Source organism: Globicephala melas, chromosome 1, assembly GCF_963455315.2.
Source record: "Globicephala melas chromosome 1, mGloMel1.2, whole genome shotgun sequence".
Lineage (NCBI taxonomy): Eukaryota > Metazoa > Chordata > Mammalia > Artiodactyla > Delphinidae > Globicephala > Globicephala melas.
In genome coordinates this window covers 91,525,522-91,586,469 of record NC_083314.1, presented here as the reverse complement: position 1 = coordinate 91,586,469, position 60,948 = coordinate 91,525,522, and the positions used below count along the sequence as shown (strand labels likewise).

Sequence of the window (60,948 nt, the reverse complement as noted above, 5' to 3'; positions counted from 1 at the left end):
AAATGCAGAGCAGGGCTTTGAAAGCCCAAAGCACTTTTATGTGCTAGTTAAAGGGCCTTCCTGTTGTGTCGCCAGGATTTACAGGGAGATGGGTGGGGGAATGGGGTGAGGTGAGGCCAAGTACAGCCTCCACCGACTGACACTCCCCAGGCTTTTCAGAGCTTCAACCCTCTGGGTCCCACAGGAGAAGGGAGGAAGTGGAGGGCTTAGCGACTTCTCAGCTGTCACACTCCATTTACCAAGCCGGCGCTGTGAGGCTCTTCCTCGGTTCTTTGAGATCCTGAACCAGCTCGCTGGGGCAGTGGTGACCAAGGCAGGGACATATTCCAGGCCGGCAATGCCCACAGCCAGGGGGAAGGAAGCCCTGGAAACATAGGCAGAGGCCAGGCTATCGGTGTGGTTTTCAAACACGTAGCAGTAGGACAATCCAAATGGCTCCATTTGGAGAGTTTGTTCCATGGCCCATCTTGCCATGCCCTGCGTCTGATGCCAGCATTAAGGGATCATGGGGAGAACGCTGGGCATCTGCCCCCATCTCTGTGAGTTAGGGGTGCCCATCCCTCAACGTGTCTCCGCAGGGCACCCTGTAGGAATGCGACGTCCATGAATTTCAACTTCAAAAAATAAAAATACAAAAGGGAAAAAAGGCCCCATAAAGTGAGTGTGCTATTCTGGCCACTGTCCGTCATGGAATGAGAAGTTTACTTTCCTCTCTGGGAGAGCTGAGAAGGACCCTCCCCGACCCGTGTGGAGGGGCACGCCGCCCCTCTCTGTTCTTCCGCAGCATCCTGTGCTCACACCCCTACGCGGATGCCAGCATCATGTAGAGACCCGGTGTGTTCCGAAGGAAAGAACCAAAGAGTCTGGCCACCCCTGGAGCCAGGCGTTGTGCCGGGCGATTCACTCACATCGTCCCGTTTTTACCTCCCGCTGCCCTGCGCAGGAGACGCCAGCATCCTCCGCATTTTATAGTTCAGGACAGAGAACTAGCATTTGCCAAAGCTCTTCTCTATCAGACCCTTTTGAGAAACAGTACATTCATTCTCCGCTTTAATCTTCCCGGCCTCCCAGCTGAATAGTATCAACCTGATGTGTGTATGAGGAAACTGAGGCCCATAGAAGTTCAATGAGGCAGGGAAGGTCCAGGTGGGTAGTGCCCATCCCAGAGCTCTTTCCCCCTTACCTTTGTTTCATTTGAGCTGTAAGTCTCTCGCTCAGAGGCCAGGGCGCGGGGCGGGGAGAAGAGCCCTGCTGATGGCTGAGGTGTCTCAGCCTTTGGCTCTCAGGCCTGACTTGTTTTTGTCTTTCTAACAGCCCCATTCCCTGGCTCTAGCTGCCCTCTCCTGGATCGCTTCGTCCCTCCTTGGGAGCAGCGGCCGGAGCACATTCAGCCTCCTGGGCTTGGGGCCCTGGAGCCCTGTACCCAGGCAGGGGGATTTCTGCATTGACTTCGCTCTGACTCCTGTCCCTGGCCTGCTGGCCCCAGGTGCCCATTGTGGCCTCAGGCCTCTGGCATTCTTCCCTGACGCTGCAGCTCCCCTCTGCTTCTCTGTGACCCTATTGAGTTTCCCCAGGTCTGGCCAACCAAACACTGCCATATGGGGGAGAGTTACATTTCCTGTATATGTGTCAAAATATCTGAGAGGATGTGAAATAGATCAGACATGTATAAAAATAAACTTTTACGGGGTGGCTGACTACTCCCCTCCAGGGGGAACCAGCGATTCACTCTTCATCTGGGGCCCAGAAGCTTGGCTGGGGCCTTGGGGACCATTCCCCACACCCAGCTCCCCGTGGCTGTCCTCCCTCGTTTCCTTGAGCTGGGCTTCAGCTCCTCTCCTGGAAGGCATTCTCCCGGGGGTCCACGGGCATGGAAACCTCTCCAAAATAGGGCTGAAAATAGCAAGTTACCTCTCTGGTCCCAGTTTCTTGATAGGGGTAGCAGGTCTTGTTCTTTGAGCTCCCCTTTCTCTCTGGCAACCTATGATTCTACCACCCAGGGGTCCCCAGGCTAGGCCACAGCAGGACCGTCTCATCACCTCTTCTACTGAGCAGAACACAAGGATTACATCTCAGTTGTTCTTTTCCTGTTGCATTAGGCTGAGGCCTGGTGGACCCGAGTGCAGGGGTCTTTCTGTCCTGGCACCCCTGCTTGCATTTACCATGAAGGCTTGTCAAGGGCATCTGCTTGTCAAGGTCATCTGCGTCTCCATCCTCCTGGCTAACTGGGTCGATTAAACAGGGCTTGTTCTCTTTATTGCTAAAAGTTTACACGAAACAGCATCCCAGTTTCATATCAGAAATTTCTCCCTAAATGTTACCTTAAATCCTTCTGAACCCAGATCCCCTTTTGCCCTTCTCCCCAGCCATGAGCTGGAGAGGGTGCACTGTGGTTTTGGACAGCTCAGGTGATTCCTGCACTGACCACTCTGTGACCTGCTCAAGCAGCTGGGTGAGGAGAGCCGATCTGCCAACCCACGGGATTCCCACCAGACCCTGTTCTTGGGCCAGTGGTTCCTGCCTGGCAAAGAACCCAGCTCGGTCGCTTCTGCCTTTCCTCAGCCAGTGGGCCAGAGGGCCTCAGGGCTGAAGACCAGATCCCCAGCACCTAAGCTTAGTCAGAAGCCATAGGCCAGGGCCTTGTTTCCATTTCCGCACAACTCTCCAGTCTGGAGCCTTCCTCTTCTTGTCTTGCCTCCCACACCCCGCTTCCTGGCCCCAGGGCTGTCACTGCAGACACACCACTCCTGACACACACTGGCGTCTGACGGGCAGCTGCCATCCTGCCAGGAAGCTGGTGTCCAGAGGTAGGGCTGCAGGACCAGTTCTCAGCCTCTGTTCAGCCTGGCCCTACCATCACCCAGCCACCTGCCCGCTGCCTCCCAGGCCTCTTTTGAGCACCTTGTGTCCAAACCAACTGAAAATGCCAGACACAGCCTCAAGCCATCAGTTACTGAATCTGAGGTACAGAGTTCTGCTGGGTGGGAAGACACAGGTATATTAAGGGTGTCAATGGGGGACAGTATTTTGGAGAGGCCAAGGGAGGGGCAGGGCTGACAGCTGGCTCGTGGCTCCCTGGACATTCTCTACTTCTCTCCAAGGCAAAGGGCCCCTGCCACTCTCGGATCTGGTCCTGCTGCTGTGTGCTCCCTGCCTGACCCTGAGTCCTGCTATCCCCGACACTTAACTCTTAATCAGTCCCCTGTGAATGAGAATAATGGGTTGACTTGTCTAGGAGTCCCAGGAGCATTTGTTAGGAAATGGACTTAATGTCCAAAATGTCCAGGGTGATATTCTTACAGCTGAGAAGCTCTTGAGCCCATGTTGGTGACCCTGGGAAGGCCATCAGCTGGGATCTCAGGCTGCTGGTCTCTTGGGATTCCATACCAGGACTGACTCAGTTGAAGAAATTCTGATATCTCCTAGGAAGGGTGAGGCAGCTCCTGACTGGGCCCGAGATTTTCCATTGGTTCATACGGCCCATGCTGCTGCCTGGAACATTCAACCAGCTGTTGGTTGGATTAGAAGTTTTCCCTCTTGCTTTTGGCTACGGCCTTTGGTTAGTACTGCCAGCTGGAAGAGCAGGAAGTCAACCACTACAGGATCAACAGTCTGCCCAGCCCAGTGCCCCACCTGCCAGCTGGATGTCCTTGTAGTTGTCCAAGCCCAAGTCAAATCCAAGTTCACTAGCTCCTTTATCAGCTGTAATTCGGTCCCTCTTCTCCTGACAGAGGCCTGCCTGCCAGGTAATTCAGTACCCCCAAGCCCAGCCTCACCTGGTCTGTTCCCAGCTTTCTTTCCTCTTTTCTCTCTGGACCTCCATTTTGGTCCCAGCGTCTTTGGGGCAACTGTCTTGTGGCTGGTTACATGCCGTTTTCCCTGGCAGGAGACTGCCTTTCAATCAATTCAGGGAAGGGGGCTGGTGGGCAACAATCTCAACCAAGGGCTGGCCTGAGCATCCTTAGGTCAACAGCCAGACTGAGATGGTGGAACAAGCTGCCCTGTTGGAGGACCAGCCTTGGCATCTCACCAGGAGCGGCAAGGGGCCCCTTTGGTCCTGCAGAATCAGTGTGGCAGCATAGGATGGCCACTGACTTCTCCATCCAGACCCAGTGGTGGACTCGCAGACCAGCAAGAGCAGGAGTTTGTTCAGGGCAGGGCTCTGTGGGCACCTCCTCTGTCCTCAGTTTTAATGCATCATGTTTGATCTTTGCTGCATGGTGGAGGGTTCCTGCCACTCTGATTGATGACACAGATCTTCAAAGAGCAGTCATCCCTGGAGGGAGGGGAGGATTAATCAAAGCTGTTCCCAGGGCGGTACCCGCCAATGCTAGGCCCTCCAGAACCACTCTGGCCCTCAGTTGGATCTATGGACCCAGCTACCACCCTTCTGCCTGACCCAGGAGCCCCTTTGCTTCTCCATTTAATCTGGCTTAGATGTGAATAAATCTTTCTTATTGCTGCATCCAAGACAAAACTATAGATTTTTTTTCTTTTTTTAGGAAGTGAAGGGGGAAATAGAACTCAGGAACTGAAGGACACATGATGGGCTGCAGAGCGTCAGTCCTAATGGAACCAGAATCTGCCCCATAATGCTCCACGCGGCCTGGCATATCAGGCCCTCCCTCAGCCGCCAGGACCCTGTAGCTATCCCCACTCCCCGGCCCCAAGTGAGGAAGGCAGTTTCCTATTTCGCCGCACACATCCCTCCCCAGATCTCTGACACTATCTGATCGTTTGCTGCTCACAGCCTCCCGGAGGACTTTAAATTAAAGTTGGCCTGGAACAAGGCTTTTCACAGTTAGCCCCCCCCCCCATGCTGCCCTGATGGATGTTGGGAAGCTGGTGATGGCTGGTTCTGCCTTAGCTTTCTTCCCAGAGCCTCATGCCTGTCCCTTTTTCTAGGACAGAAGAAAACTGCTTCTCTCCCTCTCACCTGCCCCTCTGGTGCCCCACCTGCCAAGTCGGAGTCCAGCCCGAGCCCCACCTTTTGCCCCTGCTAGATTTGCAGAGCGGAGATTACTCCTCACCGTCTAGCGCAAACGTCTGGCACGGATTTAGTGTGTGAGGAATGTTTGTGGAACGCAGGCGCGGATGCAGCATGAATAACCAGCCCTGGCTCAGGCAGCGGAGCACCACCCTCACTCCCAGGGCCCACTGATGGTTCCTTCTCCGAGGAGTCATCTTGCTGACTTCTGAGGGTTTATAATACACCCCTTTAAAGTTCAGAGCACATGTAGTATGTTTAAATGAACGTCAGATACCGTGGCTGCAGGCTGAAGCAGACTATCTTTTATCATCTGAAATCACGCAGCCCCGGGGTGCAGATGGGCTGAGAGGACACCCAGTGTGGATCACGGTTGAAGCACCCCCAACTGAGATGACAGGCCACCAGCCGCGCCGTGGGTAGCGTCTCCACCAGGGCCCACCGGGGAAGGCCCTGGGGACGAGGGAACTCCCTCTCGGCAGCAGTGCCGGGTGGGTGTTCCTGCAGCCCTGGTAGAGCACAAAGATGGCGTGGGAAAGAAAGCCTCTTTGCAGATCCTAGCTTAGGTTGGCGGCGTGTGTGTGTGTGTGTGTGTGTGTGTGAGCTGGGGGCTGCTCCTTTGGGGCTCCTACGTGCACTGCAGGGATTTAGGGTGAGACGTGGATAATTCAGAGAAGTTTTAGCTGCAGTGAACACTTGTATGAAGGTGACTGGCCCCTGCCTGGTTATCCTGCCCCATCTCTCACCCCCGCCCACCATGCTCCACCTACACTGAGTCCCACATTCTTACACATGGGCTTGTGCATGCTGGACCTTCAGCCAGGGTGCCCTTCTTGCCTTTTTCACGGAGGCAAGCTCCTGCTTCTCCTTCAGACCCACCCAGGTCCCTCCCTGGTGAAGCTTTCCTGGCCTGACCCCCGCCTCCTGTTGGAGCTGGGAGTTCCTTCCCCTCCGTTGTCAAGATAATGCCCGGTGCTAAAATGACAGGTTTATGTGTATGTGTCCCCCACACAGGGACGTGTCTTTCTATCCTTTCTTCCTGCCTCAGCACCTGGCCCAGTGCCCAGCTCAGGGTGGGCACTGACGTCTGTGCTCAGAGCATGGCTGCCTGGAGCATGACCCGTGAGGGTCGGGGAGCAGGGAGGACGGGCAGTCTGTGGGAGGACGGGGCTCATCTCCAGATGAGGCTCTGGGCCCAGTCCCAGTCCTGTGTGCCCAGGCCCCAAGGGGGCGGAGGCCCTAGACCCACTCTGTTGGGGCTGCTGGAGCCGCCCAGGGAGGTCACCAGTGACATCTAGTGGTCACACAGCAGGCTGCAGCCCCACAAGGTTTTCCAGAAGGTGTGAGTCTGAGTAGCACGTGTCTGCTCTGGGCTGGGCTTCTGAGCGGTTCCCAGCCAAGGGCCAGCAGGCCAGCAGGGCAGGGCGGGACCTAGGTGGTTGGGTGCAAGGACTGAGGCCTGGAGAGAGGCTGGGCAACCCTCAGTCAGAGACTGCAGTCCACGTCCGCTGGGCTCCGAGGCCCCCTGCCATCTCCCTCCCTCCTGCTCCAGTTCCCTCTCCCTGCCCGCCCAGGCTCGGGCCCATCTGCCTCGGCCTCAGCCTCTTAGGACCATGTCGGGGGGGTTTTGAGGTCCCCCCTGGAGCAGCCACAGACCCACTTTGGTACAGCTGCTGAGACAACCAGTGCCAGCCAGTGGATGAGGGACGAACGATGGGCCTCATTTAGCTACCAAACGCCTACCCTGGAGGGCGCCCAGGGTAGGGGCCACCTAAAGAGCTGCCTGCCCTGTCCTGGGCCAGCCCTCACTGGCCTGCACAGAGCAGCTTTGGGAGACCCCTACTCGAAGGGGCAGGAGGTCCCTGGTCACAGCTACAGGCGGTGGTACAGGCTGAATGGGGTTTGAGCAGCGCGGTGGCGGACCTGAGGGCGGCCTTTGCAGCAGGGCTGTGTCGGGGGCTTGCCAGTGTCCCACCTGCCTGCCGCTCAGCGCTCTCTCCTGCAGGCCTCGCGGAGCGCGCCCTGTGTGCTCAGGAAGTGCTGGACGGGGGGCTGCCGGCATGGGGTGCCGGAACCAGGATTTCAGGCTTTCCACTCCCGGACTCCACTTTCTCTGCCAAAGTTTTCCCGTGAACCATTTCCAGACTATAAGGAGAGGGGAAGAAGGATGCTGTTCTCAGCAGGGAGGCCTGCAGAGGTATTTATTGTCCTTCTTTTGCAGTAACAATTCCTTCCTGTTTCTTCTGCTCCCCCTCTTTCCTTTTCTGGCACAAGTGTCCTTTTGTACCTTCTCCCTGCTGCCTCTGTGTGGCTCCTCCGCCCTGCCCCTCCTACTCCCTTCCTCGAATCCCTCCGGACTTCTCCCCTTTCTAAGCATCTCCTGTGCTCAGCCCTCTTGTTCTCCACCCCTCTCCCCTCTCCGCTGTTTCTGTGGCTCCATCTGTCTTTCTTCTGCTCGCTTTGTCTCCATCCCCGTTTCTCAGTGTCTCTTAGTCCCCCTCCACTCAGCCTTTCCTCCGCCCCCCCACCCCCGCCTCCCCTGGAAGGTCAGTTTGACATTATTAAAGTGTCATAATAACTTGATAACTTGCCCAGGGAGTGAGGTGGGCAGAAGCATAGCATACCTTTCTCATGAGCCTTTTGCAGGGCACCCCTGCCACCAGCTGTCAGCCAGCATCTCTCGGCCCCTTCCTCCCTTGGCCTGCTAGGTCTGCAGAGGCTGCTCTGTCCGCCTACCTGTGCCAGCAGGAGAGCTCAGCCCACCTGTGGGGAATCACACTTGGGCATGTATCTTCATGCCACGGGGTCTTCCTTGACAGTTGAGGGTGAGAGCTCACATTTCCAAGTTTTTATAAATACACACTGAATGTCTTTATGGGTCAGACACTGTGCTAAGGTCCTGGGGGCATGACCTGCCTCTTGTGACCTTTACAAGAGAGGAGAGGCGTTAGACAGGGGACACAAATGAGACGCAAGGAGCAGGCTGCTCAAGGTGGCCCCAGCCTGGCAGCTGGACCCATGGCTCTTATCCTACAGAGTTCAAGCCCTTTGGATACCAATGTCCAGGAGTCCTGCCAAGGGCTCCAGGCACGTAAGGGTTCACAGACCTGTCCCAAAGCACCCTCCCCCTGCCCACTCTTCCCCTCTTGCAGACTTTGTGCTGGTTTCACAGTGACACAATTGCATTTATAGTTGTTTGTGAGAGGGGTTGGGACACACCACTGACCAACGTTCTCTCTGTACACGTTTGTTCCTTTCCCTCAAGTCGCAAAACCCACTCATTCCCATTAATCTTCCCCCCTAATTACGGCAATCATTGTCTGATTGCCTGTTCTGATTACACAGCTACATTTTCTCATGCTAACTGCATAATGAAGACAAGCAATTGCATGGGAAAAAGTTATGAAATTTCCAAGCTCCAAATACAATTTGAGGGCCCAGCAACGTGCCTCCACTGTCCCCCTTGGGCAATGGGGGCTCCAACACAGAGGCAGAAGTCAGTGGTGACCATCTCTCAGCTTCCGGGGACACTGCTAATTCTAAAGCTTCTGTCCTCATGGCCCACTAACACACTGAGGCTCTCCAGACCAGGAAGCCTGATTTGGAAAGTGTGACCCAGCATCTGTGGCCCTTGAAACCCCTGTCGCAGAGGTGCCAGCCTGCAAGTGGCCACTAGCCTTGGGGAGATGGAGCCTGAGCTGTAGTCTTACCTGCTTCTACAGGCCCAGGCCCCAACATTTTTCCCCCAGTGGCTGCCAGTGTCCCGGGCAGAGGCATCTAGGAGGGCAGGCTGAGGCAGGTGGCCGGTTCTCATCTTCCTCCAAGCTCAGGACTCTGGCCCCTGTCACTTTCCCGAGATGTCCCATAGCCTGGGAGAGAGATTGCAGGCCACTCCCCTCCCCAGTTCACCTTCCTTTCATCTCCTGCAGAAGACGACTCAAACCTTGGCCCCCAGGAAGCCTTCCTATGTTAGCTGTGCTCAGGGTGACTCCCACCGAAGCTCCCCTCCCTCCGATCCTGTCCATCCCACGGTTTGTCCACCACAGGGTCCTCCCATCCGGGGGCTGGGAACTCCCAGATGGCCGAGGAGAAACCTCACCCACCCTTTGCTCCCTCAGCACAGACAGACGCTCTGCCATCACGGAGTCCATGGGGGCCACCACACACTGTATGTACATCTGCAAACTCTATCTTATTCCAAATGCACCAAGGGAGGTGGCTATTTAAAGAATACTATAGAAGATCCTTGGGTAAAGACTGGAATCACTTTCTGCTTTCTTTTCTATGTAATTTCAGATTGTCATCTCTCTAGGGAAGAAGGAGAGGCTGCAGGCAGGTTCATAGCCTTCCACAGCCTGCCGTACTGGACACTGCATCCTCCTGCATGGCTCGGCCTGTCTAAATTTTGTCTTCATTCAGCAAACATGCATGCGAGGCCTTCTGTGAACCAGGCTCTGTGTGCTGGAGGCAGGGGATACGAAGACAGATGAAGCCTCTTCCTGCCCCTGCGAGTCACTGAGGGAGACACAGACACATATGGGTGCATCAATACGGGGAGCATTCAAGGCCGGTAATTGTTGCACAGAGAGAAGTGGGATTACTTCCACCCAGGACTGGGGAAAGCAGGGAAGTCTTCATGGAGGAGGTAGGTTTTTTTTTTTTTAACATCTTTACATCTTTAATTGCTTTACAATGGTGTGTTAGTTTCTGCTGTATAAAAAAGTGAATCAGCTATACATATACGTATATCCCCATATCTCCTCCCTCTTGCGTCTCCCTCCCTCCCACCCTCCCTATCCCACCCCTCTAGGTGGTCACAAAGCACCGAGCTGATCTCCCTGTGCTATGCAGCTGCTTCCCACTAGCTATCTATTTTACATTTGGTAGTGTATATACATCCATGCCACTCTCTCACTTCGTCCCAGCTTACCCTTCCCCCTCCTGTGTCCTCAAGTCCATTCTCTACATCTGCTTCCTTACGAGGAAGGAGTTTTTAACCAGCGTTTTGAAGGATGAGTTGAAGAGTTCAAATGAAACAGGCAAGTTGAAGCAAAGGCGGGTTGACGTGGCTGGAGTGGAGGATGCAGTGTGAGGAAGGCTGGGTGGAAGCAGAGCCAGGTCGTGACGCCCTGGGATGCCAGGCTGAGGAGCTAGTTTTGATTCCAAAAGCAAAAGGATGAAACCTGATGGTGCCACTCGCAGGAGTGCCACCCAGTCAGCTGCCCCTTCCCTGCCTCCCTCCTCGCCTCCTCTCGCTGACCAAAGGAGCCCTCTTATTTTTTCTGTCCACCCCTCCTCTGCATCTCCACTGACCCCAACCCAGTTCAGACTGTCACTGTCCTCCAGCCTGTGGCTCGGAACTCATAGTACATCTCCTCCTTCCAGTCCCACCCCTTTGGGGCCAGTCATTCTTGGGGGAGATTCCTGACTTTTGAGCTTAGTTTGTTTATGGACTAGAATTTGGTCACCTGCCAAGAGTGAGAACACGGGGTTAGGAGGAGAGGGGAGGGCTGCTGAGTTTGTGGCCTCCGTGGGTGTTTTCTTCCGCTGCCCAAGGCTGCCAGAGCCTTGGGCAGGAGCGACCAGGGCGGGGAATCGGCCCAGGGCGATGGAAGGGCAAAGCCTGGAAAGTCCAGGGACGTTGGCAACAGTGTCAATCAAGTGTAGCCCAGGCTGGAGCAAAAGGAAGGAAAGGAGGAGGGAGAGAGGAGGCGAGGAAAGAAGTAGATGCTTGCCGAGCGCAGCCCTGGAGCATGGAGGGCTGGGGGGAGGTGAAGGCGTCCCTGACAGTATCCCACCACCAGCTGGACATCAGCCAGGCCTTCACGCTCACTCATTTCCAAAATGAGGTGATCACCTTCCTCACGCGCTGAAATGTGCCAGCAGTTACAAAGGGCTTGGCCCAGGAGAGCTAAAAGTTGAACTGAAAACTCCCAAGGCAGCAGCAGTGGCTGACACCGCGGAGGCCCCGTCATGCCCCTTCCTTACTGGCCTTGGAGCCCTGGGCGCCTGCGCCGTGCCTGGCACACGGGGCACTGAGCAGGCTCTGCGGGAGGCAGGACTCGGTAGCGGCAAAGACGTGAGCTCTGCTGCCTGCCGGCCGTGTAAGCCCAGCCCCATTGTCTCCTCTGGCAGGTGGAGGAAAGGACAGTATCCGCCCCGGGGGTTGGGAGGGGTGGCTAAGGCCATGCCCGTGCTGTGGACCCTGCTGGTGGCCCAGCCTGAGCCCCTCAGTGCTCCCGTTCTTTAAGATGGGCTCTGGTGGATTCATTTCAGCAAAAGGGGCTGGGCCGGGGTGGGGTTAGTTGACTTTGGAATTCAAAGGTCATGAGGGATTTTTTAAGCTCTAGCGTTTTGTCTTGTTTCATAGCTACTAGCTTGAAAGCTATGTCTAGCTTCATAGCTACTTATTTGTCCTGGCATCTCCCTCGGGTTGTCCCATTCTTTTGGATGAGTAGGTTTTAACTGGGACAAGAGAGAATTCTTTTTGAGTGGGGGATGGGGGGGAATGGGGAGAGCTGAAGGTGCTGCCAGCACCTGCAAGTCTCTGCCCAAGGGTCTTCTCTGGTCATGGGAGCCTGCTCTGCACGCATTCAGACCACAAGTGCCAAGGAGTTAGTACCCCACTGACCAAAGGCAGGACCGAGAACACAAGGATCCAGCCTCTTTGCTTCCCCGGCAGCATGGCAGGTGTATTCCACGAGGCCTCCCAGAGCGCCTGGCGGGACTGAGGGCTCCCAGGTGACCGCAAAGGCAATCTGCTCACTGATGCAATGGGGGCTGCCCCACCCCCCATCGACTTGCTTTCTCGCCCACCTACTGGCACATCCTGAGGTCACCTGCCAACTAAGTACATGCACGGGAATCCCTGTCTTTGTGTCTGGGAAACCCAATCCAAGAGAGCGTGTCAAGTGCGTGATAGAAAGACACTTGATAAATTAGGGCAGAAAGTATCTATTGTGATACGATCTCTCCCCAGGAACAGGTCCGGCAGAAAGGGCACCCAATATATAGTGCTGAATGAGTCAATATGGACATGTTTCCTTCTGCCACCCTGTCCTTTGGGCCCTCCCATTCCCCCTCCTGCTCTCCTTTCTCCTAGCCCTATGTTTTCTTTCCTGACCCTCCTTTTCTCCTCTTCTCTTCTCCTTTCTCCTCTCATGGAGGAAGGATGTTCTGTGTCCCAAATCCCCCTCTGACTTCCCTGACATCCCGCTCTGCAAATGAGCCTTCTGGCAGGCAGCATTGTGACATCACCGTGCATTGACCAATGGCTGTCTTCCTGGGCCGGGGCCTCCTGGGACCACCGCCCTCCATTGATAAGGAGAAGCCACCTTCTCCTGCAGAGCCCCTTAACCCTCAGGACAGCCGCTGGAGCATGAATCCCTCCTGATTCCGCCGTCGGCCCGATGTTCCTCACGGTCCAGCTGCTCCTGGGCCAGAGATGTAGCCTGAAGGTGTCGGGGCGACAGAGCGTGGCCATGCCGAAGAAGCTGGTGTCCGAGCGGCTGCGGGCACCTGAGGAGCAGCGGCACCTGCTCTTCCGCGGCCAGCTTCTGGCGGATGACAAGCATCTCTCCGACTACTGCATTGGGCCCAATGCCTCCACCAATGTCATTGTGCGGCCCCTGAAGAAGACGGTGCCCGAGGAGGCCCACCAGCCCCAGCCCCTGTGGCACCACCTGGGCCAGGTCCTAGCCAAACACTTTGGGCCCCAGGACACCGAGGCAGTGCTGCAGTTGCTGAGGCGGGAGCACAAGGAACGCCTGCAGAGGATAAGCCTGGGGGAGCTGGAGCGGCTGGCGCGCCACCTCCTGAGCGAGGAGCCGCTCGCGGAGCCCACGGGGGAGAGGGAGCCTGAGACTCAGAGACCCGGAGACAAGGAGGAAGAGGAGGAGGCCAGGCAGTAAACCGGCCATCCTACTCGTTTGCACGCTCAAATTCGCCCAGCCTCATCCTGAAGTGCTCCCTGGTGACTCCCCACTAGTTCCTGCTGATGTACGTGCATCTTCACCCCTTTCTGAAATTTCAAAGTAACTGGAGGGATTTTGGACCCCTCTCTCCTCTCTTGGGCCTGTGGTTTCCCCTCTGAAACACAGAATGATCCCCTCCCCATCACCATCCCCTAGAAGGGGCTCTGATCGCCCCATGGGCAGCCTGAAAGGGGGCGCTCAAAGGCTGCTTCCCCCTTGTAGGCTGGGCACTGCCTCCTGGGCAGCTGTATGCCCAGCAGCAAGCCAGGCTGTCAGCACACCTCCGTGGCTCTAAACAGACCCTCTTTCTCCTTGGGGACAGAAAGACAGATAATGTGAGTTCCTTTCTTCCATCCCCAGGCCATGGCGCCCACCCCCCAGGCCTCCAGACAGCCAGGGGTGGAGAAGTACCAGGTAGCTGTCCCTTGCCCTTTGGGTGAGGCTCTCCCTGCTGTCTGCCTGCTTGTGCTTCCACAGTTTAAGGGGTAGGGGCAGGGACAGCAGAGGTAGGAGTCGGGGGAGAGCACCTACTGTGTGCCAGGCCTGGAGCTCTCAGGGAGACACACACAGACCAGGAAGAGCAGGAAGCTTAGGCAGAAAAGGCGGTTGCATCGTCACACATTCACCGTGGCCAGTGTGAACGGAGCCGTGCCCCCAACCTCTCCCTGCCCCAAGTCTCATCAATCACCAGGTGTCACTGAGCACCCCCCATTTCCCGCCCACCACTGCCCAGGCTTCCCGGGAGCAAAACTGGTACCAGCCGGGATCCTTGCCCTCCCAGAGCGTGCAGCCTAGATGGAGAGAGAGGTCATAAATGTGACAAGTAAAGCAGCAACATAAAACCGGAGTACAGCCTGCGTGACTAAATGCCCAGGCGCCAGCTGCAGCCTTGCAGGGCCCTGGGCTCAGTGTGGAGGGGCCAGTGCCCATAGACCACAGGAAAGCCAGGCGCCCTTCTCTGCTCTCGGTGTGAGAGAATGGCCCTTGCCAAGGCCTGGGGGGCCCCTACACCCCGTGTGTGAGGGGGCAGGGAACTCACTGAGAGCCTGGTGCCCCGAAGTCCCAGAAGTGCTGTGACCGCGGTCGGTCCATCCTGTGGGATGGAGATAGAAGGAAGGGGATGAAGACACAGTCTAGAAAGGAACAAGCAGCGCCCAGGTCCCTGGGAGGCACCCTGTCCTTGGCCTATGGGGCCCCGCATCCTATTAACTGGGGCGCGTTGTAATAGTATTTACTCCCCCCCAGGTGTTTGTGAGGGTGAGGCGTGAAGACTCGACAGTGAAGAGCGGGGTGGGGCAGTGGCAGTGGCAGTGGCAGGGAGAGACTCCTGAAGCCGTGTCTCTGCCTCCATTGGGGCTGGTCCTGCTCTCAGGTCCCCCCGCCTCCACAGGAGAGACCTCCTGACGGGTCTTCGAGTGTGTTAGTGCTGGGGCTGTACCATCTACCAAGGGGGACGAGCCTATTATTTTTACATTAGGGAAACTAATAGCCCATTTCCCGGGAAATCTGTGAGTGATAAAAATAAGTGGGCCGTTTTATTCTTTTTGCTGAGAGAGAAGCTGGCACGAGGGATGGGGAAGCCTTTGTTGTCTCTGGTTAGCGGGAGTGTCAGGGCTTGCTGGGAGCAGCTACCGCCACTGCTCGTCCCGGACGTTGCAGGGGAGGGTGACTCCAGGCCCAAAATGGGGGGAAGGAGCGTTGTTCCGCCCTTCTGTGCCCGTGATTGCCTCTCACTACTGACTCCACCCTTCCCGGGGGGCCCTGCGCATGACCCTCCCCACAAAAGCTGAGCCTGGGAGAGGATGCACCACCACATGGAACTGAGCAGGGACTTGCCTCCGTCTGTTCCCCCTCCCAGGGATATTTTACTCAATGCTGCGTTTCTCACTGCGGGGTGGCAGGCTTTGTCCCCTGATGGATGAACTTACAGGTATGACGGAATATTGGGAGGCTGGGGGCAGAGTGGCCCCTCATACTCCAGCAATGGGTTAGAGTCCTACTCTGTGTGGAGAGCCCTAGCTCCTGGACTGCCTGCCCTGGAGATCCTTCCCTGTCCCTGTTTCACCTTATTTCAAAGGCGAATTGAAACCTGTGCCAGCAACCCCCCTGTCCCCTCCTCTGCCCCACCACTTGAAGGATGGTGGGAATGGGGGGGGCACTCTTTTTAAACTGCAGCCTTGGGCATGTAGCTCTGCCACTTAGTTCACCACAGCACCTCTCTCCTGCCATGAAAGGACACAAGGTCCGTAAAGGTAACAACCTTGCTCAAGTAGGAGGCATCTTAGGATGGCTACCACATCCAGGTTTCCAGCTTTGCGTTCTTAGCCACAGAGAAGTCTGGCCTCTCCTCCTAGCTCCTTCTTGCAACACTGCAGGCCAGCACCCTTGGTCCCCTGGTCCCTGGCGAAATCGTCTTTCTGAGAGAAGCAGACACAGCACTCTAGTTTGTGTGCTATTTCATAAGTCCTTTATTCTTTGATGAATAAAGATTGACGGTGATCCTACTTTGTGCCAGGCTTTGTGCTAGGGACTTAGGTTGTGGACAAGAAGCCCTATCTCCCTGAGAAGGCCGTTTAGAGAGAAGTGCACTCCCTGCTGTCCCTTGCTGCACAGTGCAGCAGAGGGGCCTTGGGAAGCCCAGCCACAGCCCAGGCTAGAGATCTGGGGATGTGTGGAGAGCTCACTGCATGGTTTTTACCCATAGCCCTGAAGGATGGGGCAGGGAATGGTCTGTCAGGATGAAAATTCTGGTAGATGTTGTAGAAGGAGAGAGCTTACAAGGTCCAGGGGTTCCAGAGACTCTGATGCCTGATACTGCAGTTAGAAGCAAATCACAGGTCCTGCCCAAGTTCAGAGGGAGGGGATCTCACAAAGGGCCAGACGCCAGTGAAGGATAGGAAGGCGGGTAGTTAAAGGGCCCCTGAGGGACTTTTCCTGACACCCAGGGGTCCACACGTCACACTTGGAGCACTGTCGCCTGGCTCAGCACACCCAGCATCCGACCTGGCTGGGTGTCCCGTGACACCCCGAGTCACATGACGCACCACAGGTGCACACCCACAAACACAGACACCCGACACCTCACACCCATGGGGTGGGGTCTATAGTGGCAGAGCCAGGTTTGCAGAGATGAGCTCTAGGTTCTGTGCCACTTGCAGTGTCTGGGTCCACACCTGGCCTTTTGGGGTCCAGGCTGCTGGAGCCCAGGCAGTCCAGCCAGAAGATCCCTCACAGCAAATGTAAGGACAGAAAGGGGAGACTTTGCAGGGCCAAGCCCAGGAATTGTTGGGGCTGCAGGAAGAGGTGGCCTGGACCAACTTTGCTCTGTTTAAGTGATACATCGTAGTCAGGACCCGAGCGCTCATAGGACACGTGGGAACAGGGAGATGGACATGTGGGTGCACACACTTGTGTGTTGGCTGGCGGTTGGGCCTTGCAAGGGTGCTGCACGTGCGTGCCGGCATCAGCCCATGTATGTCCGAGGGCAGAGGCTCCCTCCTCTGTGTGAACTCTCCAAGGTGGCGAGCTTGCTTCCCGTCTTGGCCCCAGCCTGGATCACTCTCTTTGTGCTCTGAGCTGGGCCTGGGTGGCTGCCAGCCTGTGGCAGGGGACTGGCAGGAGGGCAGGTTGCCCTGTGCTCAGATCCAGCTGCAGAGCCAGCTGTTGCTGGCGGAGACGGCTGAGACGAGAAAGCTGCAAAGCCGGGTCCCGGGCCCCCGGAGCAGATGGTGCTCCCGCTGGCTGCCTCGCCCCACTCCTCCCTCTTGGGGCACCTTCCTCCTCTCCGTGTCCTTTCTGCTTTTCTTCCTGTACTTCTTCTCCACCCTTTCCCTCCTGTTCTCTCTGACCATGTTTGGGGCTGAGTTGGCTGCATAGCGTGGACATCTGGGCACTTCCTTTGAGCTCTTTCTCTCATCCTTCTGTCTCTTTCCACCCACCCCTGCCCACCTTCCCTTTCCTCCCATTCCTTGCATCTGTAGTTGCCCTTCTATTAAACCCCACCAGCTCTTCTCCCTGTCCTCCTAGTGTCCTCTCTCTTGTATTCTTGTATTTGCAGACTCACCCAGTAGGCGGGCATGGACAAGGACCCAGAACCCACTGCCTTTGATGATGTCCCATCCTCCACCCCACCTGCACACTCGTGCAACACTAATTCATAGGCACAACTCTCCAGCCCGGTGCTCGAGAATGATGGGAAATGGCCTCATGGTACGCATGCATGTTTTTTGGCTGATATAAACCCCGACACAGACACACACCCAGAGAAAGGGCACAGGTATCTGCACACAGAGGGTTGCCGCAAACAGCCTTGCTCACAGATGGACGTGCCTCCGGGAGGGTGGCACTGCCCAGGCAATGCTGGCCAAGGTGGCAGGCTGCCCTCTCACAGGCACTGCGGCCAGCAGGTTGGGTGCTGGGTCCCTGTGCTCCCTCTCATGGCTCTGCCTGGGCCAATCCAGCTGCACTGGCACCCTCATTCTCGTTCAGCTCTTGTGGTCCCTGTTGTCTCCCAGTGGGGGGCTTCGTGGCTCCTCTGGGCTCCAGGGCTGTAAATCCCCGTCTGGAAAGGACTGCAAGCCAGGGAGCCAGCAGGAAGCCCAAGCCCTCAGGGTGGCTCCTACCTGCCTGCCCGCCGCTGCCTCTGACAGTGTTTCCCATCACAGTGATTTAAGGGCTCCCTGGCAGCCTTTAGCGGCTCCCCCTGCCCTCGTAGAAGGGTGATAAATCTGAGGTAACTACTGTTGGTTGCTGGCCATTAAACCCGTCACGGCCCACTGCAGTGGGGCTAGGCCTGCCCGCGAGGCCTGCCCGCGTTGGCCTTGTCAGCCAGCCGCCCTTGGAGAAGTCCCAGGGCACCCGTGCCGGGGACGTTATTTATGAGCCGCAGACCCCAGGATCAAAGCTGCTGTCCATCAGAAAGGGCCGGGGGGAGGCCCTCGGAGCCCCCCTCCCCGGCCCCTCCTCTCATCCAGACAACCTCAGGCCACTGCCGCTACTTAAACTTGAATGACCACATGTTGGAGAAAGCCTCAGTCCTTTCAGTCCTCCCCTGGGCCCCCTTCCACTTTATTTCCCTGACCAGCTCCAAGTGCACCCCCGTTACACACACACACACACACACACACACACACACACACACACACACAAGAACAGGGACCCCGAAGAGGCTTTGGTGACAGAATTGGGGCGACAGAGTGGGCTTTAGCCTGAATGGCTGTCTTTCCTGACCACTGCTGCCCCTCCCTCCAGTGCAGCCTGGCTGAAAGGAGAAGAGTGTCGGTGTGCTCAGACCGCAGGACATTGTCCAAGCGGCCCTGTCGCTGACATCACCAGGCAGAGGGGTTTAAGGAGGATGCATGTTCATCCTACGCAAAGTGAGACATCTTTCTATAGCCTCTACCATCTCTCTGCGCTGCCTTATTTCCCGGGGCCATCTTAGCCCCAGACAGCCCTCATCTGTGCCGTGAGTCTGGCAGCCCATGAGGAGAGGGAGGCGGCTGGTGAGAGAGAACAGTGTGAAAGCTGGAATCTGAAGATTTGGGATTGAGTCTTGAGATACTGCTTAACTGGGAGATTTGGTTCCTTGGTCTGACTCATCTGTGCAGTGCCCTCCTCGTGGGGTGGTTAAGAGCGCCCAATATATGTGAAAGTGTTTTATAAACCCTAAAGCGCTGTGCAGCGTTGAGGCTTCTTCTACTCCCCCCACCCCACATTGATTTCTACTGCAGTCAGCAGAATGCGCTCTGACCAGTTCACACCTAAAGGGATTTATTGCATGGAGAGGGGTGGCTTACAGGATCCCTGGGAGGGCCAAGGGACCAGGCTTGGACACTTAGCCAGGAGCACTGCAGCCAAGAGAGACACCCAGACTGCCACCCCACCTGCCACTTGGTTCCTCGGGTTCCAGGGAGGAGAACCCAGAGTCCCCACCACGGGTGCCCCCAGGGACTCTGCTGCCTCCAGCCCCACTGAAGAGCTGCCTCTTCTTACCTGGCTCACTTCTACCTACAAGTTCCATGTGGGTGGTCTGCCTGGGAGAAGCCAGGTTGTGATGAAACCTTAGCTGAAAGAGAGTCTTGGAAATGTGGTTTTTAACTTTCCAACAAGCTAGATGGGAGGGGTTGGTCTGTGGGAAATTTTATGGAACAAATGACCCATTTTTTTCAACAGGAAGAAAAAAATAAAAGAGAGAGAGAAAGAGGAAGGGAAATGTATAGATTAAAGGAAACTTAGATGTGTCAACTAATTGCAGTGTATAGAGTTATTTGGATCCTGATTTGAACAAACTGTTAAAAAACAAAAGGCAAGACGATGGGGAAGTATGAGACATTGACTGAATATTTGACGATATTAAGGAATTAGTGTTAACTTCTAAAATGTGAGATAATATTATCGTAGTTATGTTTTTAAAAGTCACCTTTTAGAGAAGTGCTGAAGTACTTCTGGGTGAAATGTTCTATTAGATTTGCTTCAGAACAATCCAGTGAATTGGGACAGAGGAAGTTCCTGAAGTGACAATGATAGGGGGATGACTGTAGAAACTGGGTGCATGAGGGTTGATCATGCAACTCTATTTTTGTGTTGGTTTGAAATTTTTCACAATGAAAGTTTATTTTAGAGGTTTATCTCAGCAGCTGCCACGTTGCTGAAGCCTTGCCTTCCACAGACACCTTATTGTGGAGACCTCAGAGTGATAGCAGTAGCTGTTTCACCAGGAAACCGTCCACTGCTAAAATCCTGTCTTCTGATGCTAACCAGCTCTCTGTTGTCTGGAAATGCAGCTCGTTCAGAAACCAGTCCCAGATTCTCATATCCTCGAGGGTTTCTTGCTTGGAATCTCTTCCAATACCAGTCTGGGAGAACAGATTCCACTCTGGCTGATTTAAGCAGAAAGGAATTTATAAGAGGACATTAGGTAGTTTATAGAACCTTGGAGAGGGCCAAGGCATCACAGAGCCAGGAGAATTCCCCCGAGCATCCCACGGGGCTGCTCTTGTGGAGACACAGCTCTGCTGCCCTCTACCCAGGGAGCAGGCTCTGGAAACCTCCCACAGCTCACCCAGGAGGCTTCACCTTCCCTGGCCCAGCTGCTGTCTGCTGCTTCTTTCTACTTCCACGCCTCCCCTTCCCAACCCGTCCAAGTCTCATGTACGAATTTTCTTAGTGGAACTCGGTCACATGTGGGCCCTAGCTGCAAAGAAGTCTGGGAAATGTAGTTCTATGCTTTCCAGCATCTTTAGCACAGGAAAGCAAACTCTCTGTCTCTCTGCCTCAGTCTCAAAGGGAATTTCTTGCTTGGTCTCCTAGCTTCCAGCACAATGACCTAACCTTGGCACCGGGCTGTCCTTCGTTTGGGGCTGCCAAGGCTGAGGTTATTACACCCAGGCGCTGGCGAGGCACATGTTCTGCCCCATGCCCTTAACGTGGAACATCTACAGAATTCAGAGTTTACAAAGAGCTCTCACATACTTCTTCTCTTTTTGTCCTCTCATCAAGCTTGGACGGTTGGGATCACCATCCTCATTTTATAATGGAGATAATGGAGGAGATTGACACTCAAAGAGGATAAGTCAGGGAGCTGGTAGATAGTAGAACCAGCATCTGAATCCTTTACTCCCCTTCCCTACTCCCCACCCACCTGGGTGGGATAATTTATTGCAATTTTAGTTTGTGACTTGATTTTTTTTTTTAGGACTTAATTGTCCTTCCTCCATCCCAAGATCACAGGCAGGCTTTTGTGCCACCTTGCCTTATACCGATTTTAGGGAGAAATAGCACAGAGCAGTGTTAGAGCGCAGGCCCTGGAGTCAGAATGCTGGGAGGCGCTTGTGAGCTGGGCTGACCTTGGACATGTGACTTCAGCCCTCTGTCTGTTTTCCTTGTATGTAAAAGTGGTTAATAATGATAGCACCTTATTAACAGGATTAAATGAAGGAACAGAAGTGAAGTGATTAGTATACAATAAATGTTCAGTAAGTTTTGTCATTGTTACTGCTGTTTTGGGGTGGTAAGGCCAAAAACACCAGTTAGTTGTCAGGCACCTAGAAGACCACTCTTACCATCTCCTGGATTTTGTTTTGTAAAAATATAGGTTCATTGAGGAGATTACGCTGGATTGTCTTGTATGGGGAGATGGTGGGAGGGAAGTGTGGAAGATAACAGGCTAAAGGGCAAGGGATGGGGGCTCCAAGGATGTTGGGAGGGGCCACGGTTCATTGTCATGCTCCAGGGAGGTGGCAGGCGCGGAGGACAACGGCAGGAGGGTGGCCTGAGAAGGTTGACTCTCAGCAGAGACCAAATGAGGATTGGTCATGAGCGTAGCTGGTGGGTAATGGGCACAGAGGCCAGTGGACCCTTTCCTGAAGCTGCTGTGATGTGGGAAACCCCAGAGCCTTTGCTGCCCTCTGATGGATAGTGGAGAGGAAGCGCCAATAACAGCACCTTGAATTCCCCTCTGGACAGGTAGGATAGAATCTTGGAACAGATTCAATTTAATTGGGGGAAAGCAATGGTACCTTTTTAGCACCATATGCAGGAGAGTAAAATCCCCTACTCGTGACACCTTATCTTGTTATCATCCAGAATGGACCCCAGCAAAACCAAAACGTAGGCAAAGGTTGTCTTGCAAACCTGGGTCTCTATTCCTTTGTCCTTCTCTAAAATGCATCCAGTAACCAAAGCTTTTCTCTCCTCCCTCCCCTTATCAGACTCCCTCTCCGGTGAGGATGTGAATGAAACAGGTCAACAGAGGCTCAAGTCCCAACTCTGTCACTTAGCAGCTGTGTGTGAGGCTGGGTAAGTCACCAGTAAAATAAAATAATTCAGTTCCCTTCAGAGAGCTGTCAGGAGGATCATGTGAGACAATGGAATTGAAATGTGCTTTGTAAACCGTGACTGTATGTTGACGAGAAGTGTAACTACCGTGTCTTTATGCAGATTTAAGCCCATGGGGTATGTGATGGCTTCCTGGTAGCCTGGCTTGGCTAGAATTCCCATGTGCTAGTCTCTCATGGAGTTGGAGAACAGAAAGGAAGCAGCAGCTATTTTGTAGCATACACTCCCCATCTCCCAGTTATTCAATCAAACACTAACCCAGGTGCTGCTGCAAAGGGATTTTGCACAGGTGATTAAAGTCCCTAATCAGTTGACTTTAAATTATGGAGATTATCCCAGCGGGACCTGGCTCACTCTGTTGGAAGCCCTTTCAGAGAAGGCTTGGGTCTTCCCTGAGAGGGACTCAGGCCTGTGGCCAACAGCTTCAGCTGGTGCCTGTGGGTTTCAGCCCGCCCATGATCATCCCTTCCTGCCTGCTTGCCTGCCCCACAGACCTTGGACCTGCTTAGCCGGCCCCACACTCATGAAAGCCAATTCCATGTAATAAACTCATATACATCTCCTACTGGGTCTGATTCATTGGTTGGTACAGGGTGCTCCTGCCGGCACACAGCATGGCAGGAGGCATCAGTGAACGCGTCGGGAGGAGTGTTTGGTGGAAGAGGCCCCCGTGGAAGCTCTGCAGTGGTACCAGGGTGTCATGAAGGTGTGGTAGTGGCAGTTCTGCCTCTGCCTGCACTGCAGCATTTTTGGTGCTCCTGCCAGCCCCCGGCCCAGTGGTACACACAGGGTCACATCAGGACCTTTAAACAGTGGGTGAGACAAACATTGTTATTCTCACCTTTCAGATAAAGAGTCATAATTGGAGACTCAGAGAACTCAAGTGACTTAACCAATAAGGGGCAGAAGTGAGATCTGGCTGGTCCCCAGGGGCCCTCCCAGCCCCCTCCCAGCAGCACTACCCATTGTCTTGCTAGCTGCCTTTGCAACTGTTCAGCATCTATGTGTCAAGTGCCTCTTCGGGGCCAGGCCCCAGGGCTGGAGATGGAGACCTAATAGTGAACCATCAGGTTCTTCCCCTGCCCTCAGGGAGCTCCTAGTCCAGGCATCTCTCTGGGGCCTACGGCTGGTTGAGGGCTGATGCTGGGCCTTCAGAAAGCTGTGGTTTGGACTTGGCTTTCCTGCCTGGACCTGGTTGTCCTGAGCAGTACCCAGGCTCACAGCCTGCAGGAGAAGCCATTGCAGAGGTAGGTGCTCTGGGCCTGCAGACAGAGTGGAGAGCTCTCAGGGCACGAGCAGAAACCCTGGTGGCAGTCTCCCAGGGTCCCCTGGGCCTTGTTGGAGGCACTGATAAGGGCACTGGAAAACGCCATCCAGAGGGAGATGCGGAAGGAGGTGCGCAGGAGCGTGAGGGACTGCCTTTCATCTCCCTCCCACACACCGCCTCCCAGGGCCTAAGCCCTGCTATCCATCCAGCCTGAAAGAGCCCTCCACTGATGTGGGGAAACTGAGGCAGGTAGGTCCGCACCATCAGCCAGAGTGACAGCTCTCTGACTATGTGTCCTAGCACCTTGGGAAATGAAAGCTGACAAGAGAATATCCCCCGATCTGGGTGTTTTAGTCACGTAGTTATCTTGTGAGTATAACTTTTTAGTCGGTTTATCTATTCTGGTTGTCTACACAAATCAGAGACGGGCTCCCTTCTACTTCCTATGGTATGTGTAGACCAGCCTCTTCCTCATGGATTCAATAAATATCATTTGAGGGTCTGCTATGTGCCCCAACATTCTCCACCCCGACCCTGCAAGGACTATGGCTGACTGAGGTACTTGCTGAGGGCGAAGGGAACAAGGACCATCCAGTGGAGGAAGGGAATTATCAATACTCTGCCAGTTGTAGAAACTAGGACAGGATTTCCTTATCAGTATGTTTATATGTATATTTCTATTGAGCAAATATTTTACTGTTTTTTCCTCTCTCATTCTCACCATCTAACATAACATAACATAAAACAGTAGGTAACTTTATGTCTCAGAATTTAAGTTACAGAATATTAAAGGGAGGAGTGTGAATCAACTAGGAGAAGAATGAGAATCAAACAGATAAAAGTTCCTGCTCTGATCGAGTCTCCATTCTAGTGGGGGAGAGAAATAATAAACAAACAAATAAAATATATAGATATCAGTTGATGATAAATGATAAGAAGAAAGCAGGGAAGAGGTAGAGGGAACATGACTGTGTGTATGTGTGCGTGTGTGTGGTTTCAGATAGGCTGATCAGGGAAGGCCTCCCTAGAGGTGACACTTGAGCCATGGGACAGAGCAGGTGCAAACGTCCTGAGGTGGGTGTTGGAGGAGACCTGCTGTGGCTGGAACAGGAAGAAGGAGGCAGAGCACAGCATGAGACAGGGTAAGAGATAACAGTGACCCGATCACACAGGGCTTTTGGGTTTTGCTAAGGACTTTGGTTTTTACCCCAAGTGAGGTGAGGAACAAGGGCAGGACTTTGAGCTGAGGGATATGCTCTGACTTAGGTTTTCATGCAAATGTCTCTGCTTCCCACCCAGTCCCACCCAGGATTGTCAGAGCCCTGAGGTCCAGGGGTTTGTGGACCGGCAACCAGAGAAGGGGAGTCTGACGACACCTCCAACTCCCAGCCTAGGGCTCCAGCCCTTGGTTGTCTTTTTAGGGTCTTTGTGAGGATAACATACAAATGAACCCTGTTTGATTAGATTCTGTGAACGTGAGCCAAGCCCTCCTGGCTGGATTGAGCCGAACCCTGAAGGTTGCAGAGAGGACCAAGGCACCTCTTTGCCCTGGAGGAGCCCTGCAGGAGGAGACAGACATATGTGTGACACACTAAGACGCAGTGTGAGGAGGCCCATCTGTGGAGAAGCTCAGAGGAGAGCGCGGTTTGTCCTGGAGGGTCGGGCTGCTGGGGGCAGGGAATGAGGTGGGGGCATTCAGAGAGTAGGCACCACCAGAGCTGGGTGCTAAAAAGAGAGGTCGAAGGGGCAGACCAGAAGAGGGAACAAGACACAGGGATAGGAAAGTATGTAGAAGCTAAGAATCTGAATCTCCAACTCAGGGGTGAGATGAATCCAATTTTCTTTATTTTCTTACAACAACTCAAATTCTCTTTTGACTCTGTTGCCACGACGTGGTGAAAATGTAACCTCGGTTGCTTTGGTGGGGAACCCCTGTCACTTTCCCTGGGACTGCTTTAATTCTTGGGGACTTATGGAGAGCCAAGATGGGTAGGGGCAGGGATGTCTGCCTTTGGCATCGCTGGCCCTGAGGGCCCGTTGCTAGTTGTCCCAGAAAGCCCCAATCCCATGACCAGCCCTCAAGGCCTGGGGCACCTCTGCTCCTTTCACACCAGTCTGAGGGGGATGCCTGGGCATCTGAGGGCAGCGGGACGTCTGGTCTCTGAGAGCCTCATACTGCAGAGGATTCTGGGCCCTCCCTGACACGAACTGCCTGTGGGGTGGACACCAGGCCACCCAACACAGCTCTGGACCTCAGTTTCTCCTATTCAAAGGGCCAACTCTTATGTACCTGTGAGGGCGGGTGGGTGGAGAAAATGAGGTGGGAAGACGGGCTCCCTGGGCAGGCTGCATGTCACAGCTTAGTGCCATCATGGACCTTGACCTCCACACCAAGGCACTGGCCCTGGCTCTCTGGAGCCTCTGGGTGTGGTCTGGGAGGTTGTGTCACCCACCACACCGCAGCTTAGCCAGAGATGCCCGGGGCAGGGGTGGGTGTGGGGGAGGCGGCCAGGACCACCCCTAGATTCCCTTGGTGGCCCTCGGTTCTCAGGGCATTGGCTGCTCTCAGGAATGTGGGCAGTTGCAGGTGCCCTGGCCCCTGAATCGGACACTGGGAATCCCTGAGACCTCTCGACAGGCAGTCTAGAGGCTAGCAACCCCTGCTGTTTGGAGCCTCTAAAGAGCTGGGATTCATGTCCCTTCCCCACCACCCATGTCTCTGGCTGGGGAGAGTGGCTCATTTTTTCCCTGTGCTGCGTGACTTTCCAAACTATATTTTCAGCCTCGGTTTGACGTCAGTCTCTCGCTCGGTCCCTAGGGATCGGCTTTATGCATTTCCAGGCTGTCCGGGCCGGAGCCTCTCCATCCTCCTGGGCCTCTCGTGCTGCCCCTGCAGTCCCTATTGCCATCTTTGGCCGCTCTCCCTGGGCAACAGGAGGTGGGGCTCCCTGGGCCCCGTGGGAGGCCCATGGATGTGGAAGCAGGGAGGGGAGTTGATGGTCAGCTGGAGAGGAGGCCAGTTGGACTGGTCTCCGATGTAGTGGGCTGTCCTGTGTGGCATGTGAGTGTGTGTGTCGGGGGTGGAGGGCCAGAGGCAGGAGGAGGGAGCTAGGCTGGTGGAGATGTGAGGCTGCACGTTTGTTTCTAGGCTGCTTATCTGCAGACACTCCCTGGAACAGGCTCTGCCCCAAGGCCTAAAAAGAGGGGAGAAAAGATGAGAAAATGGGAGGGCGGAGTGGGGGAGAGAGAGGAAGATGGAGGAGGAGGGAAAGGGTGAGGGAGTAGCGGCAGAGGCAGAAGAATGGAATAATAGCACAATCACAGATTACATTGCATGGCTCATGGCTTTCCCATTTATTTAACCTGATTTAATCTTCAAAACAACTTCGCTGTAGATATTTTTCTCTTTCTACAGATGGAGAAAACCATTGCAGAGACTGTTTTGGTTCACAGTGCCTAAAACTCAGCCCAGCTCTGCCCTCAGTTTTCGTTTCGGAGTTGAAGGGGCACAGTCTGCTCTGAGAGCTGAGCGCGTAGGCACTGCCTGAACCCGCATCAAACAGTGGCCCCCAAATACTGGTCACGACTTGTGATCTGGGGTGTCTCCATCCCCACCCCATCTCTGAACCTAGACCAGGGCTCTATCTGTGCTAGGCACCCCAGACACAGTCAAGAGACTTCTGTTCCAGTTTTTGCCCTGACACCTATCTTCTGTGTGACTCCAGCGTAGTTACTTAACCTCTCTGGGCCTCAATTGCCTCATGGTCTTGTACCTGATAAGTTGAGCATGTCCTGGACTAGGTGCCTCTTCTCTCCAGTCCCTCACACCTGGGGCCCAGATGCCCTTCAGCTCATTGTCCCCAGTGATCTGTGGTTAATGTGGCCCTCAGCTACCCCAAACCAGAACCATCGAGTCCTCCTTCACTCCATGTGCAGTTCACCACTGCGCCCCGCTGACTGTGCCTCCTAAACACCTCGAGGATTGCTGTGCTCCCTGCCTGGTGTTTGGTAGATGCTGAAGAGATGCTAGTTCTTTTTCTTCTGAGCTCCTCTTCCTGCTTTGAAAATACCAAGTGATCTGAAAATATGTCACTGTGGTACAGCCTCCCTTCTCACTTCTCTGCCAGTCACAGTGTTCCAACCCCTACCCGAGGGGCTGGGGCTTCAAGACAGCTTCTGACTGTCACCCAATTCCCACTACAGGGCCTGGGTTTGGGCTCTCATGGCCGCCAGGGGTGGCAGTATGTCACGGTGGTTAAGCACGTGGGCCTTGGACTCTAACCTCAAGTCTGCCACTAACTAGCTGTGTGACCTAGACAAGTGACCTAACCTCTCTGTGCTGCCGTCTCCTCACCTGTAAAATGGAAATGATACTAGATACCACACCTTGTTATGAGAATTAAATGAATTTATATACACAAAATACTTAGAACAGTGCCTGGCAAAAACAAGTATTCAACAAATATTAACTTTTGTAATTATTGCCTGGAATATAATCACCTCCTCAATGGTCTGTGCTTCCAATTTTATCCCCTACAATACATTCTGCACTCAGTGGCCAGAGAGCTTTCTCTGTCACTCCATGCAGGGTTGCCAGATAAAATACAAGATGCCCAGTTTAAATTTAAATAGATGTTTGGTATTTGCTAAATCTGGCAACTCTTCTCCCGTGCTTAAAATTTTCCCCTGGTTCTCCATTACCTTTAAAATAAAATCTAAGCTTTTTAGCATGACATTCAAGTGTGATTCAGACCTCTGCCCTCTCCATTTAATCTCTCACCTCCTTATTTCTTACCATCCCCAGCCCCCTCCTCTTATGCTCCAGCCATCTCCATCTGCCTTCTTGGAATCCCAGAGAATGACTCTTAGCATTTTGGAGCTAGGATGGACCATTTGTCACATGTTTAGATGAGGAAATTACGGTCCAGAGAGATTAAAGACCTGCCCAAAGCCACACAGCGGTTAAGTGAAACTCACATCCCCTATGTTCTTGATGGGACCTCAAACCTTGGTTCTGCAGCACCGAAAGCCAGGCTCAGGCCAGAGAAAGATCCTCTTGGAACAACAAACATACTAGGTTTAAAATTCCTGGCCTCAGAGGACCAGCCGTGTGCTTCTCTTAGGGTCTGAGAGTGAGGGAAAGCTGGATCTGCTGGCCTGGAGCAGTTCCCAGGGGCCAGCCTCCGCAAACTGTGATGCGTGAGAGGTTCTGGGGAGTTCTGGGGGGCAGAGAGCTGACCTGGAGGTGTTCCAGGCTCAGGTAAGGAGCTCCTCAGGGTATAGGGAAGTGCTTCTGAGACTCAGGGCTAGGGAAGCAAGGCCCAGTTTGCAGCTCTGTACTTGGTGTTTCCCCAAGTCCAGGCAGCTGAGAGTGAGGCTGGGGATTATAAAATAGGCAGAATAATCCTGGCTGTGAATAATCCTGCCCAGAAGACTTGTGGTGGCCTCAGGGCAAACAGAGTGCAGGCCATTAGAATGGGAATGGGGGACCTTTCCCACCGGGCTCCTGGGGCAGGTCTCAGCACTCTACAGTCACCCCCAGCATCAAACTTGAAGTCGACCAGCTTCCCAACCAGGTCCCTGGGAGGCTCTGGCTCTGTTTTAGCCATTCAATGCAAATATCTCTGCTCAGTGCTGAGAACTTGGTCTCCGTAATTGACTTGTATGATGTCCAAAGACTCTGTGCATATAACAAGCTCAAAGTGAAGCATCATCTTTAGGCAAAAGATTTATCATGGAACCTGTGACAGCTTCCCATTTGTCTGGAGCAGAAGTAGGAGCGACTCTCCTTGCCAGGAATCATCCTTTGTCTTCAGAGCAGATTCCTCCCAGGTTGGAGTCGTCCTGGGCCCAGGCTGAGACCTGTGGCCGACTTCCTGGCCAAGGTCCCAGAGTCCTGGTGTCTCCATCTCAAGAATCTCAGCCACAGGCAGCAGGGATGAGGGAGAAAGTGGAGCCCTGGGTTTAGGAGCCCCGAGTTCTAGAACTGACTGTCTTAGCAGCTGGATGTGACCTTGGGCAAGTCACCTGATACCTCAGGCTTTTACTGTTCTATCTGTAACATGGAATCTGTGATTCCTGTTTAACTATCTTACAGCAGTAATGGAAGAAGAATCACCCATCACCTACTTCGCAGGGAAGCAGTGTGGCCGGTCCTCAGTGTGGGCAGTCTCCCCGAGGAACATCCTGTGGGTGACAGCAGGGAGGAGTGACACTTAGATGGGGCTTTGAAGGACAGAAAGGCTTCTGATGAGGGGAACCAAGGGGGAGGGCCTTCTAGGCCGAAGAGATGATGCTGGGGGAAAGACTCGGGAGAATGCTGGGGCCCGTAAGCACGGAAGCTGGAACCCACGAGGAGATGCTTCCATTCATCCGCCCACTGTAGTAGAGGTGACTGCCTTTTAGAATCGCTTTCTATGTGCCGGACACTTTGTAATCACTCTAACTTTCACAACTTTCTTCAAAGTAGATAACATTATCCCTTTCACAGATAAGGAGCTGAGGCCCAGAGAGTCTAAGTAAGCTCCCCAAGGGAGTCACAAGTGAGTGACAGAGCCAGGACTCAGATTCAGGTCTGTCTCCCCAGGGTGCTGTGACACCCCGCCATGCTAGCTACCAACCAGCGCTGAATGAATGCGTGCCTCCCTTCCACACCCACTGCTGGGAGCCAGGGGCGGATTTTCTAGAAACAGGTTGGGCGCTGGTTCTGCACTCCAGCAGCTGGCGGCCTTGGTATAGGAAACACACACAGCCTGTGTGCTTGGCTGGCGGTGAAGCACAGAGGAAGTGTGGCCTGCGTGGCACGGCCTCCTGGCTCAGAGTACCTGCTCTCCACGCCCCCCGCCGTGAGCTCGGGCACGGGCTGGTATGGTCAGTCCACTGTTAGGCCGGCTAAGAGCCGGTGGGGCGGGGACGGGCGGGGCACTCTGTCCTCAGCTCCACGGAGACTGCACAGGTGATGAGAGTTAGGGAGACAGAGGCTCGCCCTGAGCCACTTTGGCTGCTCCTGGCCTCCAGCCCGGTGGATTTTAACCTCTGTGGAGCCTGCTGGACACCCGTCCAAGGCCAGGTGGTGACAGAGCCCATGGCTGATGCTGACAGAGGCAGCCCTGTGATGACGTTTGTTTTTCTCTTCTGCACGAGTTTCTTTGTCTTCTCTGAATCCACCTCCCCCTGGACCCTCCACTGCTGGCAGCTTGAGCCCACAGGATTGAACCACGTGAATCAGGTCTGCGGTCGGCAGTGCCCTATCCCAAGATGTGGCTAGTGTTTCCTCCTCAGCCCACCTCAGTCAGAGCTCTATCCCCCTCCCCAGGTCCTATCCCAGCACCCAGTATCCCCTGAGAATGCTCCTTCCCATCTGCCTGCCTGGCTGTGTTCTCCCTTCTCATCCTCCAGGAAGCCTTCCCTGACTTCTGTGGCCCAACCCTACTTCCAGACCCAAATGTCCCCAGAGCGCAGCTAATGGTTCACAAGATTCTCTTCTGTTCACTTATCCATATGTACGTAAAGCAGGGCAGCTCTGCAAGGGCAGGAAGAGTCCTTTCCTGCCTTTTCATCTCATCCTCAGCACCAATCAAAGGAGGGCAAAGGACCTGGTGATACTTAAGGGATTCAGCTGGATGGGGGCAGATCTAGGACATTCTGATCAAAAAAAAGATTTCCATAGATTACCATGGATGACATCTGGCTTTGCTTGACACTGCAGGACTTCTCATGATATATTAGCCACTCTCTCCACATGTATCAGGCAAGGGGCCAGGGCCGAGTCTCGGCACAGAATAATTAAGCTCTGTTCTCCTTCCTTGGAGGACCTTTGACTCCAGCCAGGTGGGATAACCTGGGAGCCAAGGTACCGAAATCCCCACTCACCAGAGTCACACTTATATCTCAGTGGCCCCTCGCAGTCCCCAGTTCAGAGTGGGGCCCCAGTGAGGCGGGGGGGGGGGGAGTCTGCTAAGGACACGCATGCTGATTCTTGCCCTGGTTTTCAACTGACTCGCCGCGTGACCTTGGACAAGTCCCTCGACCTTTCCGGGCCTGGTTACCTTCATCTGACAACAAGGGGATTGTAACAGTCCTCGAGGGTTGTTAAGGTGCTTTATGGCTCTGAACTTTTGCTTCTCTGACTCAGAGGCAAAGATGTCGATTGCTTCTCAAATAAAAATATTCCTCTCGTGACAGCCAGCTTGGGAGATCAATAATTCTGTCAGAGCATCCTTGCAGTAAGGCTGGAACTCTGCAGTTTTCCCCAAGACTAGACACTTTATCTTTATTCATTGTTCATTCCTTTTCTCCCTCTCCTTAGCCCTCCCTCCAGCCCCCTTCATCACCCCACCCCCAACCCAGGATGCAGCAACCTGCCTTGAATGAAGAGTGGCTGGTCACATGGCCTGGTCACCATGGAGACGGATCCCCGCAGACGAGGTAGGCATCAAAGTCACATGAGAACCCCAGAAAACTGGCTGAGGTATTTATAGAAGCAGGCTGGTGCTTTTACGGAAATGGGTCTATATTTGACTCCGGTACTGAAAACTTCATGCTGGCTCTGGGGCGAGGCAGGTTTTGCACCAGATTTTCCCTCCCCAGGTCGGGTGAGGCAGATAGCCCCCTGCCTTCCTATTGTCTCCTGGAACGTTCCCCTCCCCACCTCACGCCCAGCTGATGCTGCTCCTACTAGAGCAGAGCCCCGCTCCCTCCTGTTTACATTGAACAAGGCTTCTTCCCAGGCTGGGAGTTTGGGGCTCCAGGATGCTGGGCATGTGGGCAGATTGGGACACCCTCTTTCACTACTCCCCCACCCCAAGTACAAACCAGAAGAACGTCCTTGCTGCTCTTCGTAAATGTTTGAAGATATTGCTCAAAGGCTTTGCCGCTTCTTTCTTCCTTCAAAGTTTGGAGACAGCTGCCAAAGGGAGGAGGGCTTCAGCCACCCAGCCCTTCGTGGGTGTTACAGCCGTGTTCCAGAAAAGCAAGTTCATGCTAGCGGGAACCGTTATTTATTGAGCCCTCACCTTATACTTGTTATCTCATATACGCCCGCCTCACACGCCCTAGAACATAGATACTGCCGTTATCCCCATTTCACAGATGCGGACGAGGAAGCTCCAAGTCAGGATGAGAACCCCAACCTATCTGATTCCACAGTCCCCAACCTTTCCTCCGTGCCCTGCTGTGGAGAAGGCAGAGCAAGCCTGAGCGAAGGGATAGGAGGGGAGGAAGGGGCCAAGGAGAGCGCGGCAGACAGTTGCAGTCTAGGGGAGCAAGGAGAAATTCATTTTGCTATTTTAATGAGCAGGTAATACATGCCCACGGTCAAGAAAAATTTAAAAACTCAGTAAATTCAATGCCAAATTTCTGTTCCCAGGGCCCTCCAGCCCCCAGTTTCCTTCTGCAGAGGAAGTCACCATGGCCAGATTCAGATGTCCCTTTCTAGAGGTATCATATGCACTATAGAAGCAGATACGGATATACTGAAGCGACATGGTACGGACATAAGGTATAAAATTCAAAAGGTGAAAAATAAATCTTTCTCCCATGCCTGCCCACAGCCAGGCTCACCCTAGAGGCATGCACTGTTATCAGTATCTTATGTTTCATTCCAGAAATATTTTATCCTCTACAAGTATGTGCAGCATACACAAATGGTCACACCCTCTCCACGCTATCCTGCATCTTTTTATCATTTAACAACACATTTTGCAGATGTTTCCAAATCAGAACATGGAGCAGACTTGTTCATTTTAATGGCTGCAAAAAGTTTGATTGTGTGATGGTACCATAAATTATGTAAACAGTTTCTTGTTGATAGACAGCTAAATAGTTTCCATTTTTTAAATTACAAATACTGCTGAAGGAGAATCTTTAGATGAATGTCTTTAAACGAACACATATGCAAAATGAGTGTGTACTTCCATAATTTTGACAGATGTGGCCTAATGGGCAATGGGATGCACCCTTGTAATTTTGAAAAATATAGCCTAATTATCTTCCACAGAGATTGTACAATTTAACTCTTCTCCCACTAGCAACATGTGTGTTATCAACCTTCCTTTACTAAAAAAAAAATTTGCAAACATACTAGGTAAAATATGGTATCTCATTTTTCAGTGTGCATTTCTTCTACTATGAATGAAACTAAACATCTTTTTATATATGTAGGAGCCACTTGTATTTTATTTTCCATGAACTTTCTATTCACATCATTTTCTCTTTTTCTTACTGATTTTTAGGCACTCTTTATATATTAAAAAAATACCTCCTCCACTTTTTAAACAGCCACTCCACAGATATCCCTCAACACCCACTATATGGCAGGACTGTTCTAGGCTCTGTTCTAGGGACTACAGAGTTCATCTGTCTAGTTGGGAGCAGACAACAAGTAAATAAACATGAATGTGAATTGAGTGCCAGATGTGAGAAGTGATACGGAGAACAATAAAGCAGAAGGAGGCAAAGGGAGTACCAGTCATTATATCAGACTTAGAAAGGTCTTCCCCACTCCACATTGTGACAGTTTTTTTTCCCCATGTTTTCTTTTAGTACTTTTAGGTTTCATTAAAAAAAAATTAGACTTTTCAAAGGACAAACTTCTGACTTTGATGATCCTGTTGTATGTTTACTTTCCTAGTTCATCAGTTTCTACCTTGTCTCTATCATTTACTTTCTTCGGGTCTATTTTCATAAGTTCTTGAGATGATTGGTTGATTCATTGATTTTCACTCTTTCTTCTTTTCTAATATACCTATTTAAGGCTGTAAATACCCCTCTAAGTACTGCTTTTGATGCCACCTATGGATTATTTTTTTCTTTCATTTATTATCTCAATACATCTACAATGTATGTGGGTATAAGGAGTAAGGCAGGGATTCAAATTTACTTTTTTGCAGATGGCCAAACCAATACCGTCTATTAAAAATCCATCTTCCCCCTACTCATTTGAAATGTAATCTTTATTATATTTTAAATGACTGAATATGGGTTTATTTCTGGACTATGTTCTGCTTCATGTATTTCTTATAACTAGGACTACATTAATTTAAACACGTAGCTTTATACTGTTTTACCACCTGGTAAATTCCCACACCACACCCATTCTCTCCCTTAATTTCCCTGGATATTTTTGCTGGTTTCTGTTTTTCAAATGAAGCTTAGTATCAGCTTGCTTAGTTAAAAAGAAAAATAAAACTCCTTTGTTATTTTCATGGAGGTCATTTTAAAACATAGATTAATTTAGAGAGAATTAACATGTTCATTATGTTTTGTCTTCCAATCTAAGAACATGTTTCTTTTCTTATGGTCAAATGTCCTTTTGGAGCTCTCAGTGGCATCCAGGAGCTTTCTACACACGTTTAAAGTTTATTTCTAAGTAGTTTTCTTTTTTTGGTTGCTATTGCAAATGAAGCACTTCTTACATTTTCTTACTGGTTGTTGTAGATCTGAAGGCTATAGATATCTTACATGTTAATTTTGCAAACAATCACTTACTGAATTATATTGTTTAAGATTTTTAGTTCTGAGTTATTTTTTAAATGAAGTTTTCAGCTTTTAAGGAAAGAAAGCACATTATATTTTAAAACTTCCAGGGTAAATGGCTATTTAATCATTCAATGAGTTAATAGGTGTAAGATGCTTAGAGTAGCACTGGGCACATCTTAAGAGCTAATAGCAACAGTGGGAATATGCCTTGAGTTTACACAGGGTTTTATCTCATTTAATCCTTACAAAATCCCATGAGGTTAGAGAACACATTATTTCTATTTTCCAGATAAAGAATCTGAAGGTCAGGAGCTTCCCTGGTGGCGCAGTGGTTGAGAGTCCGCCTGCCGATGCAGGGGACACGGGTTCGTGCCCCGGTCCGGGAAGATCCCACATGCCGTGGAGCGGCTGGGCCCGTGAGCCATGGCCGCTGGGCCTGCGCTTCCGGAGCCTGTGCTCCGCAACGGGAGAGGCCACGGCAGTGAGAGGCCCGCGTACCGCAAAAAAAAAAAAAAAAAAAAAAAATCTGAAGGTCAGAGATATTAAGCAATTTGTCAAAGGTCACCTGGCAAGGCAGTGTTGGATTGGCACCTGAGTTTATCTGACGGTATGCATAACACTGTCTCAGAGAAAGAGAACAAGGCAAGTCCTTCTGTCACGTGAAGGGTCCTTTAGAATCGCTCATCCCACAGGTGCGTTTTGATTTGTGTTTTGGATGTTTACGAAGGGGTGTGTTTAGTTGGGGCACCCACCGTGCTTGATAAGGGCCCTATGGAGTCAGAGGCCCCGGGGCCAGCATTCTAGGCCACTGAGTCCCCACAAGCAGGAGGTCGGGCTGCCTTTGGAGCTGGGCAGTGGGACCTGGTCTGCCTTTGCGTGGTACCTCTTGTTCCTGTGAAGAGCTGTCCATTCCTCTCCTCCAGCACTGCACATGACCACCTTGCGATGCTGATGCCGGGGGTGGGGGTGGGGGACGTGAGGAACAAGTGGCTCACAGGCTCAGCTGAGTCACACGTGGGGAAAATGAGGTGGAGGTGCAGGAAGAATCTGGAGGTCCCCTCGGTCCTCCTGGGCCTCTGACCTCTCACTGCCTCTCTCTCTCCCCTCATATTTCCCCAACCCTGCTCACCTCTGGGGTTCTCTCAGGCCCGGAAGTGAGGCTTCCACTTTACAGCCTGGTGAGTTAAGGTCAAGAATGAAGAGACTCTCAGAGCTGCTGTGACGTGGGACCTGGGAATAGAAATTGCAATCTCCTTTCAGGGAGCAGTGATGCTTATGAAGGGCTCTGGGGTTGCCACCTCCCATTTAAGTCTAGACAGGAAGTCATCCCCATAATGTCACTATCATGCTCTAAAACTTTCAGTGGCTCCCTATTACCTTCTGAAATAAGTAGAGGCTTTTTTATCCTGGCATGTCAGGCCTCCACATTAGCAAATCCAACTTGCCTTCTGGCTTTATTTCTCACTTGTCCCCTAAGCCCACAGCTTCTAAATGGCCTGGCTGGATCCAGACCTAGGTCTGTGAGGCTGGAGACATGGTAAATTCCTTCACAAACTGAGGAGGAATGGTTGCTCTCTATTCCTTTAGAGTGGTCCTCTAGCTCCAGAGAGGAAGCTAGATAGACTGGTTATACCCATCCTTTCATCTGAAAATGATGATTCTATTAGTGCAGCTCAAACTTAACATCAGCTGCTCTAGCAGCATTTCACACGGCTGCTTCATATTTATAGCTTAAAATAAAATAAAACTCCAGTTATTTTCATATAAACTCTGATGGAACTGAGAAGGATGGATTTTGAGAAGAAACATGAAACAGAAATGTAAAAGGGAATGAAATCATCTGTGCTGTTTCTACAAAGATTCTTACATGAATCATATATATATATTGCACATGCCCAAGCAGAGACAGAGAGGGTTGGGGGGGAGAAGAGATAGAGTCCTGTTCCCTTTTCCAAACAACATAATACTCAGAGCAAAAACTGAACTCAACACAAACCCCTAGGTGCTAACAAAGTCCCTTTTTCACTGCTTCAGGAAAGATTTGCTTCCTCTTACGGACATAAGATGAATTTCATAGTTGTCTTCTCCCATCTGGGGCTGCTTCGGGGCTTTTGTTAGGCTCTGGCCTAGGCAGAGGAAAGTTGTTTAGCTCCTAACACCTTCCAAGTTGTCCTTGACTGGCTGTATAAAACCTGCCTCTGAATTCAGCCACGAGCTACTGAGTTTAGTACAGTGCCCGACACGGACTAGCTCTCCCCACATACGATGTCGTTGGATTTGAAGACCAGATCACTGCCTGTAGACAGGAGCAGGTGTGCTCAGAGCTATATGAAGGGCTGACGTCCTCCAAGGTTGGCACCAGGTGAGGCAGGAGAGGAGGGACAGCTGCCTGCATGTCCTGACTTTGCCCAGGGAAATCCCTTCCCCGTTGAGGTTCTCGCTGCTCCCTCAACACATGACTCGTTTGGACAGGTGACCTCCTGGATGGCCTGGTTTGCAAGGCAGAGCTCCAGGTGCTATTGCATCTGCATGGGACCAGGACAAAGAGATCTGGCCTGAAGCCCCCCTTCCAAGCCCCTGGCCCAGCTCCTCACTGTGTATCTTCACACCATCATCACCATCATCATCATCAACACAGCAGCAGGTACATGTACTGAGTCCTCCTATGGTCCAGGCTGCTCTTAGAAACGTGTTACTTGGGGAAAAAAATCTCATTTAACACTCAATATCCCATGAAGGGGTACTATTATTCTCCCTATTTCACAGATGAGGAGGCTCGGCCCTGAGAGTTCCCAAGCTAGTCATAATGGGGTGAACTATGAATGCTGACACCTCGACTGCAGGGACCAAGTTTTCAGGCTCAAATGTCTTTCTTCTGTGATAGACGTTGTCATCTCACCTCTTGACTCCTCCTCTCTGTCTTCTTTCTTGACCCTTCTTGCTTCTCCTGCCCCTCAGAAGTGAGCACTGCCCTGCATCCCCCAAATTCTATCTTCTTGACCGTCTTCTATGTACTTCCTCTGCCACCTTTTCCTCCGCTTAACGACCCTTTTTATGCTTATGACTCCCCAGTCTGCATCTCTACCCTCTTTCCTGGACTTTATGCCCATATTTCTAACCACACTTTATTTTTTCAGCAAATTTTTATGGAGTGTCTGCTCTGTGTTGAAGACGGTCTCTGCCCCATGAAGCTTACACCCCAGCCAAGGAGACCGTCACTCAGCCCCCAGTCACACCACTAAGTCCTCAGTTACAATCATGATGAGGGCCACAAAGGAGAAGCCATGTCTACCTGGGAAGTGGACTGAATTCTTCTCCAGGTCGGGGGAGTGGATGGGGAAGGGGGGAAGAGGAGTGGGACGTAGCAGCTTGGGGCAGAGAGGGCACAGGGACTGAAGGCTGAGTCAGGAAGGAGTGGGTGAGTAAGCATGAGAGCTGAGAAGGTCGTGGAGGTAGTGGGCTGCAGGGAAGGCTGAGGTGAGAGGGGTGTGAAATGAGGCTGGAGATGATAAGGGGCCTTGAAGGACATGTTAAAGATGTGGGCAAAAGTCTGCAAGCTGGAGGAGGGTGTGAGCATATCTGTGCTTCTAAAAGATCACGCTCGCTGCTGCATGGAGAAAAGGTGACGGGACTCCTGTCTGAGTCAGGAGGCGATTGTGAGAGTTCACGCGGGTGGTGACTTTGCCTGGACTAGGGTTGTGGCAGCAGAATTAAACAGAACTGGCCAGATTCTAGAGGTACTTAGGAGATAAAATCTCCAGGATTTAGTGATAGATTTTGTGAGGGAGTAAGAAAGGGTTAGGGTTAGAAAGAGCAGGGTGGGTGTTAGAGGACCGTGGAGAGGGTTGGAGTAACCTTCATCAGAGTAGGGAAGTAAGTCGACCAGGGAGTCATAGGAAGGTGATCAGGCAGCAGGAGCAGCCCACCTGAGGTTGGAAACCATGACGTCAGAGGGGGACCCATGTACCCCCATAGTGTGTTTTCTCTAGAGAGCTTAGTCTAGAGAAACCAAGTATTGAGTTCACTCAAGGTTGGGGTTTTACTGGGTAGACGTGATACAAAGGCAGAGAGGCAAGGACACCTGCTTATGTCTTGATATCCCCGGATGCTTCATTCTCAATATGCCTCAAATCCATTATCTCATTACTTTCTTCCCCAATGCTCCCCAAATCTGCTCCTCTTTCTAGATTCCTTACCTTGGTTAACAACAATACAATTACCCAATAATATCAGTAATAACAGTAATTTATTAAGCAGGTGATATCAGATGTGATACCAGATGTTTTAAAAGAATCATCTCCTCTGATCACCATAATAACTTTACGGAGTATGTGTTACCCATTTTACAGATGTGGAAACTGAGGCTCAGAGAGGTTACATAACTTCCTCAAGGTTTCTAGTAAATGGCAGTCAGGATGAAAAGTTAGGTCTGTATGAGTCCAAAGTCCTTCCCCTTTCTCCTCACTGCACCACCTTCAAGTTCCCCGCCTTATAACCACCTATCTTGGATTCTTTCCTTTTCCTCCCTCCTACACAGGGTCAGTCATCACGTTCCGTTTAGTTTACGTCTGTCAAGCCTCCTGTAACACTTGCTACTGCCTGCCATGCCCTTCCACCCCGGCTCTGCATCGCTGGCTGGATCCACCAGAGTGGAAGCTCCACAAGGGCAGGGATCATTATCTGTCTTGTTTTCTGCCGTATCCTCAGGGCCTAAAACAGTGTAGGCAAACACTAGGCTAACACTAAGTAGTGGTTGAGTCAAGAGATAAATGTCTATCAGAAGATAATTCTCCATGAGTGACTCAAGTTTCTGCAAGTCTCATGGGTAGAGGCATTGATGGCTTTTCGTTCCAGACTATCTTTTTGAGGAGGTTTGCATGGCAAACAGCCTTGAAAGACAGAGATAGTGTCTCCCCCATGGGAGGCCAGGTATATTTGCCGTCCAGTATAATAAAGATAATGTCTCCCTCAGGATCAAAGTTTGGCAGGTTTGCTTGCATTATAAAAAGACTGGGGTTTCCTAAGCTTGGAGCTCCTCAGCATGTGCAGTATCACCTGGGCCCAGCCGCACATCCCTCCCATGGGACTTGGGGGTTAGAGAAACTGATTTGAATGCTAAGCTCATGCTACCTGCTGTGCTATGAGAACGAAAGTCCTTTGTCTCTGGCCCAGGAGTCCTTTGTCTCTGGACCCGGAGTGAGATGCAAGGGTAAAATCGCAGAGCCTTCAGAATTCATGACAATGGTCCTACTGCCTTTCAGTAGAGCAACTGATAAGGCCTCCACCTCCCATCCCTCCCAGACACCTGCCTCTAATGCCAAGGTCCCCTTAGTGTCCTCTAGAGCCGAGATAATTCATCCAGACTCCCCACACAGCCCTCCCAGGCCCTGAGGGATGGCTCCTACCTCCCTAACTGCACCTCCGCTCAGCCCACCCCTGCTCCAGCTCAGGCAGTCATCCCAACTGCACACCTTCTCCACGCTCTTGCACCTTTGCCCTTATCATGCTGTTCCCTCCACAAGGGTCATCCTTCACCCTTTCCACTGAAATCCTGTCCACCCTTTGCGGTCAGGATCCTGTCTCACCTCCTCCATAAGGCCTGCCCAGAGCTCAGTCACTCTCCAAGCTTCACTCACTTTACTCATCTTGTAGGGTCCTCCCATCCTTCTGTCTTGAATTGTGGCCTCCTGGGTAAACCCCACTCTGCCTCTCCCCGAGGTTCCATGCCTTCATCTCCCAGAGCGGTGATCTTCACAACTCCTGCAGCCCCTGGCATACAGTAGGAGCTCAATAGATGAGCGATGTATGGAGGAGTTGAACGGCACAGGAAAGGGTCTTGCAGAATGGTAGGAGGGAAGGACAGTGGAGTGGAAAAGTGTGGAGAAGAGAGTGAACAAATGCATTGAGGTGGAAGTGGCTAGGGCAGGGGAATAACCACTTTGTCGGGCGTTGAGTTCATACCAGGAGGCCGAAAGAGATGCGCCTGGAAAGATGAAGGAAGTGAGGCCCAGGGCTCAGAGGGCTTCGGCCATGGGGCTCCCATTCCTCTTTGAGGTTAGAACCTGGTAATGCTCCAGAATCTGGGTGTCTTGGTCAGGGGCCTCCAGAGGCTGCTCCCGGGGCAGCCCCCTGCCTCTCCTGCCCACCCCCTCTGTCTGGGTCGTCCATCAGAGCCTTGCTCACGGCCCCAGAGCCTCGCATTGACGCGGGCCCGTGCGTGAGTCAAGCCTGCGTCACGGCGCCCCGCCGCCAGGGTGGCCTTTCGCAAAACGAGGGAACAGTGCGCGCTGCGCTCCGCCCCGCTCCGTTCCGCTCCGCAGAGCCGGCGCGGCCAGGGCGCAGGGAGGGTGGCCCTCGGCGCCGGTGCCTGCAGCCTCACGCGCTATCTCCGCCGCGGGACCTGGGTTCCCGGACCGCTCCCCCGAGGGCCGAGCGCGCCGCGGGCGGGAGACGGGCAGGGACAAGCGGCGAGGAGAGGGAGAGAGGAGCGAGCAGAGTCTCGTGCGCCGGCGCGCGGCCCCGGGTCCCCTCCCAGCCCTGGCCGGGGCCCGTCGCCGCCACAGTCGGACTGCCCGTCGTGGGAGGGGCCGTGCGCCCGCGACCCGTCGGGAACCGCAGCTGCTCGGTCGGAGTGCAGCGGCCGAGACCGCGCGACGGCCACGCGGGACAGGTGAGTCGCCGGCCGCGCCCCGTCTGGCTTTATGGGACCAGCCACCGCAACTTCAGCTATTCCGGCCCCGCCCCAGCCAGGGAGGCCTAAGGACCGAGGTGAGAGGCGGCGTTGCCGGGGTATCGACCCAGCTTTGCGAGGGCCCTGGGCTCCTCCCGCCACTCCAGCCGCCGTTGCCTGGCGACGGAGCCCCGGGGCCAGCGCTTCTCGGGCGCTCCGGGGGTGCCCTGCGCTGCGCTCACGGTTGGACACCGGACTCCAGCTTCCGGGGCTAAGAGGGCCCAAGAACTCCGGAGGTAATCGGGCAGAGTTGCAGAGGCAAGCGCCCGCGGAGGACCGGGGAGGAGGCCCGGCCAGAATCGCCGCCTGGAGCTGCGCGCCCAGGGCGCAGTTCCCTCGGGGAGGCTCCTGCGCTGCAGGAGACCCCAGCCCCATCCGCTCGGCTTCAGGCCCGTGACCTTGACAGTAACATTGGCGAGAGAAGCAGAGCGCTTACGCGCGAGATGAATATTTAATTCTCAGTCTTGGGGCTGGTCCTCGCTGAATTCGGAGCTAGCGGGGAGCCCATCCTCCCTCGAGGAAAGCGCATCTGGGAACCGAATGGCGGATATGGGGGGCGTGCGCGGGGTGCAGGTCTGGAGGGGGCACCGCCTCGGAAGAGAGGCCTCTGCCACGTTTATACCTGTGCGCACCGTGCTCTCTAGCGATGCTAGTGTGTCTAGTGCACAGTGCTCTGGGGAGGGCCGCTCCTGCAGGGGCGCGGTCTCCTGCTCTATCCTTTTAAAGCTCAAACAGCCCTGTCAGGGCTGCAAGTGTTCAGAAATCCCGAGGCCACTCACCTTACAGGACCCAGTCGCTGTGACGCGGAGTTAAAAAAAAAATTGTTCCCACTCCTCTTTCATTCATTGAGAAAAAATTTAACGAACCCTTTGGATTAGGAAATTTCTAACCAGAGCTGCCTTTGGGGCAATTCCTCTGTGAGTATGAGGCAGGTGGGGTGGGGTTGGGGAGAGAAGTCAGGGGTGTAGAGAAGGAAGATTCTTTTGAGGGCACTGCCCCTGCCTGTTAACAGGAACTTTCAGGAACTAAGAAAATCCTGTAATGGCTCGCCCCAAAATTCAACCAAAACTTTAGTTATGCTGTGCTGGACCTGCCGACTGATGTCTGAAGAACAAGGCCAGAGTGTGTGGAGGTTAACAGAGGGCTTCTTCCGTCTCATGCTCTGCTTGCATTATCCCATGGTCTGGTGAGGTGGATCCATCACCTGGGCAGGAAGAGCTTAGAGGTCACACCTGCTTGTCCTTGGCCATGGCCCATCCATGGGACCATGAGAAGCTCAGCTCCTCTGCTGGCTTTTTGTCTAATAGAGCAGCTGTGGCTAAGTAGGTGGTGAATTTCAGGAAATCTCTGCATCTCAGCCTGGAGGGTGACTCAGTGTAGAAGGCAAATTGTGCCCACCAGCTCTGATTGGAGTGAGTGTGTTTGGCCTGAGTCACACACAGTCATGTGTCAGCTGTTTGTGAGTTGAATGGAGTTTACCAGGACTTGTGAGTGGCAATGACCCAAGCTCTCAGTGTTTTGGAGTCACTGACCAAAGGTGAGCAAGTCTCCAGAATGAGCTAAGCAGAGCTCAGGCTGCCTGGCTGCTGGGCGAGGGTCCTGGAGCTCTGACCCATGGGGAAAGTGAGCAGGGCCGGGTTGGGGGGATGTTGGAGGAGAGGCTTGGCGGGGGGGGCCCTGTGATTTCAGTGAGAACTTGGCCCAGTGCTCTGCCATGTGCCAGCGTGGGGTGACCTTGGGCAAGTCCCTTTACTTCCTGAGCCTTGGTTTCCTCAACTGTGAAGCAGGGATGCCAGTGGTACCTTCTCTTTTTTTTCTTTTTTTTGCGGTACGCGGGCCTCTCACTGTTGTGGCCTCTCCCGTTGTGGAGCACAGGCCCCGGACGCGCAGGCTCAGCGGCCATGGCTCACGGGCCCAGCCGCTCCGCGGCACGTGGGATCTTCCCGGACCGGGGCACGAACCCGTGTCCCCTGCATCGGCAGGCGGACTCTCAACCACTGCGCCACCAGGGAAGCCCCGCAGTGGTACCTTTTCTGCAGGCTTATTTTTGAGACCAGTGCTAGACATGTAGCAGATGCTCGTTAAATGTTAGTTCCCCACCCCTTTCCTTATGGGCCTTAATCAGAAGTGATTCTTTCTCTTCCTGTCCTTGTTTCTTGGTGTGAGAGGGGGCGTGGAGACAAATGAAAGTGGCAGGGCTTTCCATGGGGTTAAGAAGGACGCATAACTCAGCTTCAAACTGACCTATTCCAACCCTCAGGTCTCCCCTGGGAGACCCTGAATGGGGAAGCCTGAGTAAGAGCAGTGCTGTGGTGGGTGGAGTGGAAGGTGGGGGGTGAGGGGCTGTGCTGGGTCTGCTGGGTGCCGTTGGTTGCCTGCAGTTGCTTCAGGGTGAGACTCTAGCACAGGCTTTGACTCCTGAGATTGTTCATGGCTGTGGCCTACACCCAAGTTGCAGCACTCGCTAAACTTCACGGGTCCCTGCTCTTTGATCAGGTCTTGCCATCCCCCTCCGCACCTGTCCTGTCCATAATGGAGTTGGGAGCTGCAGAAGAACAGTCCAGGGGAGGCTAGGCTGGCCTTCCTGGGGAGGAAAGGAGTATATCTCCTGCCTTTCCTGAAAGATCCTGGGCCACTGGCTCCCTCCTGTAATATGTCTAGACCTGGTGTTGAGCTAAGGTGTGTGCACCTTAAGAGCAAAGGAAATATGGGGATCCCCAGGGCAGCAAGAAAGAAGCCATGCTGACCCAGGGGACTCCAGTCTGCTTCTGGAAATGTGCGTGTGTTTGTGTGTGTGTGGGTGATACGGGAACCCTGGAATCACTGCCCTCCCGATTGGATCTGGGAGCAAATTCCAAGGATGATAAATACAGAGATGGGAGGATTCCTAAGAAGCAAGTTCCTTCTGCCTGTGCAGCATCCCTTCCCTGTGCTCCTTCCTGTCCAGGTTTGCTGCAGCAGGACAATTCATCACAAATCCCTTCAAAACTGCTAAGATAAGCAGCAGAACAGTTTAAAAGGAAGATGGATTTCGTGTTTTTCTTTTTCTGAAAACCAGGTCTGAGTTATTGCTTGCTCTCAGGCTGGGCTGCAAGAAGTCCTCACAACAAAATATCCGGGGCACCAGAATGGAAAAACTCTGTTAGCCCGTACAAAGTCCTTTTATAGCAGCGCTCTCCTGACTGCTGTCCCAGGCTTCCAGAGGTCAGAAGCACAGAACTGCAGGTAGATCTGTGTTAGTGCGCTGCCCCGAACGCAGGTGGGATGGTGATCTGTGGGGAAATGCCTACTTGGCCTGCTTTTAGGAGGGCCAGGTGCTGGGTTCCAGCAGCTCACTCGGTGCTTGGCACACAGTCATAACATCCAGGTTTTTATTGAGGCGTGTGCTAAGTGCTTTATTCATACACTGTCTCGTTTAACCTTCGCTACAGTCCCAGGAGGCATATTACTGCTCTCAGCAGTTTACAGATGTGGGACTTGAGGTTCAGAGAGGTTAACTAATTTGCTCAAGGTCACACAGTAGTGAATGGCAACCTGAGAATTTGAACTCAGGTCTGTCAGATTCCAGACTTCATGCTCTTGATGTCTATGTGATGTGTCTCTGTAATAAGTTCTTAATAAATGTTGCTGACAACCTAGGCATTTACCCAGATGAGCTTGTCTAAACCTGTGAGTTTGGTTCTTTAAGCTGGTGCCCTGAGAAGGGGGTATGAGCCTCTACTAATGGGAAATTGGTAGAGAATGAACATATCTCGGTTTCTGAGTTTGGGGGAATACAGTATGTGCTTCCAGGTAGATTGGAATCCAGAGAACATCCCAGACTCCATCTTGTCCTGTCCTGTGCATCTTTCTCTTTCTGACCTCTGCCACCCCTGACCTCATTCCCTTAAAGTTTGTCCAAGTCTGGGGTTGGTTCTGGGAGCAGTGAGGGTAGAGTCAGAGCAGATTGGAGGTTGCCCTGAGGATTTCTGTGTCTGCAGAATCAAGGACAGCCAGTCGCTGGTGGGAGCTCTGATGTGTCAGGTTTCTCTGCTGGACAGGGTGTGCTAGGGACCTGCAGCAGTTTCTGGTGAGGTCCCAGACCCCAGAGCAAAACTGCTAACACTCCAAGGTTATTTACAGCAGCTGCGGCATGGGCTGCCCAGAGGGATGTTGCTTGCTACCTGGTCCTGTCCTGTGGAGCCCACTCTCTTTATCCTTGGGGCTCCACCACTTGCATCCGTGGCTGTTCTGGGAAACTTGGCATCCTCCTGGCTCTCCATCTCTTCTCTCTCTCTGAGAAATCACCTGGAGGCATAGGCCCATACTGTCCTAGCCTGCCTGGCACCTTCAAACCACCTTTGATCACCGTGGGGAAGTTTCTGAAAGTGAGGGTGGATAGTTAGAATGTAAGCATCTCCTCCGCCCCCAGCAGACAAAGAGGTCTTCCCAGGAACCCTTGCTCCACAGGCAGCCATTTTGAGGAGATACAGCCTTGGGGTAATTCTCTCCCCCCATCTCCCATCCCCCATGAATAATTTTAAAAATTAAAACATGGTTCATCTCTGGATAAATCCAGTTATTTAAGAAAAATATAATTAGATATTCACTGTGTACAGAAAACTCACATGTGAGAACATAAACTCAGATGCAGGATGGATTACTGTACCAAATTATTCTCACATTTAAAGCCAGGTATATATTGTTAGAGAATAATTTTGGGTCAGGTGAGGCCTGGGCAGCCTGAGTCCCCAACTTGGGAGTTGAGACCGAAAGGGCTTTTGTTCCGAGGCCTCCTGTGGAGTGAGGGTGGGGCGAGCAGGGCCAGAGGAAGTAACACTCCAGCTCCCAGGCCCGGGGGTCATCGCATCAGCTGCGTTTGACCCACTGAGCTGCCACTCTGTCTTCCAGGACCTGATCACAGTTCATTTGAAGATAACAAGTTGCCTCGCGAGCTGTTCCATCATTTCTAATTTAATTACTGGTTTAATTAGAACTTCCGTTGGATTCTTTGCACCACTGCTTTGCCACCTGTTATTTCACTTGCAGATAGAATCTGTTGGTCCCCACCCCAAATTCCTGCTGGTTGCATTTTCTTTTTAATTATAAGACTTCTGGGCTCTGTGGTTTTAAATCCAACTCCAGGTCAGGAGTGCTGTTTGAGAAAGCTACCATTCAGGAGATGTGAGCAGTCACCTGGTGGAATGGCTCCAGCAGGTGCTGCCAGGTGAGTATTCAGGGAGGACGTGGACCTCCTCTCCCTGGGGGTCTACAGGGCGGAGAGCAAGCGTGCTCCTCTGCTGGGCAACCTGGCACTGGCTCCCAGAATGGCCTGGTGGGTGCTGTCCACGGTCCTGGCACACCTCTGAGACAACCTGCCTGCTAGTAATTCAGGGACTCCTTTGGAACCGCTGGAAGGAATCTCCTTGACCAGTCCCCAAATTGTATTATGACTCTAGCTTTGGGAAAGGGCCCAGCCAAGTGAGGGCTCCTGACCTCAGGGAGGAATGATGGTAGATGGACTTGTTCCATTGTTGACTTGCTGAATGAGGTTCACGTATGTCACTTTGCAGTGTGGCATGGTGCATTGGAGAACTTCCTTACCAGGGCCCCAGAGGGGTGGCATGAGGCCCAGAAATAATGATGCCTTCATTCCTTGGAATAGCCTTGAGTGGCCTAGGGTGGTGAAGCCTCCTCCATTTACCCCAGTGTGCCACAGCTGTATTCTCTTCTCTGTGTGTCATCACATGTGGAAGGGTGTAAAACACCACTGTATTGGAAAGAGTATGGGCTATCGAGTGAGGTAGACCACAGTTTGGATTCCCTCTCCTCCGCTGCATGGCTCAGTAATCTTGTACATGGTAGTTAGCTTCCCTTAGCTTACGCTTCTTCATCTGTAAAATGAGAATTCCATTTTATCCCAAGTTATTTTTTGGGGGGGGCGGTAAATAACATATGTAAGCACAGTAGGTCTTCAAACATGTGTGCTCCCTCCACTGTGATCTCAGGTGTCCTGCTGGGAGTGCTTTTCTGCCCACCCCTCCACAAAGCCGCACTGAAGCCTGGTGAGGAAAGAGACACAAACGTTTCTGGTTCTCAGGAAAGAGACATCATGTTGGGAGTGTAATTAAGGGTTTCTGATCACTATTCCTTCAAGTGCTCTTCACAGTCTGGTGGGTAACTCAGGTAATTGGACACCCTTGATTCCTTCTGTCTCTCTCTGAGACAAGAGAAAATAGTGACTTTAAGAAAATCCAGGTCAGTGGATTTGGGCAGTAGCTGTGAGGACCCATCTGTCACCACCGTGGGCCTCCCATGAATAAGAAAAGAAGGGAGTGAGGCCTTCACTCGTTGCTCCTGGACTTTTTATTTTCACAACTGATTTAAAAAATTTTGTTTTTCCAAATCAGGACAGTCTCATGGATCTTCTGTTTGGGGCCTGTGTGCACTTCAGCACCCTGGGGGCCTCTGTTTCCCTCTCTCTTTAAAACCTAAACCTTATCCAACAGCCAGCCCAGGTCACCACCATCTCTAACCTACTGTCCCCCCTTTTTCTTTTTATTAAATTTATTTTATTGACGTATAGCTGATTTACAACATTGTGTTAATTTCTGCTGTACAGCAAAGTGCTTCGATTATACACACACACACACACACACATATATATATATACATTCTTTTTCATATTCTTTTCTATTATGGTTTATCACAGAATATTGAATATAGTTCCCTGTGCTATACAGTAGAACCTTGTTGTTTATTCATTCTATATATAATAGTTTGCACCTGCTAATCTCAAAGTCCCAATCCATGTGCTTTTTAATTTGTACTATACTGATCTACTTAAAAAGTCAGGTGACATCAGTCCCCTGCTCGAAAACTGCCAACAGCTTCCTGTTATCCTTGAGAGGAAACCCAAACTCCTTTCTATGGCCCACGGGTCCTGCCTGCTCAGAATGCCAGTTATCCTCCTGTCTCAGCACCTCCCACTCTTCCCTGGCTCAGGATGCCCTAGACACAGGGCCCTTCCTTCTAGTCCTTGAACTCACCAAGTGCTGCTCCTGCCTCAGGGCCTTTGCACTTTCTGTTCCCTCTGCCCTGAATGCTTTCCCAGGATATGCACATGGCTTATTCTCTCACACTATCAGGTCTTTATCAGAGTTGCTTTCCTAACTCCCCTACATATTGTAGCATCCCTACCTCACTCCATCCCTGCTGTATTATATATTTACTTGTTATCACTATGGATACAGTCTATGCCTATATATACAATATTAATTACACATTTGTCTGGTTTTTATTTGTCCTCTGCACTGTAATATACATCCCCCAGGGCAGGGACATTATTTGCTCTGTTCTCTGCTGTACTAGGACAGGACGTGGTGCATAGTTACTGTTCAGTAAATATCTGTTGAAGGAAGTAAAGGACAGGAGGGAGAGAGAGAGGGAGGGAAAATATAGAGAGGAATTTTTGAAGTCCCATATTTCAGCAGTATCCCTAGTTCGTGGGAGTTTCTGGGCGTTTTTCCGTTCTCCTTCAGCCCAAGAGGGGAGTGGGGAATCAGTCGAGCTCCAAGCACCTGCATCCCCCACCAGCCCCACATGTCCTCAGGTACCTGCATGCTTGTTCCACACCAGTTCCTGGCCATTTCGGGACTGTGGGTGGTTGGGCCTCTGTTCCTGGTTGGACCCATTTCCCCCACGTTCTCACGAGGAGGGGCAGCTGGTGTGGGTTTATGGTGTGGCCCCTGCGTTTATCATTTTATCCTCATGACAACCCTGTGAAGTCAGAGCCTCATCCCCATATTTTCAGGTCCAGAAACTGCAACCAAAGGAGAAGGTGTACTTCCCCAAAGACTCCCAACTTGTAAGTGGCAGCAGAACTCAGACCCAGGTTTCCCTGGGTCCAAAACCCACGATCTTTCTGGGACAGCGTGGTGGTTGGGAGATTCTGGAGTCATCCTGTGTTGGTTGGGACTCCGGACCTCCACTGTTTGACGGTGTGCCGTATTTCATCAATTCCAAGGTGTGGAATCTTGCCCAGTGTCACATCTTAAAATCAGGATGTGCAGTCAACAACGTCTCAGATTGGCTGTTGGTCAGGTGGAGGGGTGGCCTAGTTGGGTGAAAACCTTCCATGGACACTTTCTGGTAAGTTCAAGAAAGTACCAGCACCAGAGGATCTTAAGTTCAATGAGATATAGGTAATGAATCCCTCTGCGCCTCTACTTCTTCATGTGTAAAATGGGGATAAGAGAGGCACCAGCCTCATACAGTTATTGGTGGGGTTAACGGAGACGATGTCTGCTCTACACAGTGGCTGCTGTGGAGGTGACCCTCGAGAAGTATCACCTACGTGCTGCTGTTGTCATTGGCATTATCACCACCCGACTCTGCCCTCAGCAACCTATATTCTAGTGCAAGGCTCAGGCGTCTGTGGGGCAGCCGTGGTACTGCTCTTGGCTTGGACACCCACAGGGCGTGCATCTCCCCCTCACCTGATATGGTAGAACTGAACCAAAAGATTTTGTTGGCACTGGCCCCGCCCACATTTTCCAGTGCCAGTTCCTCCCCCTGTGGACCATCTGCCCCTTTTCCTGCTTTCTTTCCTCCTTGACTAAGAAAACAAAATACCAGCTGCAGAGAACACGCTCAGCAAATGCAACAGGAAGGTGAGACGGGCTGCAGAAGATTCCACTGGCCCCTTTGCCTGTTTGTTGTCTGGTATGGTCCACCAGCTTCAGAAACGCTCCATGCCAAGACTGTGCCCGTCCAGTGTTTATTTCTCTCTGGTGAGGGTGGATCCTGTCTGCAAAGTGGAGAAAAGGAGGCACAAATCATGGCTCCTTTATAAAAGGCAAAAAGTCAATGAGCGACGGTCAAGCTTCTTAGTTTACCTTAGCTTTAAACTGCCGCTTGGGGCATCAGATGCTCTTGGGATCAGGATGTCCTGTCAGAAAATGGGGAAAATTTGAAGCTGGAAAATTACATCAGACCCTAGAAAATTTGGGGAGTTCAAAATACTTGAATTCATTAATTCACGCACTCACTTCATTCATATCATATTTGTTGAGCACGTGTGGTAGTAAGTCACCAGGATTTGGCCTTGCAGAAGCAAAGATGCTGTCAATCTGGATAAGGACAGGAGACCACAGCACAAACCCAGCAAATCTGTGAAATGGAGTCAGAAGTAACCATCCTATTGATTTGACTTCTCAGTAAGCTTTTCTTGCTCTTTCTCCTTCTATCCATGTGGTAACCAGATGCAGTTGGTAGGTAAGCGCTGTTCCCTACTTTCCAGATGAATAAGGAACAGAAAGCCGTCTTCCAAGGCCTGGGGTCCCCCTGACATGTGCTGCAGGGCTGTGCCGGATTAGAGCCCCCGGCTGGGCAGGCGACTTCTGGGAGGTTTACCGCCTCTTCTCTAGTCAGAGCTATTAGCTCTTCGCCCCGGCCTCTTTGTTTCAAAGGCAAAGGCAGTGGTTCAGATTTCAACATAGGAAGCGGGTTGTTCTTGGAGGGTAGGCAGGCAGAGACCCTGGAGCATCTGTAAATACCACATTCTGTCTGGTGTGCCAGGCCCTGCTGGGCCCGGGGCAGGCAGGAGGGGCACAAAGCTGAATACACCTTGGGTCCTGCCCTCAAGGAGCCTTGTGGTTAGAAAAGGAATCGGGCCTGTAAACAGCTAGCTATGCTAGAAAGCCAAATGGTAAAAGTGTAAAATAGTCTTATAAAGAGCGTGCTGAGGAGAGAGAAAGGGATACTCATTCTTACTTAGAGGACTGCGGAAGGTGTCACAGGTGAGACGGTGGGCCTCGAGCTGGGCCGTCAAAGACTAGAAGGTCCAGGAGGCAGAGGATGGGGAGTGGTGGGTGGGCAGGGGAGGTGGAAGGGGGCCCAGAGGAGGAGCTGCACATGTCTTGGCCAGGGCAGTGCGTTGGCAGTGGGTGCAGAGGACGTGGTACCCAAGAAGCCGCCTCTGAAGGCCTGGAGGAGAAGTGAGCTGGGAGCCTGTCGCTGGCCTCTAGTGGAGAGAAGTTCTGAGCTAGAGCATGAGGGGTGGGAAAGGACAGATCTGAACCCACTGACAGGAATTTGCGACGTGGGCATGAAGGGTGAAGGAGGGAGAGGCCAGGAATGGTGCTGGGTCCCTGCCCGTGCGTCCTGGGCGAGAAAACTCAAGGCGGGTGGCCAGCAGGCCCATCAGGACCAATTTGCCCCACGTGACTGCCAGAGGTTCCAGTAAGACAATTAAAAATAATTTGGAGGATAATTTGGGTCTCTGATAACAGTCTGACCTGTTTCGGGCTCAGTGGAAGCCCAGAGGCTCTGAGGTAATTGGGACGACTGTGTGGGCCACCACCACTTGTCACCTGGAAATCAGGAAGCTGTCAAGTTCCCTGAGAGAAAGGGGCCCGACCTTGCTTCCTTCTCACCACCGCCTAGTCCTGAGTTGGACCTTGGCAATACGGTGCGGGGAGCTGGGTGTTCTCCACGGCTTTCCTCTGCTGGGGGCTCTCACGGCTTCCCTGTGGTGGAGGTTTGCATTTACGAATGTGAAGCACTCTCTCCAGAGCCCCCCGACCCAAGAGCGGCAAAACTGGGCACGCCCCCCGGGGCTCAGTGAAGCCAGCACTCGAGACCTGTGGTCCCCTTGGCGCCTATATCCCCAAGATGGCAGCTTGTCCACTCAGCTGCCCCGGGGTCTCCCTTGGAAAATAAGTGGCTCCCTTGAGCTTGTCCCCTGAGGTATCTGATACAAACTTACGGACCCCAGGAGGCAGGTGCTCAGAGGGTCCCCCGCCCCCTCTCTGGCTGCTGTCGAGCGGAGGGGCCTCTGGCTTGGCTCTGGTTTCAGGGTGAACAGCCACCCCCTTGGGGTAATTGCTGAGCGCTGTGCTTGAAAAGTCGTGGAGCCGTCAGTCCTCTGGCAGGAGATATTTTTACCTGTCTGCCTCCTAGTGGCACTATTTTTTTCTCTTTTTAAGAAGATTCACAGTTCACTCCCTGGTCCTGCTTCTCTCACATGTGCTATTCTGAGCCGTAAGCTGCATCTGTTGCTAAGCGACGGATCTGGCACCAGGCGTTTTCTTGGCATTCGAGCCCCTCTGCATTCTGCTTTAAGTAACGGAGGCATTCCTTTCCGAGAGTACCATGGACGGATGCGCTGCTTGGGAAAGCAACTTTATAAACCCCCCCCAACTACTACAGGGCGATGATCTGAGTACGACTCGGTTGGCCGTCAAAGCATCCCCACAGTGCACCAGTGAGCTCTCAGCTGGCAGAGGGTGGCCTGACAGACCAGCCCAAGGACCTGCAGTGTCTAGTGCCTGGGGCTGGTCACCCCTTGCTCACACGCACGTGCAGGAGGGGCACTCCCTGGATAGATGCAGAGCTGAAAGAGCTTCAGAGATCATCCAGGCCAAGTCATTTCACACACAGGGAAACTGAGGTCCAGAGAGGTCAGGGTGATGGTGCCAATTTGCACGGTTGGCTGGTGGTTGGTCAAGACCAGCACCGAGCCAGCCTCCCACTGCTTGGATCTCGGCTGGCTCCACGGTCCGCAAAGGCAGGGGCAGAGAGGAATCTGCCCCCACCCCCGGGTTTTCTCTGATCCTGGTGCTTGTCCCCAGCAGTGCTTCGGGGTCCCTGGCTGGTACACATTGGATTCCTGGGCCCTGGTCTGAAAGCTCACCTTTCCCCACAGACGGCCTCCAGGCTTCAGGGAACTAGTGCGTGCAGGGAGGGAGGGTTGTTCTGAGTCACTGCTGCCACCTTCCCTTTAAAGGCACGGAGAGAGCACAGGAGTGAGGACGCCTGGGTGCTGACAGCTGTGTGATGTGAGCCATGCCCTGTCCCACCCTGGGGCATAGCTGTCCAGCTCACTTCCCGGGCCGGGCTGTGAATCCGAGATGATAAGAAGAGGTGACGTTTGTGAGCACTTGGTGGGGGCCGGTCCCCTTCTGAGACCTGTACAACCTGTCCTCCTCATGACATTGCAGAGTGAGCACTGCTGTCCTCGCTGACGCTGAGGAAACGAGCTCAATACGGTGAAGAAGCTTCCCAGACTGGCAGTTGGTAAGGAGCGAAGCTGAGATTCGAACCCAGGCAGTTCGGCTTTGGAGCAGAATCACCCCGTACTGTGCCCGTAGAACGTGTAAAACATGTTTTTAAATGGTTTCAAACTATTGCAAATTTGAGCTATAGTTTGAGTAATAATACTGCTAGACTTTACTATGCGGCCATGTTTTTATCAGTAATAACCTTACTGATCTTTGGGCCCAGGATCTGGCGCCGCATGGCCGGTACCTGCTTCCCTTTGACCCTGGGGCAGGTGAGTGGGCCTGGGCTTCGCGGGGTGCTGCGCCACCAGCCTCAGGGTGCTGTCACTTCTCGCAAACAGAAAAAGACATCTCCGAGCTGGTGGTGTTGCAAAATGCTCTCCACCCTCCACCCCACTCCCCCCCCCGCAAACTCATTTTGGCTTTTCCTGAGGAGAAACAGGGCACTTATGTAACAAAGTATAAATAGGGGGACTTACATATTTTTAAATGAATAAAGGCAAACAACACCAGGCTTCCAGGTAGCAGCCTCTGTCATTTGGGTCCTTCCTGGTGTCAGGCCCTGCACTAGGCACTTGGTATGCATCTGCTCATGGAATCCTCGCGCAGCCCTGCCCGGGAGGCAGGAACTGTCATTAGATAGAACATTTTCACCCAAGAGGGAGCCCGATGCTCGCATAATTCAAGTGAGGTGGCTGCCCCCCCACTCGGCACCAGCTGATGTCTTTTTTTTTTTTTTGCCATGGTTTCCTTTTTTTTTTAACATCTTTATTGGAGTATAATTGCTTTACAATGGTGTGTTAGTTTCTGCTTTATAACAAAGTGAATCAGTTATACAAATACATGTGTTCCCATATCTCTTCCCTCTTGCGTCTCCCTCCCTCCCACCAACCCTATCCCACCCCTCTAGGTGGTCACAAAGCACCGAGCTGATCTCCCTGTGCTATGCGGCTGCTTCCCATTAGCTATCTATTTGACGTTCGGTAGTGTATATATGTCCATGCCACTCTCTCACTTTTTCACAGCTTACCCTTCCCCCTCCCCGTGTCCTCAAGTCCATGCTCTAGTAGATCTGTGTCTTTATTCCCGTCTTACCCCTAGGTTCTTCATGACCTTTTTTTTTTAGATTCCATATATATGTGTTAGCATACGGTATTTTTCTCTTTCTGACTTACTTCACTCTGTATGACAGACTCTAGGTCCAGCCACCTCACTACAAATAACTCAATTTTGTTTCTTTTTATGGCTGAGTAATATTCCATTGTATATATGTGCCACATCTTGTTTATCCATTCATCTGTTGATGGACACTTAGGTTGCTTCCATGTCCTGCCTATTGTAAATAGAGCTGCAATGAACATTTTGGTACATGACTCTTTGAATTATGGTTTTCTCAGGGTATATGCCCAGGAGTGGGATTGCTGGGTCGTATGGTAGTTCTATTTGTAGTTTTTTAAGGAACCTCCATACTGTTCTCCATAGTGGCTGTATCAATTTACATTCCCACCAACAGTGCAAGAGTGTTCCCTTTTCTCCACACCCTCTCCAGCATTTATTGTTTGTAGATTTTTTGATGATGGCCATTCTGACCTGTGTGAGATGATATCTCATTGTGTTTTGATTTGCATTTCTCTAATGATTAGTGATGTTGAGCATCCTTTCATGTGTTTGTTGGCAGTCTGTATATCTTCTTGGGAGAAATGTCTATTTAGGTCTTCTGCCCATTTTTGGATTGGGTTGTTTGTTTTTTTGATATTGAGCTGCATGAGCTGCTTGTAAATTTTGGAGATTAATCCTTTGTCAGTTGCTTCATTTGCAAATATTTTCTCCCATTCTGAGGGTTGTCTTTTCATCTTGTTTATGGTTTCCTTTGCTGTGCAAAAGCTTTTAAGTTTCATTAGGTCCCATTTGTTTATTTTTGTTTTGATTTCCCTTTCTCTAGGAGGTGGGTCAAAAAGGATCTTGCTGTGATTTATGTCATAGAGTATTCTGCCTATGTTTTCCTCTAAGAGTTTGATAGTGTCTGGCCTTACATTTAGGTCTTTAATCCATTTTGAGTTTACTTTTGTGTATGGTGTGAGGGAGTGTTCTAATTTCATACTTTTACATGTAACTGTCCAGTTATCCTAGCACCACTTATTGAAGAGACTGTCTTTACAGTTGCTGGGGTGGAGGCATCCAGGGTGGAGGGCAGGGGCTTTGAAGTCAGACAGACACTTCATTCATTCACTCACACACTTAACGTACATCTCCTGATGTATACGCCTCTGCTCCGATGTCCCCTCCTCAGAGACGCCTTTCCAGACCATAAAATCGCAGCCCTCCAGCTCGCAAGCCACCCCACTCTCTACCCCATGTTATTGTCGTTATAGCAAAAATCACCCCTGGCTATTTTACCTGTGTATTTCTTTCTCTAGTATCTGGCCTTTCCACTAGAAATATAACCTCTGCAAGAGGAAGCCCTTGGCTTATTTTGTTTGCTGCTGTATCCCTCACACCTGGAGCAGAGCCTGCTACAGAGAAGGCACTCAGTTAATGTATGTCAAGTCAATGAATGAGTGAGTGAATGAGTGAATGAAATGGGCTCTCAAACCCGGGCCTCTCTGACTTCAAAGCCCCTGTCCTTTACCATGAGAGACGACTGTCTTCTTCCAGTGTCCCACCCCCCTTGCTGCTGAGTTTGACCCAGTGGCTTTGGGCAATTCACCTCCTCTCTCTGGGCCTCAGTTTCCTCATATATAAAATGAGAATGTTGCTAGGATCCCTCAAACTTTAATATTCCAAATGTTGGACTCTGCTGTCACATGAGCATATTCACTGGGCACATACGGTTCTAGTCATGATTGAAACCCAGCCCAGTGTCTCAGCTTGCAAGTTTGTACCAGCACTTTGCTTCCTGCAAACCCAATGGCCTAGGAGGACCCCGGGCCCCCATCCTGCAGTGCAGGATGTTCGTGCACATCAGTGATGTCTTGGGAAGGAGGAAGAAGCTTATATTGAGCTGATGCCTATGGTTTCCGTGATGCTGCTGCGGGTATCCTTCTCTGGATTTACCAGAAGGTGTTCATTTTGTCCTTGAGCCCACTTAGTTTAAAATGATGCCTTCCTCCCCTCCCCCCTGCTTCTCATGCTGGTGACCAGAGCTGCCACTCACTAATCTATTTATGGGGAAATTAGAAAATTTATGTTCTCTGATTGGTCAGCCTCAAGATAAATTCTGCAGACTTGCAGGAATCCCCCTCGGTTTTCTCCAGTCGTGGCAAGATGAACAGTACGTCATATCTCACGCACAGCAGATTGTTCTGATCAGATCCTGCTGCAGGCTGGTACCTGTAGAGAGGCTCTGGGCTAAGGTACCTGGTGATTGTGGTTGCAGGAGGGACCCACCCTCACCCTGCTCCCCATCTCTACTTTTTAATAAAACTCTTGACGTAAGCTGAGGAGAGATGGGGTAGCTGGACAAGCAGCCACTGCATGTGCCTTAGGTTTTGTCCTCCATTTGAGAGCCTGGGGACAGGGCCCTACTGACTGGGGAGGGGGAGGGGCTTGTCCTGGCGGCCCAGGCAAGAGCACAGGCCTCCCCCTTGCACAACTCCTGGGGCCACCATCGGCTTCTGTAGCACAGGCACCGTAGCAGCCCGGGGGGAGGCTGAGGGCTGGAGGGGCCACAGACACAGAGTCCCACCTTGGAGCACCCTTCAGGACATGATGGAGTGTTCAGCTGACCCACTGTAAAGTTGAGTCCCAACAGAGAGCTACATTTCTTGTAGGGAATTCTGAGGTCTTTCAGGCAGGCTGGCTCTGTCCCAGTCACTCCAAAGCCCAAGACCCTGGCTGTGCCTGAGGTGGAAGGGGACAGTCCCTAAAGAATCACTGTCCCCCTTAGATGAGGAGAGCAGGGAAGTGTCACCTGCTTGTGTGGTCCGAGGCCTGGCCTGGGGAGGGCTGGCTAACCCCACAGACCAGGGTGGACAGTTGTCCCCATCTGCCAGACCTCCTAGCTTCATTACGTGTGTAACGGGATCTGGCCAGCCAGGTCTCCTTGAAGGTCCTTGTGGCTGGAGTCAGCCAGGAGGTCTGGGTCAAGCCCAGCAGGACGGGCATCCCTGCACGCTTCCGCTACAGAGGGACCTTGCCCAAGAATTCAGGTGGCACGTGCGAGGAGAACAGAGGCAGCTCCTTCCCTTAGTAATGGCAGAGCCGGATAATTTACATCCCTAGAAAGATGCAGGGCAACTGCCGGCCGGGGTGTATGTGGTTTAATTTTAAATCCTCCAACCTTCTCTTAATGAGGAGGTGCTTCAAAACAAGCAGAATGTTGGGATCCTTCAAAGGACTCATTTCCTTGGTGCTTTCTTTGTTTAAGGGAAAGCATGATACACGATGGGGAATTGCAGGAGTAGGGAGGGTTTTGCCTCCCCCGCCCACGTTGTGCAGACATTATCTGCTGTAAAACTGTCACTGAAGGATGGAGAACTGGCTCTTGGCTGTGGTGGCCTTCAGATAATGTCACTGCTGAGTGATGACCCAGGATTTGTTGGCACTGAGCAAACATCTCTAGGGCTCTGCTGCCAGAATCCTTAGCTGAGCCCGGCTGGTGCTCCTGCCTGGGATGCTGGTGTCCAGAGGCTCCATGGTAAGAGCTGTAGGCTTTTTTTCCCCCAAGCATTAATGTCCCTCTGAATCACCAAAGGTTTTATAGAAATACAGAGAATGATTCAGTAGGTCTGGGGTGGGCCTGAGAGTCTGTGTTTCTGACAAGTTCCCATGATGCCACTGGCCCCAAAACTGCATTTTGAATGCAGGCGCTGGCGGTGGTTTGACTAAATAGAACACAAGAGGGCTAGGACTTGGCTATACCCTGTGCTGCCCTGGGCAGGGGAGGCAGTGGAGGCTTCCAGATGTTCTTGAACATTCTAGGATCTGTGGTTATGAAAGGGGTCAATGTTGTCGTGGACGACCCCTTATTTGGGTTTGGTGTATGATGTTGCTTCTTTCGTCCCATTAGGCTTGCCTTTCTGATGATGCTCAGGTAAGAAGGCCAGTGGGGAAACTGAGTGTGCAGACCTCGAGCTCCTCAGTGGGCACCTCAATGGGGAGGAAAGCGAGCTCGATGTCCAAGGCCACTGAGCAGCCTCTGAGTGAATGACGGGGAGTTGATGAATTGATTGGGTCGTGTCCACTTGGGCTCCCCACCTCTCTGGCGTGGTCAGCTAATCCTCTCCTGCTCATCTGGTTTCAGAGGTCCCTGGATGAGAAGGAGCTGACAGCGGCCGAGTCCCACCTTCTCTGCGTGCTGGGGAGCAGGGCTGCGTCGCCCAGGTGGCCCAATGCCGAAGAACAGCAAGGTGACCCAGCGCGAGCACAGTAGTGAGCATGTCACGGAGTCGGTGGCCGACCTGCTGGCCCTTGAGGAGCCTGTGGACTATAAACAGAGCATCCTGAATGTGGCCGGAGAAGCAGGCGGCAAGCAGAAGGTGGCGGACGTGGAGGACCGGCCGGCCTGGAACAGCAAGCTGCAGTACATCTTGGCCCAGATCGGCTTCTCTGTGGGCCTTGGCAACATCTGGAGGTTCCCCTACCTGTGCCAGAAAAATGGAGGAGGTAAGAGGCAGCCCTGCTTGCCCTGGGGGTGCCCTGCAAATGGGCCGGGCTGAGGGGAGAAAAGAAACACCCCTTTGTGAGGCAGAACCAGAGCCCTCGTAGGTTGGAGCTCAGAACTCGAGTGAGACCCCCTCAGGAAGAGCTAATGGCTAACGGCTCTCAAGAGGCTGCAGGCATGATGATAAGAATGTGGGCTCTGGCCCTAGACAGCCTGGGTTCAAATCCCAGTGCAGCCACTGGGACCCTGTGCAAGTTGCTTAATTTCTCTGTGCCTTGCTGTTCTGTGTTTGTAAAATGGGAATAATAGTAGTTCCTGCCTCACAGGATGGTTGGGAGAATTAAATGAGCTTTACATGTAGAACGCTTACCACTGTATCTGACACAGTAACGCTTGGCCATTGTTACTGAATGCGTATTACTGCTGGGCACTGTTGTGAGCACTTCCTGGATATTAGGCGGAAATACATGAAACTGCTGATATGTGAGTGTCTTGGAACAGCCAAAGCACCAATTTCATATGGTTCAACCATCATATCCTCCCAAAAAGCCCATGTGAGGAAGAACTATTCTCATCCTCACTTTAGAAACTGCAAAACAGGCACAGAGAGGTTAGATCACTTGCTCAAGTCACACAGCTAGTGATAAAGTCAGGATTCAAACCTGGACAGCTTGGCCCCAGAGCCTGAGCACTTAATCACTATACCCGCAGCCTCCCAGGTAGGAAGGGTCTTCACGCTGCCCCCTGAGTTTCAGTCCCCCCAGAGGATCCTGCCCGTGGTGTCAAACCCCTTCTACTCAATACTTCTAGCTCCCAGGGAGGGTAGAAGCCCACAGGCCTTATCCCCCAGCACCTGAATGCAGGCTAGAAAGTTCCAAAGGCAACTTGCTTTGAAACCGGGGGGAAACTAACCAAAAATAAGCAAGGCAAAACCCAATGGACTGAAAACAATGACGCTTCCAAGCTCAGACCTCTGGTCCTGGGAAAGTGATTTGAGTCAGAAGAGAGCTTTCATGCCCCTGAGTCCCTGTGCCCTGGGACTGCCACACTCCAGCCTGAAGGTGTGGCTGCCGCTTTGCAGGCATTTTAACCCTGCTGCCTCCCTCGCTGCCCCGTGGGACTCTCCTCCCAGTGATGGAGCCCTATTCAGGGACCCTCCCTCCTCTCTGGGACACCCTCCCTGGTCCAGAAAGCAGAGTCTGGCTGGAGGCTTCCCCTCCTTTGCGGTTTCTAGTGAAGGGCAGGGAGTGAGAATGCCCGCCTGACTTAGGCCAGAAACTTCCATCTCGCCACCAGGGCACAGTCTATTCCCCCTATGCTCTCTTTGCTTTGAAGGATCTTTTTTTTCTCCCCCAATCAATAATTGCCGATCAGAGCTTTCAGTCTGTATGGCATGGCCAGGCCCAGGTGGCTGAGTTGATATAAGACCAGCCCAAAGCAAAGATACAAATGGAAGTGTGTGGTTCCCTTAAGTGCTGTGAGATGGTAAGAGCTCAGAGTACCCGAAACAACTTTGTACTCCGGCTGGCAACCTGCAACCTTGTCCTTTGTGGCCGAGATAATCAGTCTGCCTGAGCACTGGTGCTGAATCACAGAGTCCTTCTCCCCACTGCACGTTCTGCCCGCGCCGCCGCTCCCCCGGGCAGCGTTCTCGCCAAAGTCTGTTAGTTTCCAGTGTCACCAGACAGTTGCCACGGCACCAGACATCACGAACAACCCCTGGAAGAAAAGCGTTTTCGGGTCTCAGGACTCTGAGCTCCCCATCCCATGTTCCTACCTTCATTTTCCCATCCTTTCTGACTCCTGGAATCCCTCTTTATCTCTACCTTTAACTCTCCAGTATTTTACCGTTTTTATAGTAAGTCATCTTAAATGTATTTTGGAAGGAGGCAAATTATCACAGGAAGGAGATGATTGGTCTGAGAGTCAAAACTCTGGCTTTGAGCCCTGGGTGATCCAGTCAAAATTACTTAATTTTGGATGGAAACTCTGGAACTCTGCCTGGCTCTGCCAGATGTTGACAGTTTATTCTGCA

The 60,948-nt window shown here is 52.3% G+C and overlaps 2 protein-coding genes and 1 long non-coding RNA gene across 4 annotated transcripts in view; all 3 read left to right on the top strand.

Annotated features, from left to right (window-relative positions):
- The first annotated feature begins 7,004 nt into the window (after window positions 1–7,004).
- LOC132593741 (uncharacterized) lies at window positions 7,005–22,116 on the top strand. Its single transcript, XR_009559535.1, has 4 exons — window positions 7,005–7,184; window positions 9,284–9,632; window positions 17,018–17,169; window positions 21,669–22,116. It is a non-coding gene; the product is annotated as an uncharacterized lncRNA (long non-coding RNA).
- On the top strand, window positions 12,397–13,139 carry UBL4B (ubiquitin like 4B). The gene has a single exon (XM_030869338.2). It carries the CDS (start codon window positions 12,397–12,399, stop codon window positions 12,895–12,897), a length of 501 nt encoding a protein of 166 aa, XP_030725198.2. The 3' UTR covers window positions 12,898–13,139.
- An 18,679-nt stretch (window positions 22,117–40,795) lies between the features above and the next one.
- SLC6A17 (solute carrier family 6 member 17) overlaps window positions 40,796–60,948 on the top strand; it is a 52,435-nt gene continuing 32,282 nt past the window's right edge. The window contains exons 1-2 of one of the 2 annotated variants that reach the window (XM_030868971.2): window positions 40,796–41,210; window positions 58,554–58,915. In XM_030868971.2, coding sequence (XP_030724831.1) covers window positions 58,642–58,915 — 274 coding nt within the window. In that variant the 5' untranslated portion in view covers window positions 40,796–41,210; window positions 58,554–58,641. Of the gene's footprint in view, window positions 41,309–58,553; window positions 58,916–60,948 lie in introns of both variants that reach the window. The other variant, XM_060301464.1, reaches the window with a different exon arrangement.

What these genes read in the sequence shown, in the direction of transcription:
- UBL4B (XM_030869338.2), top strand. Translation starts at nt 12,397, where the DNA reads ATGTTCCTCACGGTCCAGCTGCTCCTGGGCCAGAGATGTAGCCTGAAG.